General features: G+C 50.7%; 1 protein-coding gene and 1 pseudogene across 1 annotated transcript; both read right to left on the bottom strand.

The window, feature by feature from the left end:
* Positions 1-685: 685 nt before the first annotated feature.
* Positions 686-34,596, bottom strand: SAMM50 (SAMM50 sorting and assembly machinery component). The gene is made up of 15 exons (XM_058308910.2): positions 34,434-34,596; positions 29,497-29,607; positions 28,281-28,382; positions 25,566-25,653; positions 23,991-24,097; positions 23,384-23,514; positions 23,062-23,149; positions 19,935-20,063; positions 19,245-19,316; positions 18,503-18,589; positions 13,262-13,332; positions 10,417-10,484; positions 7,588-7,734; positions 6,539-6,680; positions 686-895 (listed from the first exon to the last, which is right to left on the bottom strand). Exons 1-15 carry the CDS (start codon positions 34,452-34,454, stop codon positions 850-852), a joined length of 1,410 nt encoding a protein of 469 aa, XP_058164893.1. The 5' UTR covers positions 34,455-34,596; the 3' UTR covers positions 686-849.
* Positions 34,597-38,137: 3,541 nt separating this feature from the next.
* Positions 38,138-52,810, bottom strand: LOC101445469 (1-acylglycerol-3-phosphate O-acyltransferase PNPLA3-like; annotated as a pseudogene).
* Positions 52,811-60,948: the final 8,138 nt, after the last annotated feature.

Raw genomic sequence — 60,948 nt, 5'->3', positions numbered from 1 at the left:
AGGTAGAGGAATCAGAGCCAGAGAGCGTCCAAGACGCTGTGCTGCTGGCTTTAGATGGCAGAAGGGGCCATGGGCCGAGCAGTGTGGGCGGCCTCCGGGGGCTGAGAAGGCCAGGCTGGTTCTCCTGGTGCTCAGGAAGGAAGGCAGCCCTGCCCGCAAGCGGATGTCAGCCTGGTGGGATCCGTTTGGGTTTCTAACCTCTGGGCTGTAAGATGATGAATCTGTGCTGTCTGAAGCCACTAGTTTAGTGGTGACTGTCAGAGCAGCCGTGGGCAACGAGCACACTGGCCTCAGCACTGCTGCCGCTCCACAGGGAGCACGCTTGCCGCTTTGCTGCAGCGTCCCCAGTGCCTCACAGGGGGACCTTTTCTTCCATGCTGCTCGCACATGTTTAGACGACTCCAAGCAGTGAGGGCCCCCTCCAGCCAGGGGCCAGGTCTCGTCTGGACACTGCCTAGGCCACCAGGGGCCCCAGGCCCTGCCTTAACACTTCTGGGACGTGGGGAACTGGGCCAAGACACAGAGTCTGGGATGAAAAGGACTGTGGCGCCTGCCTGTGTGGACCGTCCGGGAGGGTGCACGTGAAAGGACAGGGGTGACATGAACTGCCTCAGGCCCCTGGACGTGGTCCCCAGGGGAGGCCTTTGTGGGGTGCATTGTTGGTGAAAGAAATAGCCCCAAAGCATTTGTAGTTATCTTTAAAATTTATTGGCATGGTTTCCGTAAGGACTGTGGTTAAAGAATCTCAAATGCATTTATTCTGAGACAAAGCAAGTGATCCTGAGTGACTCACTGCTGCCCGTATCCCCGCGCTTCTCCTAGAAGGAGCTGGAGGTTGCTCAGCTTGCACTACAGGAACCTGATTCCAGCGCCAAACTGGACACCATCGCAGATCCTAAAATAAAAAATAAAAAATAAAAAGGTGAGAATTCAAACATGGTGGTCTGCTCTGCTCCCATTTTCAAACTTCTTCAAACAGGCGTCTCAGAAGCAAGGCCCGGACAGCTGCCGCCGCCAGAACCTTCCACCTTTGGGCTCCCCCACGGGGAGGGCGGGCAGCAGTCCCAGCCCGGCGCTCCTCCCCTCGGCCTGCCTGGTGGCCTCAAGCTCGGCCAGCCACCGCAGCCGCTCTGCTTTGCAGGTTTAACCATCAGCCTTTAGAGAATGGGAAGAGGGAAAGAAACAGAAACAAATCCCCCTTTTTTGCTCCTCCTCACTTCCTTTGGCGCCCCCGATCCTGACTCTCACCCTGATCCAAGTAGCAAGAGAAAAGAAGGGATCTTGGAAAAAAACATTTACAAACGATAAACCCCTTTTTAAAAAAAGAAAGAAAAACCCCCTCTGCTGTTTCCAAGGGGACCTAGCAAGGAGAAGACTGCGAGGCACATCCTGCTGCAGAGGAGAGAGGTTGAGCAGGCTGCAAGCACGGGCAGGGGCTGCGGAAAGGGTCTCAGGCTGAGCTAGCACCCAGGGAGGGGGACGGAGCAGAAAGGATGCACGGCCTGGAGGTCTCGGGGGCTTCCGGTGGATACCTGCTCCTGACCCAGGAAGGGAAGGAGGGCAAGGGGTCCCAGGGAGGCAGCACCACGACGAGCAGTACTCCGCAGGTATGCGTCCCGCATGCTGGTGACTGCCGACGGGCCTGAGCCCTTCTCGGACGGGCAAAGAGGCCAAGAGCCCGGGAGTCTGCTCCCCCCACGGCAGAGCCGTGGCACAGCAGGAAGCTGGGCCCAGCCTCAGAAGCCCCCACCAGGGGCTGCGCCGGCCTCCAGAGGGCACAGCGGGGGCCACACCCTGGCCATACCTCCACATAAGAAGTGCTGAGCCAGGCCCAGGCATCTGTATATTCGGCATCTTCAAAGCGACTCTGAGACAGTCAGGGATGAGGCACGGCCTGCAGCAGGGCGGGGTGGAACCCCACTTCCGGCCTCGGGGGCTGTCTACCCAGGGGCCAGGACAGTGGGGCGCCAATGCCCCGGGGGAATGGCAAAAGGTGAGCGACCTTGTGGACAGCCCTTCTGCAGGTCATGGGCAATTCCAAGAGGAGAGACAGGGCATCGAGGGAGGCCTGCTCAGCCGATGGCCTGTTTCTCTTCCGTAATGCACTTGCCCTCACCCAGCTCGAGGACTTATAGCATATGAAAACCGGGATAGCAGCCTTTGTCTGCGTGCCTCTGAGCGCTGGAAGAAAATGCCCGATCGACCAAGAGGAGCCGGCGAGAGAACTTCAGCGCCTCTGGCCGGGCGGGGCATCGCCCTCCACCACACCGACAGTAGGCCTCGCATCCTGTGGAGCCGCAGGCCTCGTCAAACCCTGGCTGCGTCTGCAATGCGGCGCGAGGCCGTTTTCCTCCTTGGCGCTGACAGGCTCATCCGGGCGGTCTCTGCCACAGGCACTATCTGCGGAAGCGCCTGAGGAGGAGCCCCAGGGTGAAAACTAAGTCAAGTCCTCGGCTTGCACAGTCCAGAAAACATGCAACCGTTCCAATATAGGCTCCTTTACACAACTGGAAACAGACTCACAACGTCACAGGCACAGGTTTGTCATCAGAAAGTACATAAGCATGCCACAGGCCAAAGCAGCCACCAAATATTCAGAGCAGTGTCAAGAAGTCCCACGAGGCCGTGCGCAGGCGCCTTGCGTAGCTTCAGCACAGCGCCTCCGCGCCTCGCCGTCTCAGGATCTACTCTCGTAGGGAGGCTCTGCCCCTCCTTCCCACCGCCCGTCTCAGCCCAGGTACCCAGGCTGCGCGCACGCCGGGCCCTCCCCGTCCCCGGGCGCGCGCCGCCTGCCTCTCCCCCAGCAACCCCAGCGCTGCCCCATGGGTCTCAACCAAGGTCCAGCGGATGGACGCCCCCTCCTCCGCCCGCGTGCTCAGGCGCGGTCTCCTCGTGGGCGCGGCTCTCGCTCTTTCAGTCAATACCAGGAGCTGTTGCCGCCACTGGGGCTACACCTGAGCACGCAGACGAGGCTCTGAACTCAGAGACCTTGTCGTGTTCAAGAGGGGAAAAGGCCACCGAGCCGGAAGTCGGGGAGGGACAGGCAAGGGCCTCACAATTCAGGCGCCCACAGTGCCCCCTGCCCGCCCCACTCCTGCTCCTGTCCCCACTCGCACCTCCCTGATGCCCAGGGGCCCTGCACAGGCCCACACCCCACTCCACTGCCCATCCAGCCTGTGGTTCTTCAAGAAGGTTCCAATCAGGTCTCCTCAAGGAGGCCCAGCTCAACACCCGCCTCCAACTGAACCGACCCACCCCCGTGTCCTCCTCTGCCCACCGTGAGCTGCTCTCCACACGAGCCCACCCTGCCTGTTATGACGTCTCCAGAGCCACGCTCGCCGGTGAGGAATGAAACGGCAGAATGCTGTTTAGATCTGTGACGTGGGCCCTGACATCAGGGCCAGCATCAAGTTCAGATCCATTTCTGTTTCTAAAGGTCTGAAACCCTGGCTACAGAGTGGCCGCGCTGACCACGGAGGCAAAGCCCAGGGACGGCCAGAGGCAGGCAACGCCCCTGCCCTAGCTGCCTGCCTGAGAGGGTTCCATTTTGGCAGCATCACTCAAACTTCACAAAATGCCAGGTCTGACAATAAAGCCTCCAACAAAGTCACGCGCTGAGGGAAGCGGCCGCTGCCCTTAAAGGACTGGAGTGAGGACGCTGACCCACCCGGACGCCCCATGGTACACACTTGCCGCCACCATGATGGCAGAACGGAGCCGTGCACGCCTGGGGACAGGGAGCCCTGAGGCGCTGGTCTCCAAATGCCAGGTGCACAGCAGGTTTTCTCCTTCCAGAGGAAACCACATTTTGAAATTAATCTCCAAAACATATCTGTCAAATTTAGGCTGAAGTGAGAGGCAAAGCTTAAAGGTGAACGTGCCCATTTTCTACAGAAATTATTTGAGAAAGGGCAAATTGAGCAGGGCTCCTAGAGGCAGCGTTACTGACTTCTTGGGACACAGTGACATCCAGTGGCCTTGCAAAGTGCTGCAACGGCAGTGACAACGGCGGGGCCCGGGAGGCCACCGAGATGGCGTGGCTGGACATTCACCATGCGGGACAGAGCCGGAGCCAGGGGGCGACTGGGTGGGGGCCAGCCAGGCCCCACTCGAAGGCCACTGGCGCCTCCAAGCTCTCAGGGACGGTCTTGAAGGGACAGACAATAAAGCGAGGGCTACAAGCCCACAGCACTTCCAGTCTTCTTTGGTAGAGACCGTACTTGTAATGTATGTACTTGTATAATTTGTTCCAGCGTTAAACAAACGCATGCACGCCCACCGGTGAGAGTGGAAGCAGCCTGGTCTCTGAAACAGGAAGCTAACGGAGAATTAAAGTTTGAACAAAACGCTCTCCCCCAGAGACAGGCAAGGAAGAGGCAGGATTTTCTCTCCAGTTAATTCTCCCGTGCGGGGTGGACGGCAGCAACGCACCAGCACCACGCAGCGTCTGCTCGCCTTCTGGTGCAGGAGATAAAGGACAGGCTGGGGCTCGGCCAGGCCCGGGTCTACGTCCTGCTGTGCCGAGTGGCCGTCACGTGTCAGGGCGACGGCGCAGGCTGCTGAGCCTCGCTTGCCTCATCTGTCCAGAGCGAGACCACCCTCAGGGCTGCCGGGGACGAGCAAGCCAAGGGCTCTGCTTAGAGGTGAACTATCTCCTTCCCTCTCCAAACAGTGAGGACGGCTCCCAGAAGGGGAGGGGCGGCGCGTGGCCACGCAGGGCCTGCCTCCCCAGCTGGTCCACGGAGTAGCGTCAGCCTGCCCGGGGAGCCGGGCCCGCCCCCTACAGAAGGAATCAGACCTGCCTTAACAAGACCCCAGGCGAGGTAGACACGCGACAGCTTGAGCAGCTCCAGCTTAAGACGGCCTCGTCACGTGCAGTAATTCTGACGCGGCCAGGGTGTTGGGGCAGGCTTGTCACCTGCGCCTCTGGGGCTGCCTGCAAGAATTCAAATCCGCGCCAGGCTTTTAAGCCAGGGAGGCCGAGTTTCCATCTGTGGTGGGAATAAAAGCTTTCTAGAAAGCAGCTGGAGGAACTCTCTGGCAAAACCCACCTCATTAACTGAAGACTGTAAAGGTTTGTGGAATCTTTACTTAGAAGTCACGTAAGGCACAAACTGTGTTATTCCATCAACTTGAAGGCGCCCATTTCCCCACATTTTACTCTGAAGACAGGAGGCATCAGCCCCTCTCTGGCAAGCGCCCTACACTGTCAGCAGGGTGCAGCCATGCAGTGACGATGCGTGGGGCGAGGAGAAGGGGTTCCTAAAGGAACTGGCACTGCTGCTGGCTGCCAGTGTAGAGCTGGCCGTGGAGGAGGCTGCATAATGTGACGGAGCAGAATCCACCAAGAGAACCGACACATGCAGCCCACAGTGAGCAAAGCTGCCAATGGTCACTGGCCACTGCACCTTCCGCCCTCTGGATCTGACGCTGTGGCCCAGAGTGGCCACGCTGGGCTCCAGAGCACACAGGCACTGTCGGCCTGCTGGCGGGATCAAGCCCCTTCCGGCTCTGGCTTGGTAGGGAACATGGCACGGGCGGGGTGAGGTCATGGTGTGGGAAAGGCACGAACATCCTTGAGCGCCATGGACACCTACAGCCCCTATTACCCCAACAAGAGCAGGTGCCGAGCCGGCCTTCCTGGGAGAGCATGGGCGATAGCAGAGCCCCAACAGAAGTGACAAGCAGGGGGTTCAAATGACGCAGGACTGCAGGGAACGCTGTGCACCATCACCTCTTAGGTTGAAGGAGACAGACTTAGTGGGAGTAAAAGCGGTACAGTGCTTCCTTACGCTGGGACAAACCACAGAGTCACATGGAAACCAAGGCCCTGACTCCGCACCATTTGGTGGCAACTGAAACACTGGCAGAAAAGCAAAGACAAATACATACAGCCTGGGGTACTGAATGCATAAGCAGGGAAATAACAAGACGATATAAACACTACATGACAACTTCTGATTTTTAGAAATTCACACAACACAAGAAATACAACTGATTTCTCTAACTGTAAATGGCCTTATACCATGTTCATCCACATAATATTTTTCAAATCTTTTCTTAATAAAATGATGAGCAGAGAAAGGCTAGGCTCACGCTGGCTGCAGGGGAACACAGGCCTAGCTGCTGAGAGAAGGCTCTTGAGCACGAGTCGTCTGTGGCTGGAAGGGGAGATTCACCCGCCCCAACCTCTGAGTCGCTGGCCTGCAAGTAACCCCTGGAAACAGCGCTTTCATTTTCAGCAGGCAGGACCTGTATGTCTTGTAATTCCTCTAGCCAGTCCTTTGAAGAAGCTCCCACTACAGTAAGCACAGAAAGCTGAGGCAGAAGATGGAAACACATGGCATTTTTTCTTCCAAACTGGATGGAGAAAAACTCAAGGGAGGAAAATGCATATTCATTCATTATTTTACGCTATTCAATTTCTCCTAAAACTGTGACCTTTAAAGGTCACTGGTGAAACGATTAACCATGTCCAGATCAGATAAAGTCCCCAGAAAGTGTGTCGTCGCTGTGGAAGGTAACTCGTGGCACCTACCTGTCGCCCCTCTGGACGCCCATGGGGATGCAGTAGTTAAGCTCCAAGCGAGCGATGTTGCCGAGCCTGAGCACAACCCCGGCGCCGTAAGACCAGCGGATGCACTCGGCCAGCTTGCGGATGTGGGCTCTGGGGCCCTCCCCTGAGAGAGAGAAGAGGGTGTGTGACCGAAAGTGCGGGGCCCCCATGCCTTCAAAACTGTCCTCAGACGAGCCCTGGCTCTTCCCGTGTCTGCCCTTCGGTCGTTCCTGAAGTCAGGCCCAGACGTGCAGGGAGCACGTCTGAAGTGAGAGGAGGACCAAAACCCAGAGGGGGTTTGGGACCACCCTCCCTGGCTGGCCTGGGACAAGCTGAGCTCTCTCCCTTCTTTGGGCTCCGCACGTCCTGTTCCCTGGGTCTAGAATGGCTCCTGCATTCGCTCACCACCGCGGAAACCCACCCCAGGCCTCCGCTCAAGGCCGCACGCTTTCCAGGCATCTCTTCGCATCCCAGTCGCAGACGTCTGCTGTGAGGCACCTGACAGTTATGAGCCTCCTCAGGACGTGGGCTCCTTGAGAAAGGGACCGAATCATACTCAGCTCTGTAGCCATGACTGGTGCAGAGTAAATGTTCAAGAAACTTATTTGTCTTTGCAGCTTTAGATGACTATTTGTCAGCATGCTTCATACACTCAATCAACAACTTTGTTACAGGCACTACACAAGGTGCATTCTTTTTTTTAAAGTAAGGCACAGTCCCGAAATTGAAAGACTATGTAGGGAGCAGATGTGGCTCAAGTAGTTGAGCGCCTGCTTCCCACATGGGAGGTCCTGGGTTCAGTTCCCAGTGCCTCTTAAAAACAAAAATGAATGAAAAACTAACTCGGGAGCCAATGTGGCTCAGTGGTTGAGTGCTGTCTTCCCACGCATGAGGCCCTGGGTTCACTCCCTGCCCAGCTCGCCAAAAGACTATATAATCTAAAAGCAGACAGACATCTATTTATGTACTTTGCTTTATAAACTTAAAGTAAGCTGTGCTGTAATGATTTCTCTTAATAGTTCAAGTTTTACCATAGTTGAGGTTGCAGAGATTTCCTGCGTTGAGAAAAAAGTGTGTTCTGAAAAGTTCTCCAAAGCCGCCCTGGCCTGGCCGGAAGGGTAATGGGGTATACAGGTGTAGACCGCCAGCCCAATAGGCTTCTCCACCCAGGTAGTCTCCTAGTGAAGGAAAGGCGCAGAACAAAACAAGGTCCAAGGAATTTAGAATCACATGAACTTTCCACAATCTCTATGAGCAAGACTTATTTCACAGATAACTCGAAGCCAACCCCGAGCTTTGAACAGCTGCCCTCCCAACACACGGTTTTTCTTTTCCTCTTGGTTTGTTTTATAATTTGTTGTAACTGGAAAAAATGCCAGTGTTATTTAGAAAAAATGTAATTAGTAATTAGTCATCTCCATAAAATGTTTGGAATAAGAGTGACTCTCAGGACTGTTACCCACAACTGCAGATTATCAGATCACTTCTACCCAGCAAATGAAATGCAGTAGTTTGCAAAAATGTCAAGACCACAATGTAGAAAGACAAAATGCAGAAAATGCGTTTGCCTTTTCTGGAAATGGCTGAACACGCCGTTAATCAAAAGGCACGGAGCGTTCCACCCAAGCCACCCAACGGCGTGTGTGCTCAGGTGTTTGCAGACAAGAGGTGGGTTTTTAAAGGTTCATGTCCATTTGGAAGTTTTGTTTGGACAAAGGTTACTTGTGCCAAAATTCAGGGCTATCCAATGAGAATACAAACTTGCATTATTTCTAAAAATGCTCTTTCTTCTCCATTCCATTTTAACTTTAAGTAGCCATAACATTAAGGGACAAATGAAATGAAACAGAACAAAGAAGGCCGAAATGTTTATACTTTGTGGCAAAATATTATTTATAAAGGGTCTTAGTCCAAGACAAAGAAAAAATATTGCTGTCTCCAGGATTTAACCTTAGGGAAAGAACTGTGTACTCATTTATGGACTTCAGCATCTCCTTAATCCTTTTCAATACTGAAGTTCTAGAGAAAACAAAGAATGGACAAATAATAGGCGGGCAACTTTGTTTCCTACGGCTGATTAATAACCTAGAGCTCCCTAACTCAATGACCTATTCCTCTTCTCTGGCCACACTGGTTTCTAATTTCTTGATAGTGGACATTTACCTATGATGAGCATCCTTGTACTCAAACCTATTTTTAAGCCTGCACTGAAATATAATATACATATAGAAATAAGTACACACACCCTAAATGTAGAGCTCAACGACTTTTCAGGCCTGAACACACCCACGGGGCAAGCACTGAACAAGCACCCAGATGGAGAGTTGGAAGCGGCCCGGCACCCCAAAGGCCCCGCTCTGCCATCTGATCACCACGCACCGTTCACACCCACTGTCCTGCAGCTTACAGCGTGGGCTAGTTGAGCCTGTTTCTGAACTTTATACAAATGGAAGCTTCCTCTGCGCCTGGCTCTTTGGGACACAACACGCTTTTGGGGCTCATCCACGCTGTCCCGCAGCCAGCAGCTGCCATGGTTTGTCCTCCCTGCTGATACGATTCCACAGAGGGAAGAGGTCACTATCATTTGTCCATTCCAGTGTGGCTGGGCATCTGAGTAGCTTCTAGTTTGGGGCTGTGGTGAACAGTCCCAGCACAGCGACTCTGTATAGCATCTCTGGATTTTCCTTTGGACAGACTCCTAGAATGGCATTCATGGGTTAAGTCTCTTGGCGTATATTTCAAATTACCTTCCCAAAGTTATGGCAATTTACTTCCTCCTTAAAGAAGCTCATTAATCGCTTGATAGGTAATAAAGGGACTATCGTTGTGTATTAATTTTTCATGAAAGTATAAGGTTCCCAAACTTTCAAACACTCACCATATTGCATTTGCTTATAATAAAAAAGGACAAAATTATAAAAAACTATGTTACTTTTCTAAAAAATATGAAACTCTAATAAAGTACTCTAAAAACCAGAGGAAAGGAATACACTATGTATAAAAAATTTAGGCACACGGCAGCTGTTATTTATAATGATATAAAACGGAATCACTAAACATGGTAAAAAAAGCAAGTTAAAAAATTAGGGTAGTATACTTTATAATGGAATAATATTGCATCCATTTAAAAAGTCTTTGAAGTTTTTAGCAACATGTGGCAATACGTCTAAGTAATGGCAAGTGTTGGTTGGAGAGGGTTCCAGAAAAGAAGAATTCTCACATATGGAGGAGTATAATTGAAATCACTTTTCTAGAAAACAGCACAAAGCCTTAAAAACCTTGAACATCCTTTATGTAGCATTTCCATATCTAGGACTTTAAAACAGGTAAGGATAAATTGTTAGAAGGATATTCTGATACACTGTTTGAAAATTGTGGTGAAAAAAAAAAAACTGTAAATATCCTAAGGTTGTGATATTGTTAACACAAAAAAAGCTATGTATCAGTAAGATGAAATGATAAAATATTTATTCCCACAAAAATATTTTTAATATACCGTTAAAAAAGGGGTAAATAGGTTAAAAAATAATATCTAAACAATACAAAATATGAAGCCATGCATATTAAAAGCCTGAGGAATATACAACAAAACACTCTCACATGCCATCTCTGGGTGGTGGGATTATGGGTCATTTTCATGTATTTTTTGCTCAGACATATTTTCTGAGTTCTCTACAATTCATTTAACAAAGATCTATTCTACACCTATTGTATGGCAGATGCTATGTTAGGTGCCAATTCCACAGTGATGAAATATGAACATCTGTTACTACTGCGACAGAAACAAGTAAGTATATGTTTTCAAAACTTTGATGTGTCCATGATTTTAGACCTGGCAATATCACAGGAAAACAACAGACCTTCACTTTGTGGTCCAATACTATGCATGCTGAAACCACGAACACTTGTCGGTCCACCAAGGTAAAACCTAAAACAGAATTTTCAACATCAGAGGAAAGCCATTAGGTGAAAAACTAGATAAAAACTTGAGAGTATAGAAAGTACACAAGTCAGAGTCTTATTTGGTGCTGGACTGTCTCTCTCTCTCTATATATATATATTTTAGGAGGTACCAGGCAGTGAACCCTGGACCTTCTACATGTGAAGCAGGTGCTCAAACACTGAGCTACACATGCTGGCATTAATATCATTTTAACATGGCAAAACATTTAAGAAAGATTAGAAAGCACACAATTAAAATGAATTTCATAAAGATCTAAATTTAAAGAGATGCTTCTAACTTTGGGGAGGCAGGTGAGATACAAAGCACAGATAAAGACCCTTTTCATAAGGGCCTCTTAAGCCCTCACATGGAATATTAAATTAATTAAAAGAAGGATATGAATCGTATAACAGTTTAATCCCAGTAGTATAAAAAGGGGGAAAGAGTACTGGAAGTCATAGATCAAAACAGAATTGTTACTGTTCCTTAACACACTGGATTGGCATACTCCTATCAACCATATCTGAGTAAAATGAAAAGCATCAATTAAAACTTAATTACTTAGAAATCCCATCCATTTCCTATAAAATTGAGCAGCTCACTGGAACCCAATTTTCAACAGTGAATTACTAAATAGCGAGTTAAAAAATGATAAGAGAAGCTGTGTATAACCTTTCCAGCATGGCTGCCAAGAAGCACCAATGCATCGATGCCCTCAGAGAACCTTGGTGACTTACTTACGACCCCACATTTTACTGCTGAGAGCATTAGCTGTTTCTGAAATAGCACAAAGGGACCAGGGCACAATTTTTCTGATTTTCCTGCCAGATATAAACATCTTTATGAATTTTTTCATTTGTACTTGACTTTATTTTTATTTTTAAACATTTGTTTTTTTCCCCTCCGCCCCCCTTTGTCTGCTCTCTGTGTCCACTGGCTGTGTGTTCTTCTAGGTCTGCTTGTATTCTCATTAGGTGGCTCTGGGAACTCATTCTGGACCTTCTGGAGTGGGAGAGAGGTGACCACTCTCCTGCGCCACTTCAGCTCCCTGTTTTGCTACATCTCTTATTGTCTCTCCTGTGTCTAGTTGTGTCATCTTGCTATGCCAGCTCTCCACGTCAGCTGGCACTCCTGCACAGGGAGGCACTCCCTGTGCAGGAGGGTACTCCCATGCAAGGTGGCACTCCCGCATGGGCCGGCACTCTGCGTGGACCAGCTTGCCTTCACTAGGAGGTCCTGGGCATCGAATACTGGACCTCCTATATGGTAAATGGGAACCCAACTCCTTGAGCCACATCTGTTTCCCTGTACTTGACTTTAAAAGTGTACAAATGTTTTTTTTTTTTAAATCGGTGATTTCTAAAGTAAAGGTGTTCTGATACCCCTATGAACATTAACTGCAGAAAACACCCAGCTCTTTTTACAGTTATAAATCACAAATTCTTTTGAAAAAACCTGAAATAACCCAGGAATTCCATAATGTAAAAAGGGAAGCGCCCCCACCTGTCTGCCCAGCACATCCCAGCCCCCAGAGCTGACTGCTGCCAGTGGTCACTGCACCACACCTGCAAACACATCCCCACTCGCACACCGGGAAGTTAAGCCCTACCAGAGAGGGATCGACTACAAATAGGATATGCAAACGTTTACCTAATGGGCATCTATCTTGTTCTAATAACGACATGGTCTACTTAAGGATGGTTGCTGTTTCTCCAAGGCAATTTAAAAAGGTTTGCTATTATCAACCATGTTATCCTGGGCATCTCTGTATGTTATTTTTTGCACACATAAAACTTATTTCTGTAAATCAGATTCACAGAGGTGAACTGTTAGGTCCCAGGGTTTACAAATTTTAAATTTGTATACTTCCAAACTGCCATCCAAAAAGGCTGAGCCCATTTAAGCTAAAACAACATTTTAACTAATGCAAGGTTTAAGAAAAACTATCTTGCCCTTGAGGATAATATTTCAAAGCAGTAAGCACAAAATCATCTCCTGCTGGTAAGGGTTTAATGATATAAGTTTTCTAAAAAGTACAGACCAGCAATATTCATCACAAGCCTTAAAAATGTTTATATTCTTTAAGAGGGTAATTCCAGATTTAACAATCTCTTCTCCAAAAAAATGAACAGCAAATTATTTACAGAGTTTTTCTTCAAAGTGTTATTTAAAGAAACCACAAAATTAAAAATAACTAAAATATCTAAAAATAGGAGGTAGGCTAAAAAGTCATGGTACATGCAAACAGTGAAATATTATCTGCCACTGAAATGCTGCTTAAGAAAACTTGCTCATGACTAGGCGAATGGTTACCCTGTAATTTCTTAAGCAGCAGAGAAGGCACAAAACTGTATGCAAAATACAGCATATCAATAAATTAATACACACACCCCCTACAAAAAGCAGACCTAAAAGGAAATAGTTGCAAATGTTAACTCTGTTCATCACTGAGTAGAATTGAGTCTTTTTCATTTCTTTAAACTTTTTCTATGCTGGTATTTCTGCAATGAGTGCGAACTGCATTATTTTATAGTAAAAAAGAACAATATAAGTTAAAAAAATATAATAAAATTTAGCCAAAAACATCAAGTTCGAGGTATCCTGGGTATCTTGAGGTTTATTTAAAAGTAAAAACTAAAGTAAAATTTAAAGTATTGTTCCCCTAAATCGTTAAAGTTCTCAACACTATCTTTCAAATATCAACTAAAAAGATCTAAATGAAAACCATTTGCAAAGTGAACCATTCACCTATCGACACTTACCTGTCTGCGATGCTTGAGGGTTTATCACCAATGGGTACCAACATCCCACCCCAGAGAGATGCTGAAATGACCTACGGAAATATGAGCAACAGCGTTTCTTTCACCCTGAACGACACTTTCAGATATTAAATACATGCCCAGTCCCCTTCCAGCCCATCCCGAGTTCTGCTGGGGAGCAAGGGTTACAGAGGACCTCCTGCCTTGTGCAGCAGGAGAATTACAGCTCAAACTGTTCTGTGGGCTCTTCTGAAACATGCGACACCCAAACAGAAAGCGAGCCCCCCTGCAGGGCCTGGCTTCCAGTCTGCCGCAGGGCACAAGCCGAGGCTGAGGGAGGAGGGCTACTGACCAGGACAAGCACACAGCACTTCTGGGCGGGAGAAGGCGTAGGTGACCACACCACGACGATGAAGTCCAAGCTCAGGGACAGAACACCTCACCAGGCCAAGGTGCAGTGGTCTCCTCTCAGGGCAGGCCCTTCCTGCCCCTGGGCCCCACTCACAAGCCCCCCACCAGGCCTGAGTCCACAGGGGAGGCTCAATGGCCACCCGCAGCCCATGCTGTCTTCACTGCAGCCTGCCCAACATTTCCTGAGCATGCCCCTGGGCCTTCGCTGATCTGGCTTCCTACCAGGGACATCTATATGACAATGCCCTACATCCTTCAAAGCTTCTCAGACACCTCTTGGCTATGAAGTTCCAGTAAGAAGCATTACAGGTGAAAAATGGAATACTGGGCAGAGAAGACCAAATCAAAAAACTCTCCTGATAAATTCAACCAGTTATGAAAACAACTCTTCAGAGTCTGCCACTGCTAGATGCTACAGAATAAAGTGAAGGGCCAGAGCTCAGGGGGCTTTGGATTTAATTCCCCTCACCAGTTTCAAAACAGCTCTGGGCAGGAGCCAAGGTGGACAGATGGAGCAGGCTCACGCGGGCCCTGGCTCTGACAGCCACCCGGGCCCACGGGGCTCACGTGCTTGCGCCAGGGTGGCCCTACAGGCCTGGGTGCCCCCTCGGCAGGGAGGCCAAAACCAGAACCGCCGAGCCCCTTTCCCCACCCCACATGCCTCTCCCAGTTAGCCCGGTGCCCGCAGGCCCACAAGGAGCCCGAGCCTCCCAGCCATCCCCGCCTACCACCCCGTCTCTCCAAGGCCCTCCTCCAGCAGTTGACTCCTAGTTTCTCAAGGCCACCAGGACCCACCTACCTACCCCGTCCTCCTGGCCCCCTCCCTCGTTCTTGCCCTCCCTACCCAACTGAAATCCCCTTCCGGTCATTAAAACTCACCAACTAGTCTTCACCTCAACTCAGGTTCTCTCACCTGGCCAACAAGGCTGGTCAACTCGACCTCTTCATTCCCCCCAGCTCATACCTGCAGGGCTCAGGTGGTGGGAGAGACATAGCATGGTGGCGGGAGGGGACTCCCTGGAAATCTGTGACCGTACTCCAAGAGGCTTCTGGAACTGCCTGGCAAACCCGACTCCATGCCCATCGCCACTCTCCATGGCGGGGGCTTCACAGCTGTCCTTGCTCCTCGAATCACCACTTCCTCTGCACCTCCCTCTCAGCTGAAGACCCTGCTTTCTACCTCATCAAGAGGAGAGCAGCAGGCGAGGAGACCCTCCATGAGCTTCCACCTTATCCCACCAGCTCCCTCCACATGCAGGTCCCGGGCCTTCGCCTGCCACGGCTGGGAAGCTCCCTGCTGCCCCAGCCAAGCCCTCCTGTCCAATTCCAGATGGCGCTCCTGCGACAGCACCCCTCCCTCGGTCAGCCCTTTCCTATCAGTCACGAACATGCTGGAACAGTGCTCAATCCTAAAGAAAAAGCCAAACGAAACCACTATCAATGCCAGAGCCCCTCCCCCACCACTTCCCTGCCCCTCAGAGGAGCCATTTTATCATTTCTGTCCTCAATCCTTTCCTCTCATTGTATTATTATTATTTTTTTTTGTTTGTAATAGCTTTAGATTTACAGAAAAGTTGCAAAGATGATACAGAGAGCTCTCCATGACACAGCATCTTACACCACCTGGGACAGCTGTCAAAACCTAGACACCAACAGTAGGACATTATTATTAACCCGCGCTTTGCTTCCTTCGGCTTTCACCACTTTCCCAGAAATGTTCTTTTTCTGCCCCAGGAGCCAACCCAGGATCCCACATGGCATTTGGTCATTTTCTTTTGAACTTCCTCTGTGACCTTTCTGTTTCTTCGAAGCTCTTTCCATCCAGCTCACCGGTGACCACAGCGGGGAAATCCAAAGGTCAGCTCTTGAGCCGGAGCAACTTACCACTTTTCACAGGTGCCTCACCCCTCCTGTGGAAACCTTTCGCTTGCTGGCTCTCCTCCGCTCAGCTCTCCCGACCTGACTGGTGGCTCCTTCTCAGCTCCCTCTGCTATTTTCGTGCACCTTCCCAACACCGAGAGCTCAGCCCTTGGGTGGTTTCTCTTCTATTCATGCCCGGGAGATCCTGTCTGCCTTGCACATGAAGTGCCATCTTTATGCTGAAGGCCCCTTTTGTACCTCCAGCCTGAACCTTCCCCTCCACTCTGGACTTGTGTGTTTGGCGCTGAAGGAAGCTGCAAAGGCAGCAAGTCCAGATCGAGCACTTCATTTCCCTGCTCTCAAACTCACACCTGCTCCTCCCTCAGAGGCCCCAATCTTCGTAAAGGGAAAGCCTGTTTTCTAGGTGCTTAGGTTCCACAATCTGGAACCACACTTGACCTCCTCTCTCAAGCCACAGCTGACACCCTACGCCAAGAGCACTCACCCCCACCACGAGCCTGCAGCACCTCTCTTGCTGACGTTTCTAATCAGCTCCTAGCTGGCCTCCTGCTTCAGCCTTGCCCCAAAACCTCCTCTCCACAAAGAGGTAGAGAGATCTCTTAAAACATGTGTCATGTCACGTCAACGTTGCTCCTCTGCTCAGCTGGCTCCAACAGCCCCCAACTCCTTCCGAGCAGAAACTAGAGTCCTCAGCGTGCTCTGTGGGGCCCTCCCATCCAGCCCCGCCGCTGCCCTCCACACTTGCTCTCCTCCACCTCCTCCTGCCCAAGGCCCTGTGTACCATGCCCTCCCCAGAGAGCCCACCGCTTGCTCCTCCACTTTGTCAGGGAAGTGCCCAGATGTCTATCTGAGGCCCCCTCCCCGACTATAAAACAGCATCCATCTCTGAGTCACTTTCTGTCCCTTTACTATGCTTTATTTTTCTTCCTAACACTTATCACCACCCACTAAGTTACATATTAATGTATTTACTTATAGGTCTCTCTTCACCAGAATTTAATTTCCTAGAGAGCAGGAATTCTGTTTTATTCAACGACATACTTTTGGTGGCTGGATAGTGCTTGGCAGCCAGTGTATATCTGTTGGATGGATGAATGATGATGTGAGGGTGAACGATGGACAGAAGGACAAATGAACAGAGGGATGATGGATGGGAGGATGGACAGAGGATGATGCTGGTTGGGAGGAGAATGGACGATGGATGTGAAGAGGAGGACGGAAGGATGATGCTGGATGGAAGGATGGAGAATGGATGGATGGAGGCACTGATGAGCGCCATCTCAGAGACAAGCCCAGGAGCTGCAGGCAAGTGGAGGAGCTCCGCGCTTGGCCTGAGGAGTTAGAAAAGGCTCACAGGAGACATGCCTGTGCTGAAGCCTTCAATGCAGGAAGCAGGTCAAGTGAATAGTTGGGAAAATGAGGACAGAGTATGTGCAAATGCCTGGAACTAAGAGAGCCCAGTCTTTTGGGGAAGCCAACAGAACTTGGCAGAACTGAAGCAGAGAGAGAAAGGCACCGCCATGCAAGATGAAAGGGTCGCGGGTGCCATGCCAAAGCACAAGGACTATTTAAGCAAGGAAAGGATATGGAAGATTAGTGTTTCAGAAAGATCATTGTGTCTGCAAAGTGGAGAAGAAGGAAGGGGAAGGAGTGGAGAGGAGAGTGGGAGAGGGAGAGGAGGAGCAAGGACTAATCAGAAAGTGACTTCAAAGCCATTGGTGGGAGAGCAGCAGGAGGCTGGGCACCACTGAGGGGTGGAAGAGCCAGGACCTGCTGCTTGGCTGACTTGGACAGTAGGGACTCAGAAGGTCAGAAAGAAGTTCATGGGCAGCTGGCAGAAGGCTGTACAAATCAATGAAATCAGGAACCCAGGTGGAAGATGTGGACTTAGGGAGGAAAGATAATTAGTTCCGTTTTAGACCCGTTGAAATGGAGGGACCTGTGACGCGTGAAGGTGAGACATCCAGGAGCACAGGGGCCTGGTACCCAGAAGAGAGAGCAGTGCTGCAGGGAGCCAGCTGCAAGGGGCCCAAGGGGAGGCCACACACACGAAGCAGAAGAATGGCAAGTCATGGCAGGCCCTGAAGAGAAACTGGTAGAAGTGAGAAGCGGCAGAAGGATGGATGCTGGGGAGGTGGAGGACGGCCGGGACGGCCGAGGAAGCACCGCTGTCCAGAGCTGTGGGGAAGGCGCAGGAAAGAGACCACAGGAGTCACGGGGTTGAGCCAAGAGGCCCAGCGTTCCACAGCGGTAGGCAAAAGGCAAGAACCAGATTCAAAACACTACAAATCAAGGACTGAGTGGGAGGAGCAGTAAATTGTTTTCAAATAAAGTAGATGAATGTAAGACTTGGTTAAAATGACGTTTCTCACCCTCGAGTTTTAAGGCAGATGAAGACGCTGGCAACAACGGCAGGGTACAGTGCTGCCTACAATCGCCCCATGCACCGGAGACAAGAAAGACGCCGGGCCGCACCCCGCCCGAGCTCCACGTACTAGGTCAGAATCCTGTCTCACACTCCTCACTTCCTGAGTGAATCAAGAGAAACTAAACCAAATTGGATTGATGGTTAAAAAACAAAAAAAGGAGAAAAAGAAATTCCTGGAAGCACCCAGAACCCTCCAGGCCCAGCAAAGTAAGGCGAGGACTCGGACTTTCCATGGAAGTGACATTACCATGACAGGAGACAGGAAAGTGGCCTGAGGGCTGAGGACTACGAGGAGGTGCTCTCTGATAGCCCTGTGTGAAGCCTGACAGAGCTGGTTTAAGAAAAGAATTACCATCACTCTTTCGAGTCTGGCTAAACTGACAAGGGCAAGGACTCCAGCTCAAAGGGTCACACTCCGGGCTCCAGCCCGACTGCTCTCGATACTCAGGGACTTGGCTTTTCTACTAAGATTCCAAAAACGAGGGACAAAAATGCAGGCAACTCCAATTTAGTAAGATACTCACTGAATCCAACATGAGCTGTTTATTCAACTGAAGCTCAAAATCTTCCTTTATGAAACTCACATCTCCTCCCGTGTAGCCTGCCAGCTCCTGTGGGAAGAAAGTCCTCAGGTCAAACAGAGCCAAGAGACTCATCACCGGCGTCGCCAAACAATGTGGCTGCAATTACTACTTAAATGCGTCATTTTGTATTTTTCAGAAGGCAACAGACCATTTTTGTCTCCTGGAAGCTGCATCCTAACTGCTGAAGGCAGGAACAGGGGAAGGACAAAGAGATACAGAATCATCGATGCTGAGTACCTGCAGAGCACGTTACTCTTTGCTGTGAGAGAAAAACCCTGGCAACATGAGCATCTCAGTAGAGTTCACGGTGGGGAGGGACGGTATGGCCTAATCACTTTGAAAAAAAAAATAGTGCTCTTCCCAGGGTATCCAAGGAGACAGTGCAATGCTCTTCCTCACCTGTGAAGGAACCACCCCCACTCTGATGGCAGAGGGCCGAGCTGCAGGGAGCAGGGAGCAGGGAGCAGGGAGCAGGCCCAGGGCCAGGCACCTGCCAGTGGCGGCCGCTCCTCCTGAAAACAGCTCTAGCAGGTCTGCACCAACCAAAGGAAAAAGCTCACTACTACAGACGCGAACGCCTGCGGCTCCTATCCCCCCGAGTCCTCCACGCCTGCAGAAACCACTCACGGTCAAAGGCTCAGCCACCCCTCCCCAGCAAAGAGTAAAGGTGACTGAACACTACCTGGTTAATTTTCAGCAAAGCACCTCGCCTTGGTAAAATGGAAGAATTCCGAGAATCGATGACCATGGCATGCTGAAAGAAATTCATATTTGGTGTATTTTAATTTCAGTCATTTCTCTAAATAACAGCTAACACTTACAGTATATGCGACATGGTTCTGGGCACTTAAGAGAGCAAGTAATTTAATCTTAAGAACTCCATGACAAAGCTGGCGTTATTCTCCCTAGTTTACGTCAGCATTTCAACTGAATCAACAGTTTGTGTAGTCAGGTTGGGGACAGCGCCCCTGTCACAGGTTCATTCTTTCAAGGAGCTCGACACCTTGACTTAAATCTCCTCAGCCAACTTGCTCATTCTTTGTTTTTAGTAGGTACTAGGGATCAAACCCAGGACCTTGTACACAGGAAGCAGGTGCTCAGCCACTGAGCGCCATCTGCTCCCCAATGAGAGGCGTTTATCTGTTTTTGTTTTTAGGAACTATCAGGGATCAAACCTGGGACCTGATACATGGGAAACAGGCGCTCAACCACATGAGCTACATCTGCTCTCCTCTAATCATTTCTGAAAGCTTTTTATTCCATGGTCAGCACTTACATGCACCTTTCCCCATTCCCACAGATGTTATTTAGGAAAGATAAGAGGGAGCGCGAACACCGAGGCCCAGCAGCTGCTGTGTCCATCTCTCCTTACCGAGAGAGAAGATTTAAGGGAATGTCCACTTTCTTTCCGAACAGCAAAAGACGCGGTCCTCGCCAGGCAGCCCAGCTCTCGCCACACACCTTCCCACTTGACAGCGTGGCTGGTCCTCCACACGGGGAACTAGGCACAGGGAGGACAGGGGCTGCTTTTAACACCTCTCCGGTCCGTGTACGCTCTGGGAAGCTGTCCCAAATAATTTTTTGGAGTGAAACATCATTAAGTAATTAACTAATTAAAGACCCATATTAATTTTTTAAAAAGGGAAAGAGGGAGGAAGGAAGGGATGAAAGAGATGGAGAGAGGAAGGCGACTCACGTCAAGGGAAGCACTGCACCAGGGGAACAGGCTGTGGCTGTTTGAGGGGACGGGCACCCTCTGAGAGCTGCAGGCACCTGGCAAGCAGCAGGTGCCTGAGGTGACACCCAAGATGACTTGACACACACTGCACCTGGCACCCCCAGCCCTGTTCTGAAGCCAGGCCCAGTGGCCCCAATGGCCCACGTCAGTCCCGAGAGAGGTGGCAGGAGGACCGGTGACATGAGGCAGAGCATCCTCCCCGCAGAGACCAGAGCTGGTGGGCTCTGCGGCCCGGAAGAGGGGCAGGGCTCTGCTTTCTCCGGGAAGCCCCTCGGCCTGTCACCGATCCCCATCCTGGAAGAACGCCTACTTTCCCTCCCAACAGTAGACAGTGACATCTGGCAGCTTCAGGAAGCCTGAAGGCAACAGAGTTCTTACAAGAAGCCAGGCTGCCTCCCTCCCAGACTGAGCGTGACGCTGTACATTCCTTGTAGCCCCCAGGCCTGCAAGTGAGCCTAGAGCCACTGCGGGTGGGGCACTGCCACGAGCCAGAGCACCCCACCAGCTTCAGGGAAGGGAGCGGAGCCAGGGGCAGCCACCTTGACCAAGTTATTGCTGGAGCACCAAGGGCCCCAGGCCGGGTGCTGCGGAGCCAGGGGCGGCTCAGGCTGCAAGCCTGGCTCACCTGCTACTTCCGGCACTCAGGGCCACCTGACATTCTGCGACCTTTCTGACGGCCTGCGGAGGGGTGGGGTTGACTTAAACCACTTCTTCATTCCTTCTGAGGAAGCTTTTAACCAGAAAAACACTTATCCAGAAAAGAAAGAGCTTATGTCTCTGGATTCCCTCTCAGGACTAGGCAGGGACCAGGGGCAGCAATCTCATGTCATGTTGATTCTCTTGTCACCAAACCCCCGCCCCCTCCAAAGCCCACCTCGCCAGGGACCCTCTTCTCAGCTTCCTCCTCTCCAAGCTCGCCTCCCTTGGCTCCCACCAGCCTTTGGAGCGCTCCTCCTTCCACCCGGCCCCGAACTCCTCCCACCGGGAACCTCCATGCCCATGTCCCCTAGGCTAGACAATGCCTGCATGTCCCCCCTCCCCCCCTGCACTTCCTCTTCCCTAGCACAGCACTGGCACGGAAGTAGGGGCCAAGGATGGCCCTAATGGACGACTACCTAAATGGTTTTACCAGAGCAGCTGCTAGCAAACCTGAGGTCTCTGTCACTTACTTATTTCCCCATCACCCATGTGTTCAGCCAGTCACCCAATCCACCATCTGTTAGTGAGGCCCAGCTCTGTAGGCAGCGGGGATACAAAACCAACTACAAGCAGGTCCTTGCCTCCAGGAGTTCAGGCTGGGGGAGAAACACCTCTCCCAGCTTCTAGAGCTGCAGCCGCATGTCCTCCCCTCCACACGTCCTCTCCCTGTTGTTTTCACCTCTGCGACTCTGGGTGGATAAACAAAGTGTTTCTACTCTCCCAGAATTTCTGCTCTTTTAAAAAGGTCTCAAGAAAAGGGAAAAAGGAGGGGCACAGGGGAGAAGGATGGGCAAGCTCGCCCAGGAGCCTAACCCTGCCGGCCTCATGGCTGGTGACCCCCAAGTGACGGGGGAGCAGGGGCTGAGAGCAGTGCTCCCCTTCTGTTTCCCTCCCACACCAGAGCAGCAAAGTGCCTGGGGGCTGCTCACCTGCAGACAGGGGAGGGCTGTCCCTTGGAGAAAAAAGCACCCAAGGGCCAGTGCTCAGAGTCCTCAGGTCTATGTCCTGAACCTGGCGTCCAGCCCGGTCTACTGCCCCTCAGGCAAGTCAGGCTGCTCGGCCTCCCCCAACCTGGGCTGCAAGGTCAGCAGCAGCAGGGGCCAACAGGGGCTGTGTGCCCGCCAGGGGCCTGCCGCAGCCAGCTCACGCCTTTCTCTGAAGAACTGACTTGGAGAAGCTGCCCAAAGGCACAGAGCGTTAGCAGCACAGCGGGGGCCAGGCACAGGTAGCTGGCTTGGGTGGCTCTGCTTCACCAGAGCTGAGGTCCTCAGACTTTTAAGACACAGAAGAACCCCTGGGAAGAGCTCACCACAAGGCTCCCGGTCCCCATTCCCAGAGATCCCCGTCAGCGCCCAAGCTGCGGCCTGTGAACCTGCCCTTCTACTAAGCTGCCCGGTGCTGCAGCTGCTGGTCTCACCCTACACCCGGAGCCCTCCTCCACGGCTGTGTCTCAAGGCCTTGGGGAGCCCTCTGACGGCATCCTGTCTCAAGGTCTTTCCTCATGAACCAAAGCCAAGAACAGGAGGGGAGGAGTAAGGGGAAGTAGAAAGGAAGGGAAGTAAAGAACAGGGTTTATCGATAAACCTAAAAACAGTCACATGCTACCAATTCCATCTGCAGCATTTAATCACCTCTTTCCATAAGTCAACTTAAGCGGGACCAGTCAGTGGAATCACTTAGCGCTCTGAAGTGACTGTGCTGGCCGTACGAAACCCGGGACCTTAACGCACAGGAGGAAGGACAAACAGATGGAGCAAACACAGGAAGTCAGGAGCAGGCTAGAGGCGGCCGCTGTGCACACCAGCTCCTCTCTGGCTCTCTGGCAGCCTGTTGCCCATGGGGCCCACAGTCTCCTAGCGGGGAAGTGCCCGGCAGGAGGCAGCTGGACGGCAGGCAAAGGGCAGAGGTGGCGCCAGCAACACTGCCCGCCACTCCAAGCTCAGGCCACTGAAAGTGTGTGTCCTCCCTGCCTAGCCTCCCTTTGGAGCTGTCTGGGAATCAATTAAAAAGGCACTTTCTTTTTGCCCGACTCCAAAGAGAGAAAGACTGAAATGCTACTTACACTGTACTCAGCTGATACTCCTCTGTCTGTCTCCCGAAGTGAGCTCCAGGGGAACTGTCCAGTAACTTTATACAAGTTTACAGAGAAACTAGGAGACAATGGGACAGAGCTTTAAAAGCAGGAATAGTGATTATAACTTGCAAACATTTACATCAACAGAGTTAAAACACCCTCTGGGCTTCATCTTCATGAGGAAATATTTAGCACGTTGTAACACGGTAGAAGTGGCAGCTGATTCTGCATAGTTTCTTTTCACAAACAAGCCATCTACTTTAACTTTTAAACCAGGCCACTGTATTCAATGATCTGTTTGGCTTCCTACTTTCTTTCGAAGTTTCCAGGTTGTGGTTTGAAGAAGGACAAGCCATACGAAGTTTCTTTTGTTCCATAGGAAAACTGAAAAGTCACCTTTTCTGCACGTCCTAGAAGGTTAGGGAGTTTGAGGCCAAGTACCTAAGAGGAAAAGAAAAACAGTAATGGTCTAAATGAAAAAATCAGAAGGAGTAACTTTTGATAAAGACTATGCTAGCGAAGGCATTCTCATAAACAGAAAGAAAACGCAGCTGCAGCCCTGGCCTTTCATTTGCAATTGCATGCGCTGCATACAAACCTAAGGCAAAGGGCAGGCTCATCTTACTGACTATGGAGATCAGAGTGGAAATGAGTTCTCCAGATCTGGAGTTTAGGGGAAGCTGAACAAGAGACTATGAATACGAATATTCCCCAAATCATTCCTAAGTCACTAATATTGTTATCACACCATCCAAAACATATCATTAATTCTAGAGAGAGCAAAGAGAAACCAAAAATAACAACAGGTCATCTCACAAATCAAGAAAGAGAGAATCCTCAGCTTTTATAGTGCAGGCACACTTTAAAAACTCTTAATTCAAAGGCCCAACATCAAGAAGGAAAAGTCTACACCTTACCATACTGCCTTCATTGTTCCCAACCATGGTGTTGTAACTGCCTGTTAATCTCCTTAATTCAGTTACTTCAAATGTAACATCCAAGCCATTTGGAAGTGCATCATCCCCTAAATAAAGGGAAAATATTAAACGATAAGACAACTAGAATAGGCCATTTTCTTTTAGGTATCATTGCTAAAAGAGACAAAAAGAAATCCAAAGGTTCACTTTTAATTTACAACCGCCTTTGGAAAATATACCAATTTATTTTAAAGTTGAAGGACATGTCCACACAAAACACCCCTCTACATCAAACAAAACAAAACGAAACAAAAAATATTTGACTTTCTGTAATAGAATATATACAATATCAGATTTTGCTACAAGTACCTAACTATAAGTTCAAGCCAACATTATCTGTTAAAGGACTTTGTTCTCCTACTAGGAAGAATCCCAGGGAAGATAAAGTGGTAAGGCAACATGGGAAAACCATCTCCCAACTGTGACAGAGAGCAAGAGACCTCTCTCTTGCCTAAGCTACTATGAATTTGAGTCCCTCTTAGTCACAGCTGAACTTATATTCCAAATAATAGAATTCTAGGTCACATAGCATCTTACGTTTTGCGATCATTTCCATATATTGCAGTGTTTACATCTTCTCAAAATTACCCACTCCACAATCCTGAAGCGTTGACTTGCTCACTGATTCATTCCAAATATTTATTGTTTTCAACAGATAACTGAATTCAGATTAAAGTCCCGACTCCTCCTCCATGACCAACAGTAGATCCGTCTCCCACTTATTTCTCTCTCACCCCTTATCACCAAATCTGCACTGGGCTCTCCAAATGCTATGGTCCACCCAACAACCTCTGCTCTCTCTGGCCACTGGGCCTGTCACATGCCACCCATCTCCCTAGACATGCTTCAACCCTCCTCCCCAACTAACTCTTCTTTTAGGTCTCAGCTAATGTATCACCCCTTCCAGGAAGCCATCTCTGAAACCCCTCACCCCACCCTACTAGGCACCCTTTGCATATACATCAACTAGTGATATAATCACTTAGTTCTCTGTGCCCCAACCCTGCGCCATTTGACTTGAAGCTCCTTAAACATGAGACTTGGCCTTGTTTTCTACTGTAACCCTCGTACTCAGCACAGGGCCTGACTCATAGCTGGTATTCATTAATAAAAGAATACATGTTGACCAAGTTGAAAGATTGCCCAATGTCACACAGCAAACAAGACGATGAGCAAAAACTAAAACTGCAATGCAATTCCTAGTGCTGTCTGCTTACTGCTGAACACACTCAGCCTGAACACACACGGAGCCTGAAAGACAGACGCTGGGCTGGGACAAGCACGGTGAAGCCAGGCTACCTCCTTTGGGATTGGGAAGATAATAGCTGCAAAGTTCACCATTCCTCCCTCCTTCTAAAGTAAAACTCCACTTACTTCCTTGAGTCTGCTAAGCCAAGATTTCTGTTTGATAAGCCTCCAGGCTCTCTCTGTATCTTGCCACACACATAGCTTCTCTGTGATACTGGATGATGGCTAGAAAGGGAAATCATGGAGCAGCTACACCACAATACCTACCTTGGCATGTATCAATCAAAACATCCACTTGTCTAAAAATTCCTAGACGAAGCAATTTTTCACGGGCTTCATGAGATTTCCGCATTACCTATAAAAGGGGAGAAAATAGAGAACATGTTCTCTTAAGGTAAAGTGGGCAAGTTTGTTATATATATATATGCATACACATACATATAAAATATATATGTAACCATAAATTTTTTAAGAAAAGGGGGAAAAAAACAAGCCAAATTAAAAAAGCTATGTGCATAAACTAAAATACATACACACATAGCCTAGTATTGTTTTCTGGAAGGGATCAAAAGTGAGTGGTCATATGTAGTGACAAGGTTTTTTTAAATTTTGTGCCTTATTGTGTTGTTTGACTTTTCTAACAATATATACACGTGCTGCTTTCTTCTTCTCTTTAATGCCGACAATCCATTATAAAGCCAGCAGGCCATTCTGATATGGGGAGTCCTTTCCTGCTGGAGGGAAAAGGATAAGCAAAGGGGTGAGGCAAGAAGGGGCCTCAGAAGGTACCCAGGTGAACGAGAGCTACTGGAGAACTCCCAGCTGGGAGACTGATCAGCTTTCTGCAGGCAAGAGTACAGAACATGCAGATCTTTGCTTAAGAGGGAATAAAACTAAAGACAACCCTAAACAGAGACAAAACCAAAAGGAGATAGAGCAACAGACCCAGGAGACATGACAGAGACCGATCAAGCTCTGGTGTCGGGGGCACAGACGTCGGAGACACAGGATAGACAGACACCAGCAGACAAAGCCACTAGTTAGATTCAGCTTGCAAGGGAGGATGGGGGAGGCCGTGGACACTTTCCACTCTGGGCTTAGCACCAGACAAAAGAGGTCGGTGCCATGAGAGAAGCAAGGGACAGAGATGGAATGGCAGGCAGGAGTGGGGGTAGAGAGAGGCCATGAGCCCAGAATTTAGCCACAAAGAACTGGAGATGTTACTGTAATTCCATGAGGGCGTGTTTAGCAGGCAGTCGCATATTCAGAGCAAATGCCCAACAGAGGAGCTGCAAGAAATGGAAGTTGGGGAGTCCTCAACACAAAGGCTGGAGCTGAAACCAGGTATAATGTTGAGGTCATGAATGTATGAGCAGATTGAGACTGAGCCTCATACAAAGTCCATGCTTATGCATGGTCTCAGGGAAAGAAGTGACGGTGGAGCCTGAAATGAATGTGCTCAGAGGTGGGAAGCAACCCAGGGGAGAGGGCTTTCACAGAAACAGAGGGGAGGGAAACGTCAAGAATGAGGGAGTATGTAAGCACAATCAAAAGACGAATAACAAAGCAGGAAAAAACAGACTGGACCTAAGCGACAAAGCAATCACTTCTTTAATATGCAAGGAGTTTGTATGAGTTAACAGAAGCCTAAAAACCTAACGGAAAATTAAGAAAAACAGGTAACTCATAAGAGGAATATGAATGGCCAGTAAACATGAAAACAGAAAGGTCAATCTCATGCATAATTAAATAAATGCAAATTAAAATGAGATAGTACTTTCCCCCAACAGGTTGGCAAGAATTTTAAAAGTTTGATAACTCCCAATGCTGGAAAACAGCCTCTCTGCTATACTGCTTGCAGGAGTGTAAAGAAGTGGGATCATTTGGAAGGCAATATGACAGTGTCTGTTAAAATGATTACCCTTGACCTAGCAGTCCCACTTCCAGGAATTTATCCTACAGACATACGTTCATATATACACAAAGATATACAAAGATGTTTATTGCAGCACTGCTCGTTAAACAATTCATTTAAATGTCTAACAGGAGGCAACTGTTTACAATAAATGCAAGTCCATTCAGTGAGCTACCATGCAGCCATCAGCAGGTGGAGATAAATGAAAATGAAAGATGCAGAACAAAGGTGGAGACTGAGATTATTTTTAAATGATGTACATGTTTATACATGTGTACAAAATAGCGGAAGGATGCATAAGAAACTGTCAGCCCTGGTTTACCTCTGGAGGGTGGGACTGAGGGGTGGGCCAGGAGGGAATCATATACATTTCATCTCAGCCCCCCCATACCCACCTGGCTTATTATACTTTTTTTTTTTAACTGCACTTATATATTAATCTTAAAAAAAAAAAACACACTCATTTTTTTTTTAATGGGGATTGTCTGCAAGGTCAAGTACAAGAACTTAAAGGAGCCAGCTGGAGCTGGCCACAAGGAAGTTGTCGAAACCTGTGCCCAGGCCTGTTCAATATGGGTCCCGGGGCTGAAGGACAGAAGAAACTCACAAAGGAGAGCAGAGAGAGATGGTGGCAATCCAGCAAAGAGACTGGTGGAAAATGGAGCAGGGGCCCCCAAGAACCAGGAGACAGGCCAGGGAGGCTCTGGAGGGGAGACCGTGTGCAGAGTGCTGGGCACGGTGCTGGGTAAGGGGCTGCACTTGAGCTGTCAGTGGCCAGCGTGGAGCCAGGGACAGTTCTGAAGAACAAAGGGTGGGGCTGGCCTTGGAAAAGAGGACAGACATTCCTCCTCCGAGAAAGCGAGGAGGAAAGGGTGAGGTAAACACGTGTCTCTGTGAGGCATGTGGGGATCTGGGAGCGATGGACTGGGGGGGCCAAGGTCACTGTGAGAAAGAAGGCAAGGCCGTCAGCAGAGGCTGGCGCGGGGGCTCAGAGGTCTAAGGACAGAGGAAGTCCATAGGCTCTTTGGAGGGAATGGAAAAGAATGTCAAGTAGAGATAGTACTTACATCAATAAGGTTTTTAGCCTTAAAAACATCTCCGATTTCACACATGATAGTATCATCTTTAGTCCTCCCAAGTCCATCAAAATGAACATGCTGAACAACCACCTAAATGTGACAAGGGACACTGATTATTAAATGTGACACAGGGTGGGAGATGAGGTAGCAAGGCTACATAAAAACACCTGAAATTAATTTCATTTATATTTTCAAGTTTAATGACCCACACTTATTTCTAAATGCTCTTCTATATATTTTTCACACCTTTTCAAAAAACTGGCCTCGTGGACTACCCTCTGTTAGGCCCATACTTCCTGCAAAGGAAATCAACAAGGTTTCCCCAGCCGGCTGAGGAAGGAACCTCCAGCCCTAAGCCCTGAGAATGACCTGGGGACCAGTCCTGCCCGACTGCAGCTCCCACTTAGTCCCTGCATGCACCTTGCCCAGTAAGGTCCAGGGTTCACCAGAGGATGAATGTTTATTCACAGAGACTCTCACTGCTCCATCTCCTCACCGGAGGGTCAACTCTTCAAGAGTAGAAACTGTTTCTCACATACCATTGTTTTCATAAAAGCCACTCCACATGGAGTAAATGCTCAATAAGCGTTCACTTAATCCGTCTGTTCAATAAAAATGTGCTGAGCCAGCTGTTGCTCTATACACTGATAAAATGGCAATGAACAAAATATAAAAACTCCTGTCCCAAAGGAGAACTGAGTGATGTATGTGGTGAAGTAGATGGTAATAGATAGCACAGGGAAAAATAAAGCAAGGATGGAGGTTAGGGAGTACTAAGGGAATTTATGATTTAGAAATTACAGGTGATCAGAGATGGCTCCATTGAATGAAAGAATTGCTGAAAATGTGCTTACATTTCTTCAGGTATATTTTAATTTCAAAGAAAACACAGTTTTGGAAAAAGTCGGGGAGCAGAAGTATAAACTTCCGCATAATTTAAGCTTGTCCTCAAAACTTGGCGTTTGTTTCCCTAGTAACATAAATACAAAAATTTGTATAAATAATCACATAAATAATCACTAAGGAAATACTATTTCTCTAAAACCATAAATAATTTTCTAAAAGTCACCAGTCTTTCTAAAATGTAGTTATAAACTCTTCTTTGATAAAAACAAACAGGTTAATTCCTTTATATGTCCCTAGTGGTTTACTGAAGTGAAAGTTTCTATAACAACTCTACCAGGCCCTTTGACAGACCACTCACATCTTTATTTTCAAGAATTTCCTGTTTAGCTTCAGGTTCAACTTCAACAAATTCAGCTTCCTCTCCTAACGCCCCAAAATCAGGTCCACCTACTGGCAGAGGCTCCAAACTCTGAAAGGGAAAGAAAAAACCACAGACAAATTAACATGTGATATATAAAAACCAACATCTTTCAGTTTTGCTTCTAAGGGGTGCTCCAGAAAATCTAGTACAGTGGTTCCTTCTGGTGAGTGGAAGCAGGGGTACTGGATGGGGAGCAGTCAGTACAAGGGCGTATGTCAGCTACTGTTAATGTGTTAAGTTCGTGCATTGGTGGAAAACTTAGCACTTATTATATTAATAAATAACCAGATATAAAATCGAGGGTCATGGCTAACCTAAGATGGTTTACCTAGGAGCCATTTAAAGGGGAAAAAATCATTATAATATAAGATACGTCTTATTTTGGGTACTTTAAAGAAAGAAAAAAATTTCCTTTCCTGTTGTTATAGAATGTACCTAATTTTTAGACTTGAAATTGGATACATTCAAGGATAGTCACATTGATAAATTACTAAAAAAACATTTTGTTCTGGACCCTGATAGATTTCTATTCCAGTTCATAAGGTTTCATTCATACTTAAAAGGAAGCATACGGCTCCTAAAATGGGCTAGCAATCAGTCACATTCTTTAACATGAGTGGACATTATCTTGAAAGCTATTATTAAAGCATCTTCTTCTAAACATGGATTCCATAGGCGGTGTATGGTATATTATTGTCAGGGGAACATAGTAATACAATAACATGCATAAAATATATATCTCTATATATAATATATGTAACACTGTAATATTCACACACTCCTTGTTTGTTCTTATAGTGGTTTGATTGGAAGTCACTGGGATGCTTGCTTACACAGGGATTCCCAGGCACCCCTTGGAAACAGATCCAGAAGGTCTAGTGTAGTGCCAGATGATTGTTATAAAACAGTCAAGTTTGGGGAAAAGTATGCTAACCAGTATCTGGCTCTTTCCTTGATCCACTAATTCCCTGCCATCCGGCACTTTCAAAGAGCACTGAGGTATTTGACATCTGCACCACGTGGAGCCATGGAGATCCGGGGGCCACCATCACCTTTCGGGAATACTCTACAGCCTCCTTTCACTACATCTTCCCATTGCCACTGGTTCTTTGGAAAGGCAACTCTGATCTGACAGTCTCAAGTCCCCCTTTCCCATTCCTGCCCTAAAAGACTCCAGTGGCCCTCAAAAGTGTCTCCAGGGAGAGAATGCAACTGGATTCCTCACACACAAGGAACTCTACCATTAGGCTACTCCACTTTCGATCTCCACTGCTCCTCCTATTTCACATTCCTACTTTTGCACATCTTGTTCCCTCTGCCTTTCCCCTGCACAGGTTAAAGATCCACCTTAAATGCCATCCCCTCTGTGGGCCACTCCTGGCTTCTTCAGGAATAATCAGTCCCTCCTTCACACATCGTGATCCTAAACTTTTGTGTCCTTTTCATATACGTTTCCTTTTTCTTATTTTGATCTGCCTTGGCACATTTAGAAGTACTCAAATTATTTACAGAATGGGTGATTGAATGAAATTTTTGCCCTTTCTTTGTCCATTTGACAAATATTTACTGAGTAAATATTTAGGCAAAGCACTCGGCTAAGAACCAGGGATATAGCAGTGAACAAGACCAAGTCCTTGCCCTTAACAGTGGTTGGAGTTGAATGTTAATATTTACATTATGTAAAGAAGGAAGATAATGCTGGACAAAGAATACATAATTTCATACCATCCTTTCATTTTGTTGAGCACTATTTTTAAAAAATGGAATTGTTACTATATTACTTAAAAGTATGAACAAACTAAAATAGTAACATTTTACCTGCTCCATTCCATGAACGTTTTCTGAATTTAAGTGTACAACGAACAAAAAAGTGTATTAAAGTTGTGCAAATTGTGTATGCAGAATATGGATATGATTAAGACTGTGCCTGGCAAAAATACAATAAAGCAAACTATGGACAGTAGTGTATAGTAACACGTTAATAATTTTCCATTAAGGGTTGGGGGAAAAAAGGAAATATACTAAGTGAAAGAAACTAAATAAAAGGTACTGCATATTGGTTGACTCCATCTATACAAAATATTAAATACAAATAAAATAGAGATATAGAAACAAAATAGAAGCACTGCAGGGCAGGGGAAGGATAGGGAGATTGAGAAGGGATTATAAGGGGTAGGGTTTTCTTTTGTCTGGTTTTTATTACTATTATTAAAGTAACGAAAATGCTTTAATATTGATCAAAGTGAAGAATGTATAACTGTGATTACACCAAATACCATTGATTGTGGTTCATCAAAGACCTGACAACACATTTGCATCTGTTTCCTTTAATCTGAAATTTTTTTAAAAGATTTATTATTATTTTTTATCCCCCCCCAACAGTTGTCTGCTCTCTGTGCCCATTCACTGTGTGTTCTTCTGTGACCACTTCTATCCTTATCAGTGGCACCAGGAATCTGTGTTTCTTTTTGTTGCGTCATCTTGTTGTGTCAGCGCTCCATGTGTGTGGTGCCATTCTTGGGCAGGATGCACTTTTCTTTTGCGCTGGGCGGCTCTCCTTACGGGGCGCACTCCTTGTGCGTGGGGCTCCCCTACGTGGGGACATCCTTGTGCCTGGCAGGGCACTCCTTGCGCACATCAGCACTGGGCATGGGCCAGCTCCACATGGGTCAAGGAGGCAAGGGGTTTGAACCCTGGACCTCCCACATGGTAGGCGGACACCCTATCCATTGTGCCAAGTCCACTTCCCTCTTTAATCTGAAATTGAGACCCTAAATCCAAGAGATGGTCTTTGCAGTTTCATAGATATATACAAACCTGTTTGTCCTAAATTAACTGTTTTATCAAAGCAGATTCAGTCATTCACCAACATTATTAAGAACCTACTATGATCTTCACCTTTACACAGAATATATATTCCAGCACCTGGAAGAGCAGGCATAGGATAAGCATTTGGTGGAACGAATTAAAATAAATTTTCAATTCCAACCTCTAATAAGCAGGTAACTCTACCAGTCAAGTTTTGTTAAGTACCACAGGCCAGGCACTCTGCAGGACATGAACTCAATTGAACAAGTTTATGATCCAGCATTCCCCGTCCCCCATGGCTCCCTTGTCCCCCAGAAGCTCCTTGATTCTGCTAGTTGTCTGCTCATTGACTGTTTCTTCTTTTGAAGGCACTGCGAAACCAAACCTGGGACCTCCCATGTGAGGAGTTGGTGCTCAACTGCCTGAGCCACATCTGCTCCCTCCAGCATTTTTAAAGTAACGTAGACTAGGACCAAATGAAAAATAGAAGAATACATAACAGAAACTAATGGCAAATACCATTTCACAAAACCTTGTGGTTTCACATATGCATAAGAGGTCTAGATGGCAAATGTAAAATGCTTTCTTACTGTGAGTACTAGTCAAAAAAGTTTGAAAAACATTGGTTAGTGGGATGTAAAGGTCAAATCAAAAAGTTGAAAACATTTTTTGTCAACACATTAATTAAAGGAGCACAATTTTAGAGGCAAAGGAACTCCATAGAAAGAGGGACTCCCCCCATCCCGAATCCCAAGCACAACGGTGTCAAGCACATAGTAGGTCATCAGTAAATAAAAGGTGAATAAATGAATGAATGCTTACTTTTTTTTTCCACGATGCTACAAGCTAAATAAGATGCAGTTCCTACTGTAATATCTAGAATCTTAAGCATCTAATACCATAAGGCAAAAATGCAAACAGATCTAAAGACAGAAATGGCACCAGAGGAAAAATTTCAAGAAAGCTGACAGTACATCCAAATGAGGGGGAAAAAAGGAGGCTTATGTAGGAAGTGACATGAACTCAATCCTAAAAGATAGGAATATTTTGCTAGCTAAAGACGTACGTGGGGGGCAGATGATGGAGGAAGGATCTGTTTGTGTCACAGCTTCACAGCACAATCCAGAGGGCATGTCAAAGAGCAACGGGTGTTGATGGAAAGATACATGAAGTGGAGATAAGTCCAATTCCTGATGCCAGTCTGAGAAATCTGTACTAAATTCTTTTAGAGTAATGGAAAACTAATTACAACTTCCAAATGGGGGCAAATGAAACAATCCATGTTATAGTAGAAAAGCAGGGAATGGGCGATCTCATGAGGGCTGGGAATCAGGAGATCTGAGTTTTAGAACATTTTGAGACGCTAACAGTGTAACTTGAGGCAAATAAAATTAAATCTCTTGCCCTTAGTTAAGATTAGGAAAGGAGAGCAGTATGACAAGCAGTCAGTACGTAAAACACCAAAATAAGCACTTTACAAGCATTATGGTTTTTCATTCTCACAGTAGCCTTGTGAGGTGGGTATGACTGCTCCCTCCACTTTAGAAAAATAAGCATAGAGAAGGTCTATCTTTGCCCGGGAAACAGGAGAAAGGCGCACGCGTCTGACTCTTGCAAGAGTCGCAACTAAAAGATCTCGAAGGACTCCACCAGCGGCTGAGGGGGACCAAACGGAGACACCCAAAACCCACTGAAGGAAAGGATGCTGAAGGGTGCAGAAGTCACGCACAGAGAAAGAACTTACTACTCTCTGCTCCAGGTCATCATGGAAAGCTCACTAGACTTTTCCGGGCCACTAAGTGGCTGACTGACCTTGGGCAAGTCACATCCCCCCTCCGAGCATCGCTGGCCCGAGGCGCCGCCTCGTTCGCGCGGAACGCGGTGGCCTGGCGCGGGGCGCACCTCGTGGAGAGCCTGTCCCGGTCCCGAGAGGGCCTCAGAGCCCCGCCGCCCTCGCCGCCCCTTCACCAGGGAACCCCGGGCGCAGCCATGAGTGTCTCCCCGCGGCGCACGCCCGTCTGGCTTGCCCAAAGGTCACGAAGCCCGCCGGGCGCTGCGCCTCTTACCCGGGCGTGCACCGTCCCCATGGTTTCCCTTCTCGCCGCCGCCCCGCACAGAAGCCCGGCCGGGACCAAAGCCCGGCTGGCGAACTAAGAGGGCCGGTCCGCGGTGGCGGGACAGGCGGTGAGCGCACTTCCCACAAGCCCCTGGAAGCGGCGCACTGAGTGCGGCCACGGCGCCACGCCTCCGCCCCGCCCCCTGGCCAAGGGCGCTTACGCTCATTGGGCCCTATGAGCCTGTGACCCGGATGTTCACGTGGACGCCGGGAAGTCAGGCGGTCTAGAGAGGGCGCAAGCGCAGAGTGCCCAATGACGCGCGTGGTGCTACTGGCACGAGGAGGGCGAGCTCTGGAGGTCGCGGCGGGGAGCGATCAGGCGACTGACGGGTGTTCTAGGCCTTCCCACGGGTCTTGGGTCTCACCCTGGACTCTCGTGATGGGTTCTGTGTTTACCCCACGCTCCGGGGAGCCACCGGCGCTCAGCCGGGGGACGCCAAGACTCGCCACGCCGGGCCGGGAGCGGGTCTGACCTCTGGAGCTGTCCAAATGCGGACCGGTGTCCTGGCTCCTCTCCCCCGGACCGCATGGACCGTCTCAAGTCATTGAAAGCCCCAGGCTTCAGTGTCCTTGTGGGTGAAAAGTCGGTGTGGTCATACCACTTTATAGGGGTGGATTAAAAGGGCTAGTGTACGAGAGGCTGAATATAACAGCGCCTGGACGAGTAAGTGGCGGGGAATAAACGACCATCGTTCATTGAACTTCAGTCAGCAAATATTAGCGAGCACCGTCTAGGTGTTTGGATGGGGGCCAGTCACATAGGTGAATCAGACCCAAGGGACTTAATTTTGGTCGGGGTAACGGCCTCCATTCCCCTAAAACACGTAATTAATATGAGTCTATCATTGCCATAAATGCAATGAAAGAATCGAACAGAGAATGAGAAAAGGGGAATATTCAGTGTCATGTCGAGTTATTTACAACCTCTTGATAACAAAGCATCGTTATTTCACTTTTCACCTACCTCCTCTTCTTCTCCACTCCCCGCTCCCCCCCAGATCCTGACACCCTTCTCCATTTAAATAAATAGCACTACCCTAAGCCCTTAGCTTCCCTGGGATAAGCATACAAAGTCCACCTTCCCTTTCTCGGCTGGAAAGATGTAGAACCCAGCCTGCCAGCCCCTGTCCTTCCCTCCCGATGCACCCCTTGCACGTAAACTCTTCACCTATCTTCCCACCTAGTCTGTCAACCCCGTGAAGGCAGGGACCAAATCAGTCTGGCTCACAGCTGAGCACAGTGCCCAGCACAGCGGAGAAATTCCTCCCTGCCAAAGTAAATAGCAACTTGTCAAATGATGCCTACCAGAGTCACCGCTTCTTGGCTTGGGCTCCCCCAGATCCTCTGGCCTGGATTCCTGGCCGCTGCCACCTGTCGCCCCAGTGTCTGGGTCTGAGGAGCATTTGGCAAGGCAGAGGGAGCATCCCACAGGCCCAGGGGACTGGAGCAAGAGGCTGAGAAGCACCAGGGGACTGGAAGGAGGGATGTGGTGAGGATGCGACCTGAGCAGGCTAGGTGGGAGGGAGGTTGCAGCTGCTGCAGCAAGGTGGGCTCGGGGTGCTGGGAGATTGGAATGAGGGGGCTGGGTCAGGCTATGGGATGTGCCCCAAACAACTTGGCTATGGGAAACTATAGCAATGGGCCAGGTAGAGGGAGCAGGTTCTGGGCCACTGCAAGGACTGGAGCAAGAGGCCAATTCTAGGTAAGTGGAGATGGACCCAGCAGGATTGGGGGCCCCCTGGAAGTGGGAACAAGGGGAGACTCGAGGAGTCCTTGTTCCTGGCTGGTTGACTCAGTAGTCGACAGAGGGCCCAGAGCAGAATTGCAGAACTGAGAAGCTTGCCCTGGAGGGTTTCATTTTGAGGACCTGCCAAGGGATATCCTGGTGGTCATGACCAGTGGGTAGGTGAGAACAAGAGGGCATCCCCTCTGAGAGTGCTGGCTACAGCCTCAGGTGGGAATGAGGTCTCCCCAAGGGCGGTGAGTGCAGTTAGCAGAGCCTTGGGGTGCAGCCTTGGTACCCAGGAAGGAACAGCAGTGTGAGAGTCAGGGACTCAGAGGAAGAAGAGAGATTCCTTGAGGGTCAGGCCCAATGTCCAGCCCAGGCTATCCCATGTGGCAAGAGGACCTTGGAGGCTGAGGATGACCTGGGGGTGGGGTGTATCTCAGTAGCTCCCAAGCCTGGCTTCTGTGGGGTTGGCAGACAGTGGAAGTGAGTCGGGAACCCACTGAGGGAAATGCTGTTGAAGGAGCTGGGCTGTGACGAAGGAAAGCAGCACGGGGTGCCTTCGTGGGAAGGTTTTAGGTGTCAGCTGGGCTGTCCTCTGTGTCCACTTTCTGGAGGTGGATTAGCCTCTACAATGGGTCGACTTTCAGTAAAGTGGGTGGGCCTCAGCCAAGCAGGTGAAGGCTTCAAGAGCAGAGAACTGAGGTTTCCCAGTGGAGAAGAAATCCTGCCTCAGCTCTTCAGGACCAAGGCCTGCCTGCCTTGCAGCCAGCTGGTGGCCTACAACTTCACCATCGCGTAAGTCAATTTCCCAAAATAATGCTCTTAATAAACAAACATGTATATCCTATTGGTTCTGTTTCCCTGAAGAGCCCTGCCTGGCATGTGGAAAGGCTACAGGGACAAGGGAAGGCCTTTTAAAAATACATTTATTGTGAGTTATAGCCTGATTACAAAAGTTATACACATTCACCATAGAAATTTAGGAAATACAGATAAGCATAGTGAGTAAAGTGTAATTGCAAATAATTGTAAACTGATAAGCTTTATAAATATTTTGGAATATATCCTTTGTCTTTTTCTGGATTTATACCCATAGACATGTAGAAAGCCACACATTTTTTTAAACACAAATGAGCCCAAAATCTGCTCCAAGTTTTGCAATCAGTTTGTTTATCACAGACTGTTGATCTCTGCCATCAAATATGCTACACATGATTATTCTTGATGGAGGAAGATCCCAAAGCACCCTCGAAGCATACATTAGAAGGAGGGATGTACCTGGAGGTGGAGGAGCATAAGGATGTTGGCATCTGCTGCTGGGAGACGCCCTTAGTCCAGGAGAGGGGGAGGCGGCAGGGGGGAGAGCCTTGTGGGTGCAGCTGGTAAGGCTGGCGGGTAGCATTTAAGGGGCAGGTGGAGGGGGAGCACTTGGCCTTTTCTAAGAGTAAGCACTTCATTTCTTAGTACACATTTTATAAAAATCATAAATCATATGCTCACTGTAAGAGCATCTTTAAAAGCAGACAGAAAATGAGTCCCATGCAGTCCTATCAGTCATTTAATATATTTCTTTCCTGTTAACCTCACAAAGCCAGTGCCTTAGGATGGCTGAGCACCTGAGCCAACTGGCTAGACACTTAGGTACTCGGTTTCCTGAGGAGTCAGACTTCCACTTTAGACTGAAGTATCTTCCTAACCATTCCTAGAAACAACTCCGTGTGTCTCCAATAAACTGTCAGTTGAGTGCAGAGGCCACAGTTGGGTACGTCTGAAGCGTAAGGACTTTGGAAGGTGGAGGAGAGGGGACCCCACAATGGTTGATAAGGCTTAGCAGCCTTGAAGGCATGTCCTCAGAGTATCTCCCGAAATGACGCAGAAACCCTCGTCCTGCTCCTTCCCTGCAGCCTCTTTGCTGTTTGAGAAGGTCAGGCCAGATTGAGAAAGGATCTCTGGGCCACCTCAGCTTCAGGCCTTTCTGGCCTGTCCCCAGAGCAGGCATCCAGGCGGCGTGGGGCATGGGGCAGCTGGCAGCCTCGCTCATGTTCTGGGCCATGCAGGACAGCCTGGTGGCCGGGCGCTGGAGCTGGGGACCTGGAGCACAGGGAGAACGCCAGCTTAGCCGCTGTTCCTGCAGCACGGACCTCCTTGGCTCAGAGTGGCCACCGCGCTGGGCACCGAGAGCCCTGCTGTGCACACTCCAGGCCCTGCAGGGGGGCCCAGCCCCTGCACTGAAGGCGTTCAGAGCTGCTTCCTGCAGGCTAAGCACAGGCTGCGTGATCCTCCCCGATGTCCTCCTGCTCCCGTGGCCTGAGATCCCCTTCTCTGCTTTGTCATCCAGCTCTGCCCTCGTCTGCCATCAGGCTGGGCTCAAAGGGACTCCTCCTACAGGAAGGCTTCCCACTCTTCTCTGCGGGGCTCCTGGGCACCCTGTGCTGCCCTGATGACCATTTTTAGCACCAAGAGCTCTGACTTCCTCAGCTGCCAGCCCAGACAGAGGCTCCTTCCACTAGAGGACAAGCTCCTTGCTGCCAGTCAGGTGCAAAAGGCTTTGGAGGGGAGCAGGTGTAGCTCAATGCTTTAGCACCTGCTTCCCATGTACGAGGTACTGGGCTCAAATTCCAGTCCCTCCTAAAAAGAAAAAAAAGGTTCTGGAATGTCCTGGTGACCTGATCAGAAGAACGGCCTGTCTGTGTGGCCCCCACACTCAAACGCAGGTGATTTACCTGGACGTAGTGAGCAGAGATGCCATCAGTTGAGAATAAATCTTGGACATTGCCCACCACAGCCACTGGATGGCATTGGGAATATACAGGAAACACATCACCAGCCTGCGGGAATAAAACCCAAAGCATCACAAGTACACTTGTGTGCAAATGAGCACATGCACATATGAACAAAGAACCACATCACAAGCCAGTGGGAATAAAACCAGAACCAGCAGAGTGCTCACATGTGCACACACATACTCACACTCATGCGTGAGCATTCACCATATGGGCATGAGGACAGCCAGTAAACAAAAGGAACAAAGCAACAACCCAAATCAAATGCAGGCATCTTAACAGTATCTTCCCCAGGTCAGTTTCTAGATTCACCTCCAACCCCATCTGAGGAGTGCCCAGAAGGTGAATGTCCAATTTCATGCCAAAGATAAACTCATCAATTTACTAAGCAAAGTTAAGCCCTTTGGTACAGAGAAGCTCAAGACTTTTACATGGAAATGAAAAGGCCTGGGCTTCCCCGGGTTCTTCCCGTCTGGAAGAGAAGTGTGGCAAGAGAGCAGCTGATGGAAAGAATCTTGGGGTCAAGATACCACCACCTTCTTCAGATCCTGGTGGGTCTTGAGTGAGCCCAGGAAGACCTGAGTCCCCCTCCAGAGACTTCCACCCTCCAGACACAAAAAGGCACCATGTGGCAGAGCCAATAAATGCTAGACTTCCCCACAACACACCCCCACCCCCTGGGAGATATTGGGGCAGAGGCAGCTGACTGTGGGGGAGGGGAAGGATTGGGAGGTTCCCCAAGGGGAGGAAAACTGAGTAGGATATTGAGGTGGGGATTGGACTCCTTAAAAGATGGACTGAAAGACAGGCCAGGGTAAGTGGCTTTTTATAAAGAAACACAATGTAAAATCTGAAGAAAGCTCAAGCAAAACAAATGCCCAGGATTCAAAAGTGCACACATGTGTTTGCCTTCTGTCCACACCACCAGCCGGCATATCATGAATTATATCATGAAATAAAAATGCAGACCCAAAGGAATGGATAAATCTGCCACAACAACAAGAAAAGGGGTGCATTGGGCGGGGGCATCAACAAGCAAGAAAGCCCACTAGCTTCCTGGAACTCGGCCAGGTGACACACCAGTGCTGCTCACACTGAGCTCCCTGGCTGGGAAGAGACCTGCCTGGAAAATGGGCTGACACTCATCACAGCACAGGAAGTGCAGCCCCACAGTCCTCGTGTCTGTGTGTGAGCTGTGTGAACCAAGGATCACCAAGCACACGTGGACAACAGGAAGCGTGAAAGAGAAGGATGGAGAGAAGCAAAACAGTGAATCCAAGAAGAAAAAGAGAAGGGATATCAGCGAACAGTAGAGGGGCTGCAGGAGAAGGTTATATCCATAAAAGAAGAACAGAATGCTGAGAAAAAAGAACAAGCAGAGCCCAAGAGAAGGGGCTCTTAGAAACTAAATTATGTTTGCTGAAATTAAAAATTATCTCAAAGATAAAATTTCAGAAAATCTCCCAGAACAAAGAAGAGGACAAAAGAAGTGAAAAATATAGAAAACAGAGTCAAACAGAGAGATGGGTATCGAAGAGAGGAAGTCAAACATCTCAGTCAGAAGAGCCCAAAAAGTGAAAAGAAAGACAATGAAGAGAGGGCTTAACAGAACAACAGAAGGTAATTTACCAACGTCTAAGGAAAGGCAGAAGGCTTTAAATTGAGTCCCCAGGGATTCCACCACTGAATGATGGGGAAAAAAGACCCACACACAAAGTTCTGTCTCATGAAATTTCAGATTGTAAAAGATGAAAATTACTAAAATCAGTCTCCGCATTCACAATTCTGGGAGGACCAATGTCTCAATATTTTGAGGGGGTTTACTTATCAGCCTAAAATTTGGTACCCAGGCAGATTCTCAGCCAAATGTGGTGACAAATAAATGCATTTCCCGCCAAACACAGTATCAAAATGCTTATTACTTGCTTGTAAATGTACCCCTGCAGAAGAACGGGCTAATCCAAGGACAAGGAGCCGGTGGGTCCAACCCAGGAGAGGGCAGGAGGGGCTGTGCTGGCCCAGGGCTCCCCACCCAGATGGGACCCGGGAGTCGAGGGGACTGGGGGTGAGGCCCAGGACAACGGGAGGAGCAGACCTTCCGGTGGTCCTCACGTCCTGCTCTGGGCCGGCTCCCCCCGCAGGAGCATTTTCTGGAGCTGAGCCCCGCTCCTGAGGAGCACTGAGCCTGGGGACGGAGCCGACGCCGTAGTTGTCTACAGGGCAGGGCCACGCGTGGCACGAAGGTCCAGCGGGCTCTGCCAGCAGCAGGTCAGCACCGGCCCCGCCTCAAACCTTTAGGTTCTTTGGCTCCTCCTTTCCCGGACCCTCACAGAGTCTCACCACTGCCCCCCAATTCCTGCTCTTCCAAGCTGAGTTTGTGTTTCATCAGTCAGGGCAAATTTTTAAAAATCTAGTTATAAGCAACCCATGTAGGGTTCCTTATGCTGGCACAGGTGAGACCTGCCGCTTCAGAGGTAGATGGACGTGCTGAGGTCACACCGCCTGGACCAAGCACCCTGGTCGCCTGTTTTGAAGCCCACGCTCTTCTGTCTCTTGCCTACTTCCTGCTGTCATGACTGTTACCTGAAAGTCAAAATCAGCGGCACCAGCACGGATGTCACACCTCCAGCCCCGTTGATTTTCCTGACCGCCCCTTATCACCCCTGTTTTCTAGAGGGAGAAACTGCAGCACAGCGAGGTACATTCAGCTCTCCCGGGTCACACAGCACTGGCCAGTGGAGGAGCCAGGTTCTGAGCCTGGGCAGTTTGACCCCTGAGCACCCTGCTCCCCTCTTCCTGAGGGAGCCCAATCATGGAGTTCTGGGAACATCCCACTTCACTCGCCGTGTCTTCCTTACTGACTGTGAACCACATAAACACTGCATGGCGAGAACGGAAGAACTAATTAGGTACGTTCTCCTCCATTAATGTGTTCAATATTCTGGTCAGCTGTGACCCCGAGCTGTGACTGCCCCCTCTCTGGACCTCGGTTTCCCCAGGGGACAATGAGGGCTGGAGCAGATGCTGCATGCGGCCACGTCCGGGTCCGGGAGGCGGCAGGTGTGGTTCTGAGGACACTGTTGCTGGGTTACAGGGTGCGCGTGGCTGCCAGGAGGACAGGTGGGCCTCCTTCCGGGGCCTTCCATGGAGACTGCGTGCTCCCGTCTGCAGGGACTCTGTCTGTCCTGCTGTACCAGGAGCCAGGCCTGGGCTCAGGGCCTTCCTGTGTTTTCTCACTTGACCTGCGTCCACCCTGAGGAAGACACAGACTCCTGCGCTGCTCACCTGTGGACAAGAGCCACCGCACACTCCAAGGGGAGCAGCACGAGGGACAGGACTCTCAGCGGGAAGAGGCTGCGCAGCTCGCTCCTGAAGGCGCCCCCGTCTCTCAGTGCTTCTCTCAGCGCTACAACAGAAAATGGGGGCACTGCCCATCAGGGGTGCGTCCCTCCATGTGAAAGCAAACCCCTCTACCTGTTGCTGCTTGAACTTGCTGTGAATAGTCCCGCAGCTGTGGGGAGTGAGTCGTGTCCCCCAGAGACGCCACGTTCAAGTCCTGCCCTGGGGCTGTGGGCATGAGGAAGCCATACCAGCCACGGTGGCCCACGGTGGACGAGGGTGGACGGTGCCCAGTAGGGCCAAGTCCTCATGAGCAGCGATTTGGACACAGAAGAAGCCAGAAGGCAGCGGGAGCAAGGAGGAGACCCAGGGGCGGAGAGTCCCAGAGCCAGAGGCTGTGCAGGCTGCGGGGAGAAAGCCAGCTCTGTCAGCACCCGGGGGTGGACTTCTAGCCTCCCCACCTTGGGGTGCTGAAGTCCTGTTGATGAGGCCACCGGTCTGCGGTGTCTGTCACGGCAGCCCTGGAAAGCTACGTCAGAGCCAGTGTGTGAGAGGCTCTCCCCAGGGAGAAACGGGCTGGGGTTCTCACAGCCGGGGCTTGTCATGATCAGACAGGGACGGAGCCCACAGCAGCCCCGACATGGGCTGCAGGTTCCAGTGGACCTCTTTGCCACTCCAGGTATCAGGGCAGGAGTGCAGGAGTGTCCCCCTCAGATACCACCTGCTCTAAGAGCTGCTGCTCGCTCCTCGCTCCTGGACGGATCTCCTTCCCAGGGCCCCAGCCGTTTCTTTCTAAGGATCACCTCCTGAAGCCTCACATCACGTCCCCTGGGCAGATGCTGCCTCTCACCTGTTAAGGCGTTAGTGCCCCCGGGCAGGGGTTGTGCCTGATGTGTCCCTTTCTCCAGCTGCCTGACATGGAAGCTGGTTTGTGCATCCATCTACGTGTCCATCCAATATTTGGTGGCATAAAATATACCACCATTCCATGGAGATTCAAAATTGTGGGTCTGGGGGATTAGGAAAGCCATCTCGAGGAAGGTGGCTTTGGGGTGGGTCAGCGGGCAGAGTGTGGTGACTGCGGCGGGCCTCTGAAGGACGAGGCAGGTCTCCTGAGAAGGCCCCTGGGTGCAGAGCAGAGAGAGCTCAGGAGCCATCAGGAGGGGCGGCCAGAGAGGTGGGCAGAGGGCCTGAGGAGTGAGGGTTTATGGGGAGACTTGAAGGTGGGCTCAGCCAGAGGCTGTTTCCCTTCCAGTGACCATGGGAAGGGCAACTCAGCCAGGCTCCTGGGCAAGTGGGAGCCTGTACCTGTGGAGGTTACGGTGACCTGGGATGTGGGTTGTGCCTGGTGGGTGGTGGTGGTCTGAGCCTGGCCTGAGTGTGGTTGTCCCATCCCATCTCTTCCCAACTCTGCAGAGTCACTTTTCTCCCCAGCATGCAGGAAGGAACACTTTTTCCTCCAAACATCCACAGAAAACAACATCCCTTTTCTGTTTCCGCCCCCTGAACAACTGGTACCTGCACTGAGCTGGGGGGAGAGGGTCTCCAGCAGCTCAGCCCCCTCAGGCCTCGTCTCCCCAGCAGCTCTCTCCCGGGGGGGCTCCAGGCCCCTGCTCTCCCAGCAGGGCACCATGACCTCCGACGCGCTCTCTTCCGAGGATGAATTCAGGCTGGGCCCTGGCCTGGCACAGATGCCTGCGAAGGGCATGGGCAAGCTCCCATCAGGGCAATCTGGGAAACAGACTGTGACTTAGCACCCACTTGCCCACCCACACAATCAGAGGGGAGGCAGCAAACACAGGGGATGCTACAGGCCTGCATTAGCCAAAGACCAGGGAGGGCCGGCTTTGGAATAGAGAAGGAAGCATGGCCTTTGAAGCCAGAGAGAGGTGAGATAAGCTCCTGGCTCATTCACTCACCAGCTGTGTGGGCTCCATGTCCACATCTGGACTCATGCAGTTGAAAGATAAGGGTTGTCATTAGTTGCTAATAAATAACCCAATCTTAAGCCGTTTCAGGCCCTGGGCTAAGAACATCATAGTCAGGCTTGAAATCGCCATTCGAAGCCAGGACGTCACCCTCGAGTCTCCCCTGGCCGGCCACAAGGCCTGTTGCTCAGCCCCTTTGCCCCTTTCTCCCTCACTGCACCTGCTGCTGACCTGTCCCAGCCTCCAGCCTCCCCTGCCCTCCTGGGTGCCCATCTCGCCCTCTCTGCGCTGCAGCCAGTGGGGCCTCCCAAGCTCTCATCTGTCCCTACTCCCTCCTGCTTCAGCCACCCTCATTGGCTCCCCATTGCTCTGGGAAGCCAAGGCTTCTCCATGCCCACAGGCCCTGGTCCCCTCTGTGTCCTCCTCCCTGCATGGCCCCGCCCCCTCTATGGTGCCCACAACAGGCCACTCCCTGTTGCCTGCAGGCCTGTCCTGTATGTCCCCTGTGCCTGGGACGCTCCTGTTCACACGCAGGGTCTCAACTTGGCCTTAAAATCCTCCTGAAAGCCTGCGTCTCCCCAAGACTCAAGCTCCAGAAGGGCAGGGCACGGCAGCCAGCTCACGGTGGAGCCTGCCACGTAGCCTGTTGCCCGGCGTCCAGCAGGGACAGGATGAGTATCTTCTGAGTAGACAAATGCCTGTCAGTCGGTCCTCGTCCCTCACAGGAGTGAAGGTCTGTAAGTTCCGCCAAAGCCGAAGTAGCGACCCTGGGCGTTGCTCCTGGGGCAGAGCAGGCTCAGGTGCTGCAGCCTCTGCCACAACGTTCCCATCAACCCGCCATCCATGCCTCGTTTCACGTGCGTTTCTGTTTACAGACACCACATTCAATAGACGCTCTGGATTTGCTAACACTGCGCTCACAGCCAACAGCACCAGACCTCACGCCTGAACGAAGTATTTTCTTGTAAGACCCACGACAGCCTCCATGCTCAGCGCCCCAGACAGCACTTTGGCACTATCATTTTAAATTGTGAAATCTCCAAAATAAGCACAAAAATGAGAAAGACCTGGCACTACATTGACTCTGAAAAGGACACTTGCTTTTAAAATGAGCTGTGGAGGGAAGGCTGAGCCCCACCTTGCTTGATCTCCATGGGAATGTGCGCATTGGCCACACAAGTCCTTCACTTCTCTGGTGTGTCTGTGCGTGACAGCAGATGTGCCATGAGTCCCAGTTTTGGGGTTACTGGCTCATGTTAGCGAGTAGGTGAATACAGACTCCGTGAATGAGGATGGCCCTCCGTCCTCTGGTCACACTTACCTTGGCCAAAAACTAATCCAGAAGACCCTGCCTCAACCTATAATCAGCCAACTTTTAGCGGTCAAGAGAAGGCGCTCATCTTATGTGTGCCTCTGCCGTGAGGCTTCTAGAGCCTGGAGGAGCTGGGATGACTCGTAGGTGCCTCCTGCCCAGGGGGGAGGACTAGTTTAGCAGGAGGGACCCACACCAGCCTGGAGGCAACTCTTCTGATTGCATAAATTGGGGTGACAGTCCAGGGACCCTGTGCAACTTCATCCCCTGCTAAAGGAAGTGAAGGTTCACTGTGGTTCAAGCCAGAGGAAAACCAGCCTAACTGCCTGCAGCGCAGGTGACCCTGTGGGAGGAGGAGGAGCCCTGGGGTCCTGAGTTCCTGGGGTCGAGTCCCAGCCCTGCCCCATAGGGCCACGTGGTCCTTGCTCACCTCTCCAGGCTTTCATGTCCTCATCTATAAAGCGGCACAAGGATTTCCTATCTCATAGCAGGAATACTTGGATGAGCAAGGCTTGCATGAAAGGCTGAGGCCCAAGTAATGTACCTGAGGTTCAGTCTTGGTTGTTGTAGACTCCTGAAAAGAAGCCTGCTCAAATCACTCACTTCATCTCCCACCCCATATATACCCTGCTCTTCCAAGAACCTGAGGGCGTCCAAATATCCTTGGAGGCACATCTCTCCAAGTTCCTGGGAGCAAATCAAATAAGGTAACTGCAGAAAGGAATCCGTAAGTGCCATTTAGTTAACATCACCTGAGGACGGCAGAGATGCAGGGAAGGACCTTCAGGCCTGGAGCCCCTCCCTGTTCCCAGCAGGGCCACAGCCAAGCCCAACAAAGGGCTTTGTGCTCCTGGCAGGCAGTGTACCCCCCATCTCAGGCTCAGGTGTCACCTCCGTGAACCTTTGGTGAAGCCCAGGCAGGACTTTCTTGGCTCCCTTTGAGTGAGGGCAGCGTGGGCAGCCTCCCACCTGACAGGTGTCAGAGCCTTTCCTAGTTCCCTCTGCTCCAAGAGGAGCTGCCTTTCTGCCCACCTGGCTGTGACTCTGTGCCCACTGCCTGCGGGCAAGGACAGCAGCTGTGGGGTGGGGTCGCAGGGGTGAGTGACATCTGTAAACTGCACATGAAGCCCCGTTCTGTGGGAGGCTTCCCTCTCCTCATAGCTCAGCTGTGGCTGCACCTTGTACTGCTCAGCCCTCTTTCTCCCCGGGAGCACCCACTGTCAAGTGTCAGGGAAAGCAGTTTACAGATTGTCCTACTGCGTCCGGGTGGAAGGCACTCTAAAACAGAGATGATTAGAAAGAAGGTTAAAGCACCACAAGCTGCAGTTCTTGACCACGGTCACAAACAGTAATCCTGTGATTAACTTTATAAAGATTCTAATGCCCAGGCTTCACTCCTGGCAAATTAAATCATAATCTCTAAATATGGGATCTAAGCTTCAGGTGTTTGAAATGTTCACAAGTGATTCAAATGGGCAGTCGGATTGAGAATCACTGCACGTCTGGGACAGGTTACTTTTTTCACGTCACCTTTTCTTTGACAGTTTCTGTATATTTCTATGTAGAACAACCTGTATTTCCTGGCAAACAGCTGAGCCTAAGAACTGCACACACACACTCGCACAGGTACCCCTCACTTTGAGATCTGGGGGGAAGAGCGCTCTGACTAGAAGGTAGGCATTTTCTGTGCAGAGATGTAGACTGAGCTTGTTGATGGTCACATGAGGAAGGTTTGTAGACTTGACCTTGGGGCAGATGTCATGCTCCCCATAGAATGGGGAAATGGTGATGGTTGAGTTGGCATCGATGAAGGGTACATTGTCACTTCCACCTCATCCATGTATCGCTTATAAGGGAGGAAAGTAGGACACACATTGTCAGAAGCTCTGGGCCACTGTGTCATGGGCTTTTCAGGCTGGGTGGAGGCTTTTTGGCTGCAAGCTGACGTGCAGGGAGTCCAGGGGCTTTGGCAGCACCTAGGCAATCTCCAGCAAATCCTCACTGAGCTCTCCTGTGCCAGCCACCCTAGGTGGGAGTGTGCTGGTGTGCAGTTTGTGCAGTGCCCAGAGGTGCTTGGGCAAGACGTAGGTGGAGGCCCGAGGCCAGGCCTGATCTGCTGGCCAATCCTGTGCCCAGTGGGCATCCACTCAAGTGCCTTTTGTCTGTGCATTAAGGGAGCATGAAATGAGGGGCCCCGTGGGCACTGGGGATCCAGTAAATGGATTAAACTTGCTTACATTTAAGTCAGAGGCTTTAGTTAAATGTTCCTCTAAAATGTCCTAAAGGCAATGATACTGTTTCTAGACAGGGTTCAAGTCTCTAAAAGACAGTGAAACAAAGAACTCTCTAGAGGATCACTGTATGCAGATGAGGAAACCAAAGATACAAGGCGTCCTTAAACAGAAACACACAGAGGTTAAGGTGGGGCCGCTTGACCCGCTCCTCCCTCCAGGGGCGCTGCGGCGGCCAGTTCAGGGTTCAGGTGCGTCCCAGAACCTCACGCCTGTGCATAATGGGAAATCCAGTGTACTTGGCCCTTACTTGGTGGCTCAGAAACGTGAGTTTTCTCTGCAGCTTGGTTCTGTTTACAATTCTAGCAGGATTTTATGAAATATTCAGGTACTATTATCATAAGTTCAGAAACATCCCCAAATCCTATTATGTCAGAGCCAAAAGTTTGTTTTGCACTACAAAGTGAAACAAAATGAGTCAAAACCTGTGTGAGGACCGACTTAGAGACTTTTGGGTTTGGAAAACCTACTACTGCTATAGTTCCCCTAAGAACCAAGCCCCCCCCCTTACACGTGTAGCACACGGGTAAGTGTCTTAGACTTTACTAGGCCACAGGGAACCTATCTTTGTTTGCGTTGGTGGAGGTGAAGTCAACCAGTCGGCCTACCTGGCAGGTAGCCAGGTAATGAATTCTACACGATACGGTTTTGCTGCCCAGGTGGACTGGAAGTGGACCAGCTCTGGCCCCCCTCCAAGCAGCCAAAGGCACAAGGCTCAGGTTTGGGGGCTGGAGGTGGCTGCCCTGAGCCTGGCGCCTGGCAGGGAGGGGCTGTGCACATGCATTTTGAAGGAAAGCCCCAGGGAACTGGGATTCACAGGCACAACCACCAAAAGGCAGACTTACCACACCTCTGAAGGAAGGAGGGATTAAGCCAGAGTAGAAGGGGATGACGGTGGAACAAACCAAGGCCTGTGAAGAGAAAAGGGCATGTACCAAGCATTCGGAACAGGCTGGGCCTGCCCCTTATGCTCCTGGCCTCACAAAGGCCTTCCCCAAACAAGCAGGCAACAAAGCTGAAAATCCTCTTGCTCAGAGGAGGTGCTTTGATCAGTGGGTTGAGTGAGGGATGAGCCAGTAGGCCCTGCAGTTCAGGTGTAGGGGCTTTCCTAGTGTTGGCACCTTCACGACAGCTTCTGCATGGACTCACACTTCCAGCCCCTGTTCCCACAAGGGAGCCGGGCCGGGCCCCTGCAGACACCACCGAGACTTACAGCTCATTGACAGACTGGGACGGGGCTGTCTAGGTGCTTCTCAAGCCCTGATATCCACCAGAGCCATCTGCAGAGCTTGTCAACACACAGAATCTGATCTGGCGTGTCTGGGCCAGGTGACTGAGAGCCTGCATTTCTAACAAGCCCCCAGGGGAGGCCGATGCAGCCAGGCCAAGGACCACACGTTGGGTAGTGCTGTGCTAGTGAGAATTAAGCAGGACGGGGCGCTGGTTCATGGAGAGCTAGCCATGTGGGAACGGACAGGCGCTGGCTGCCTAGGAACACAAGACAGGGTGAAACGGGCTGCTGAGCTGCTGGGCTGCTGTTCAGGGGTGGAGGCTGCTGTCTTGTACAGCCCTGTGGTAAGCAGCAGCCAAATCAAAAGATACTTCGACTCTGCAGGTGACCTTCCCTGGACTAGACCCTGGAACAGACACGTACAAGATTTGCTCTGAGCCTTGTGGGCCTCAGTCTAGAAGACACCGTCATGATGGAGCACGTTAGAACATGTCGGGGACAGGGACAAGCTGGTAAGTTTCCCAAGGGAGAGGTCACGAGCCAAGTCTTGAAGGATGGCTAGGGGTTACTTGAAACTGAACCTGTCCTGGATTATTCGGGGTTTACAGAGGCGCCGGCCAGACCACCCGAAGCCACAGCGTTTGCGCTGCCCTGGGACGCGCAGCAAACCAGCATCACAGGCAGGCAGTTCCTTTGCATCTAAGCCGACGGGGCAGGGGGCCAGGACATCCCTCCATGTGATGTTTCCCAAACCAAGCTTAGACACCCATGAATTAAGCTGCTTACGTCCACGACTTCATCTTTGGACTGAAAATCAGACACCAGCACGTTTTTCCAGTCAGATACTCTGGTGAGTGAGATGCCCATTTTGTCAGAGACGAGCTGGTGGACGTTGGCTGGGAGGCATTTGTGGAGTTCCTCTCGAATACACTTGCTCAAGTTTACGGACGGGTGGAGGACACCAAGGCTCCGTTTCCTGACAGTCCAGAGGACACGACTGAACATCTGTATTGTCTGGTCTGTTGGTGGGAGACAAACATACAGAAGAATGTTCCACGCTGGAGACACTGAATACTTTAAGGCAGGGCCGGACGAAACCAGACAGCAAGGAAGCTGCCAGCCTTTCTCTGCCTGCGTGTGGCTACTGAGCCCTCGGATGGGGCTAGTCCAGCTGAGATGTGTAAAACGAGCACCCGATTTTAAAGGCTTAGTGCAGAAAATAAGAATGAGATATAGGTCATCAGTCACATTTTATATGGATTACATATGAAAATGATATTTTGGATATATTGGGTTAAACAAAAAATACTATAATTAATTCCACATGTCTTTTACGTTTTGCAGTGTGGCCACTGGAAAACGTATAATATATACGCTTACATTCTTCTTTCTGTTGGACAGCCCTACTCTAGCTCTGGCCACAGGAACGAGCCCCCACTCCCAGGGGCCTGGTAAGCTGATCCCATCCCCACTCCCCACAAAGCCAGAGCCAGGAACTCAGGCTTGGAGCTGTGTGAATCCCGTGTCCACCAACTCACTAGCCCAGTGGCCTGAGCAGGCGACTTCACCATCTTCCTAAGTCTCAGGCGGCCTCTTTAAGGTGGGACAATCTTTATCTACCTTTTGGAGTCAGAAAGGGTGGGATAAGACACGGGCTATAAAATGCTTGACCAGAGGAGGCCCTACATCACTAACTGGTCCCACCAGCCTGTCGAGGGGCCCGGGGCCCGTGCAGGCTCCCTCTGACCCCTCGCTGACCCAGCCCCTTCTGTCCTGGCCTGCAGGGCCACCCTGTGAGCCTGAGATGTGGCCAGCCATAAATCCTGGACTGCAGGACATACCTTGCCTCCTGCCTGTCCTGCCTCAAGTCCCTCCTCCGCTCACAGCTCTCCCTCTGTGCGTGGCCCTGCTGAGCCCAGCAGAGGGGACGCAACTGCCCACAGCTCAGGTGGGCTCTAGGTCCCAGCCACTGGGGAAGTGTCCTCAGCAGTGCAGAGCAGCCACAGGGGCACGGCTCTCTGAACAGGGGGTGGTGACCAGAAACCTGGGGCTCCCAGGACATGGGGAGCTGCCCCTACTGCAACCTCCAGAGCCACTTTCCAGGGATGTGGTGGTCCTGAGCCACCCCCTCCGCCCTTCCAGGTACGACCCCAGCCCACACCTGTCTCCTGTAGGAGCCCCTACACTGGAGGGGCCGTGGGCTTGGCGTCCTCTCTGTCCCCAGTGTCAGCCAGCGCATTCCAGCGTGTCCTAATTAATCCCTGGTCTGTGCAGGTGCCTGGGTCCCCCTGGGATACAAGGTGGCTGTTAGGGCCACTGAGCCCAGGACCTGCAGAGTGGCCTAGTGGCCCGCTCGTCCTCCCCAGCGGCCACCCTTCCTGCCCTTTGCCCCTCTTCCCTTGGCTTTGGAGGTCAAAGAGCCAGGGCGGCCTCTTTCCTAATCGCCACCTCCAGGTTAGCCCAGAGTCAGCTCAGTGCCTAGCCCAGTGACAAGACCACACATCCCAAGGGCTTCCTGGGAACAACGTGCTCCCTGCTGGCTGTGCACTCCACCAACACCGCAGCCACCGGGCAGAGCAGGGAGTACATTGTTAAGGAGGCCAGCTAAAGGGGGGCTGATAAGGGGACCTTCAGGTGCCAACAGCTCCACCCTGCCACTGGCCACAGGCACTGGTCCCTGGGGCCAGCTGGAGGCCTAGGGCGTGTCGCCCACATTTGCCAGGGTGGATTTCCCTCTCTAGAGGTGAAGGGCAGCTGAGCACAAAGCTGTGCCCTGGCTGGTGATTAGGGAATGGGGGGGGTCCAGGGAGGGGCCCCTCATTCTGCAGAAGGACAGTGAGGAGACAACTTTCTCTCCCACTGCCCTGCCTGGCCCACCAGACCACAACTCCCCAGTGGTCAGGACCCCCAGTGGGACGGGCTGCCCTGGAAGGCCCCAAGGGCTGTCCACTCCCAGCAGTGTCTGGGCCCGGGAGGGCTTGGGTCGCCGCGATCCGCGCAGGGCAAGCGTGACCCCTGGTCTGCCAGTTCCCGCAGTGCAAAAGGCACCCCCCTGGGCCCAGGCCCATACTCCCCTCCCACTCGCAGCCGCGTCAAAAGGGCCTTCAGCAGCTCAGCTGCCCAGCGCTGCCAGCGCGATGCGTCGCCACGGCGACCGCGGGGCCCAGCCCCTTCCACCGTTCCCGGGCTCACTCCCTCCACCCTATCGCTCCTGGACAACCCGGGTTCTGTTTCTGGGCCAGGGCCGGAGTGGACGGGAAAACCGGAGCGTGTCCGACACCCGAAGGCCGAGCTCGGGGCGCCACAGCCCCGGTTCCCGGTCCTGGAAGAACCCCCTCCCTAGCGCCCCCTTTCTGCCTGCGACAGAGCGCCCAGAGCCGGTCGAGTGCACGCCGCGGAGAAGGCGTCTGCGCGGTGGGGCGGTCCGGGGAAGCACCCCTCAGAGCCCCCCGCCCACCCCGGGCCCACGGGGCGCCCCAGCCCGCCAGCGCCCCCTCCCCGGGAGCCCCCGCGGCGCCCAGGCGCACCCAGCGGGACCCCGGCGAGGAGGGCGGCGCAGTGCAGCGCCCCGGAGGAGGCGCCGAATAACATGCGGGCGTCGCGGAGCAGGTGCGGGGCGCGCTCGCGCAGGCAGCGGGTCACCCCGACGTGGTAGAAGTTCAAGAAGCCGAAGCCGACGAAGGACAGGCTCCAGCCGCGCTCGGGCTCGTCCATGGCGGCGGGAGGTAGCGGCCCAGGGCCCGGGGTCAGGGTCGGGGTTGGGGTCGGGGTCAGGGTCGCTGCTGCTCCACCCGTTCCCCGCGCGCTCTGAGCGCAGCGTCCGCGCGGCGTCCCCAGTATCCCAGGCTGACGCCTGCCCACTCCGTTCGCGCCCCTGCCCCCTCATCTCATGCAAATGAGCCCGGGCCACGCCCCCATGCAAATGACCCTGCCCCTCCCCCGTGCAAATGAGTCCAGGCCAAGCCCCCAAGTCGAGGGTGCGTTTCCCTAACTCCAAAGGGTGGGAGAAGCCTGGGGAGAAAAGTTTCCCCGTCACCCCTAAGGCAGGGGGTCAGTCTCGGTTGGCGCCAGGGCCCTCAGCCACCCGTTGACACTTCGTGGTCTCCCTCAAGCAGGCACCGGCCTCCTAACAGAATTCAAGCTCTTGTTCTGCTTCCTGGTGGTTTTTGTGGGATCCTCTGGGATTCCTGCCAGCGGGAAGGCTTTTCCTCTGCTAGGCACGGGGCTTCCTTTGAGTCTCCCTTGGGAGCCAGCACTGTGAAGAGCTCGTCGTGATGGGTGCGTGCAGGCAGGCGGGGCTGGGCAGGCTCAGGCGAGCTGAGTGGGTGCCCTAGCAGGGCCTCCCCGCCGCTGGCCCTCTTGTCCACACTGCGTGCTGTGGCCTGCACAGCCCCCACGCGGAGAGGCTAGTCTGCCCAGAGCCTCTGAGCAGCGGGTGGAGGACTGGACCCCAGCACCGGGCCTGGGCTCCCGCGCCCCGCCCTCTCTCTTGCTCCTCTCTGAGGGTTTCTCTCTCACACCCTGGTGCACCTGCTGTGCCATTTTGTGAAGAATCACCCGGGCACTCCTGGCGGGGGCTGTAATTCTCGGCTCCATTACAGCGAATCCTAAACATCCCCTCTTCCACCTCAGCCACACACGGAAATGCTTCTCCACAGCTCAGGAAATTTTTCCTCAAAAGAAAGTGTGAGAGGTGATGTCAGCAACCTGGCAATGTGAGGCATCCCCCCGAAAAGCCTCTCCGAATCAATAAATTAAAGGACAGACCCCACTGGATTCGAATTTGGAGGATGGTAGCAATGGAGCAGGAGTCTACAAACACTGTCTTGAAGGAAAAGAAAAGAACCCTCTCCATGATCAGGTAGGAAACGTTCCTGCCGGCCTTGCCAGTTTGGATCCTTCTCTCTGAAGACTGACAGTCACAGAGAGGCAGCCCGGCCGGGTCCCTCCTACCTTGGGAGCCGACCATGGAGCCACTCACAGCGGTGAGTTGGAACCGTACCCAGGGCAACACAAGGTGCTGAGAGGGTTGCACACAAAAGGGACCACAAAGGCGGGGTGGGGGTTGAGGGAGAGAGCCACAGAACTCTTGGCAAGAGGGGCACCCACTTAATCCACGTAAATACAGAACAGACCTTTTGAGTTTGACCCACCTTTCTGGGTTGAACCCATCTGGGTCCCCAGGATGGGATACACTAATGGGGAAAAAAACAGGGACAAAAAGCCTCACAAAAAGGGTGTGTGTGTGTGTGTGTGTGTGTGTGTGTGTGTGTGTGTGAATTGAGCTGCTTTAAGACAGAACTGAAAAGTGTCTGGAAAAGGGGGCACTGAGGAAGAGAGAGAGACTTTAAACCATTCTTAGGACCTAAGAAGAAAATCTGCACATGAACAGACAGAAGAGCTCAAGATCTCTAGAGAGGGAACTGGAGAAAGGAAGCTTTGTCCTGGCAGTGAGGAGTGTGATCTTAAAAATCACTCTGCTTATCCAGGGCAAGAAGTTAAATATGGGCTACTCGAAAGTTCCCAATTAAACTGGGCCAAGTGCCAAAGAAGAGCCCTAATGCAAGGCCAGTCAACAGTAAAACTCTAGACGAGAGGAAGAAACTGACCTTCAGAGTTAACACATCAAAATATTCAGATGCCCAGATGTCTGCCAAAAATTATAAGCCATACTAAAAAAGAGGAATATATGGCTCAGTCCAGGGAACAAATGAGATTAAAAATTTAATTCGGAGATTAAAAATAAGGCTTAACTTCTGGGAAGATGAAGGATTGATGCATCCGATGTAGTCGTAATTACTTTTGCACCTAATCAGGGTGCCCTAAAACACATGAGACAAATTCTGGCAAAACTGAAGGGAGAAATAGACATCTCTACAATAACAGTTGGAGATAGCAGCACACCACTCACATCATTAGATAGAACAACTCAATAGAAGGAAACAGAAATTGAACAATATGATAAACATTGTTCTGTATATATAACAGACATATATAGAACATTACATCCCAAATCAGCATACATTCTTCTCAAGTGCTCATAGATCTCTCTCCAGGATAGACCACGTGTTGGATCACAAAGCAGGTCTCAATAAATATGAAAAGATTGAAATTATACATCACCTTCTCAGATCATAACTGAAAGAAGATGGAAATCAATAATCAAAAGGAAACAGGGAGAGAGGCGGGGCAAGATGGCATCTGAGTGAGTGCACCTTATAATCTCTCCTGCAAAGAAGCGGTTGAGTAGTATTGGAGTCCTGATGGACCAGGCTGTTTTGGGTGTTTGCAGGGCAGGAGGTGTCTGGATGTTGATTTAGTGGGATGGTGACAGAGGAGATTCTTTTTTTTTTTTATAAAACTTTTTTTATTTTTATTTTTTATTTTTTATTTTTTATTGACTTTGTAATAATATTACATTAAAAATATATATGTGAGGTCCCATTCAACCCCATCCCCCCACCCCCCCCTCTCCCCCCCCAACAACACTCGTTCCCATCATCATGACACATCCATTGGATTTGGTAAGTACATCTTTGGGCACCTCTGCACCTCATATACATTGGTTCACATCATAGCCCATACTCTCCTCCATTCCATCCAGTGGGCCCTGTGAGGATTTACAATGTCCGGTGATTGCCTCTGAAGTACCATCCAGGGCAGCTCCATGTCCCAAAGACGCCTCCACCTCTCATCTCTTCCTGTCTTTCCCCATACCCTTCGTCCACTATGTCCACTTTTCCCATTCCAATGCCACCTCTTCTATGTGGACATTAGATTGGTTGTGTCCATTGCACCTCTATGTCAAGAGGAGGGTCAGATTCCACCTGGATGCTGGATGCAATCCTCCCATTTTCAGTTGTAATCACTCTAGGCTCCATGGTGTGGTGGTTGTCCTTCTTCAACTCCATCTTAGCTGAGTGTGGTAAGTCCAATAAATCAGATTGTAGGTGCTGGAGTCTGTTGAGGCTCAGGATCTGGCTATCACATTGTCAGTCCAGAGATTCAAATCCCCTAAATATATCTTAAACCCCAACATTAACTGCACCTCCAGAACATTGGCATGAAAGTCTTATGGAGGGAGATCCCATCTGAGTCCAGATTCATCACACATAAACACCATTTCCAAAGAGGGGCCATCTGCCCTGGTAGTTAACCCCATCGGCCATGACCATAACTCCCATGGGTCTCTTTAGCCCTCAAAGGAACCAATATCTGGGGGTTGTATCTGCTTTATCTGTCTCTCTGACTCTGCTCAGTTGTGCATGAGGGCAAACCTTCTGCCAGCCTCCAGACTCTTTTTTAGAAACTCGTAGCCATATAAACTCATTTCTCCTTTCCATTTCCCCCTTACTTTAGGTCAAACAGCATTTTAAAGTCATGGTATTTTATGTAGACATGGATATTCTGCTGATCCGCATTGAACCTTCCGTATAAGGTCATTTTCCAGTTGCATCATCAGTTGGTAGTTGATAGTGGTCCCTCGTTGCCAGGGAGGCTCATCCCCGGGTGTCATGTCCCACGCTGGGGGGAAGGCATTGCATTTACATGCTGAGTTTGGCTTCGAGACTGGCCACATTTGAGTAACATGAAGGCTGACAGGAGGAAATTCCCAGGCACAAAGTTGCTCTAGGCCTTGTTCTTATTTTGGGTTTATCAGCTCACAAGCATAGTCATTAGCATCAGGGGCTCACTGTTGAACCCTTACTCCCTCCCGGTCCCCGCCACTGTACCTGGGAGACTGTCGCTGCTCCCCTAGGGACCACGACAGAGCACCACTGGCCAGGAACCCAGTACCCCCCCTACTGTGGTTTTTAATTGTTGCCACTATGAGTATATCCAAACATTACCATGCACCCTGGACATATGTTCTGTACAGCTCCCTGTCAGCCATATATCACCTGTCATTGGTACCCATACCAGTATCCCTCCATTGCCATTGTTGAAACACTCTGTGATCCAGAACTCCCCGAAATTTGAAGCCCAATATAATTTCATGGTCCCTTACTAGGGAATGGCATATAGCGATGAGTTTAAAGGATAGATAAAGAACTTGGATAAAGTTAGATAAAGAACTTAGATAAAGAATGTTGACTTGAAAAAATTCCACATCCTATCTTTTTCTTTCCCCCCCCCCCCCTAATTATTCAGCTTTTCTTCACAGGAGTCCTAGACCACAGCAATGTATATATATAATATACAGCACTCCCACACATCCACCAGAAAACCTTTTCCCTTCCACAGTGATACTCTTACGCCCTATTCATATCATATTTACTTAAAGTGATGTACAGAGTCTGAGACATTAGCTTTCTAACAAGGTGACATCTGTGCTTACATTGTGGTGCATACTTTAGGATACACAGTTCTTTACATTTTTAGTTATCCTATGTTTTACATTATGGTTTACATTATTAGTCTGTCATCTCCTATATGTTATAGTGTAATATTACATGTTTTATATCCATCCTTGTGTACTCTCAAGAAACTCCTCTCTTACCCCCCATTTACTTTGGTTCCACACATTTAACGTCCATTTTCCCTTCCACCTTGGTGCCCTCAGTGGTAGCCAACCTCCGTTTCCTGAGGAGCCACTTCCAGAGATAGATGGAATAGTGTTCAGGTCCTAACTTACTCAACTGCCCCAATGCCCTGGGAGCCACCCTTTCTCTCGAGGGATACAGTTCCCTCTATTTGATGGCATTAGTCCTCCCCAGGATGTGGGTCCACCCCCACTCTCACTACTTGGGTTTCTACCCCATGGTGTCACCCACTCTGGCAGAATGAGCATTTAGACATTCCCCAGGAGCCCGTCCTGCATCAGACCCTCCCCTCCGAGCATTCTAAACAGGTAACCCTCTTTATTATATTTTGATATGATTTTGTTGGCATTTTACTCTCCACCAACACCTGACCCTTTCCTGGTTCGTATGCTACCTCTCCCTCCCCCCACTTTTGGGCAACGTTACCCATCCGTCCCTCCCCAGCCACCCTCAAACCCGCAAAGCCCCAAGCAAAGGCAACCCCTTGCCCCCCTTTTATCTCTTCTTTGTGTTCATACTTACCACCATCTCTGGAGATTCTTGTAAGAGGTAGAATTTCAGATCTCTTTCATGGAGGTTGGGGTTGCACGTGGGATGCTTCCCCCTGGGGCTGGTGGCCCAGCGGTGGTGATTCCTTGAGGCTTTGCTGCGCTGGGGAGTTCCCAAGCCCTGAGTGGGCTGCTTCAGGGGCTTGCAGGGCAGGAGGTGTCTGGAAGTCGATTTGGTGAGACAGTGACAGAGGAGATTCTTGCAAGAGGTGGAATTTTGGGTTTCTGACACGGAGGTCAGAGCTTCTGGCTAGAGCCCCTCCCCCTAGGGCTGGCAGTCCACCTACGGCAGTCCCTGAACTATTTGTAGTGCAGCGGCGCCCCCAGCAGGCCATTTTGGGGTCTTGCAGGATGGGAGGTGTCTGGAAGTCGATTTGGTGAGATAGTGACAGAAGAGATTCTTGTGAAAAGTGGAATTTTGGGTTTCTGACATGGAGGTCAGAGTTTGCGGGTGTGAGCCCTCCCCTTAGGGCTGGTGCCCAGCTGCAGGGATCCCTGAAGGCTGTGTTGCACTGTGGTGCTCCCAGGCTCCCTGTTAACCAGATGCGTGCTTCCCAGGTCTGTGTCCCCTAAACCCTGGTGGCCCACACTCCAGAGACTCACACCTCTTGAGTCTGCAATATCACAAACTTCCCATTCTTGAATCTACCATGCCCTGAGGTCCATCTGAGGTCCTTGATTATCCTAGCCCTCGGCGTTTGTGTTTTTTTTTTTTTCTCTTTTTTCTTTTTTTTATTGTCTTGGTTGCTAATATTGCATTATCTCCTGAGCTTTTCTCCCATTTTATCCCACAGGGTCCTTTTTCATTTATTTAGGTTTTTTTCTTCTTTTCTTTTTCTTGCTTGTCTCCCTCCCTTTTCTTTGCCCACTCCCTTTTTTCTTCTCTCTTTTTTCTTTTTTCTCTTTTTCTTCTTATTTTATTTTATTTTATTTTATTTTATTTTATTTTATTTTATTTATATAATAGGTGCTGCAGGGAGCACTTCACATTTGCTGTTTCCTCATGCTCCATTTCCTTGTTTCTGTGTGAACTGATATTGGCCACCTACACTGAGGGCAAGCATGCAAAAGTTTGGCTCTCAGAACTGGCTGCCTCTGAGGTCTGAGACACGAAATACGCCTCCCTTGGTTGGCCCCTCGGGACGAGGTATGCATCTACGCCTCCCCGCAGGGGAAACTCACGCAAGCCCCCTCACACCACCTCCATCTGGGCCAATTTCAGGGCCTCCTACCTCGTAAAGACACGCCTGCTCTCTTCCACCTATCAGCGAGCTATCCAGCTCAGCCCTCTCAAATTCAAGCTCTCCCTAGTAACTACTGACCAGCCTAGTAGACGAGTTCTGCTTCTATGCCCTTATAAGGTAACAACAGCTAATCTAGCCTATCAGAACCCAATCACCTTCCACCAATCCCCTCTCTTCGTACTCTATAAAACTGCTTGTACTTCCTCAATAAAGTAGACCTGCGCCATCCGCCTCGTCTCCGCAGTTGTCCTTCGAGTCACTGTGCATCCTCTCACACCTGCGCCTCCCCACCCCGAGCCCCCTGTCTAGAGAAGCGGGGGCTCCTCACCTCATTTGGCGCCCAACGTGGGGCTCCCCGTGGGGCCTGGCTTCAACCGCTCGCCGTCGTCCAGGAGCAGGTAAGGACCCCTCCGGGTGCACCTCCCCTAGCTAGCATGGGGAGCTCACTCTCCTGGCAGCAAAGCCCGCAGGTTCGGGCCCTTGCCGCCCTCTTAGACTGCCACAGATGTAAAGTCTCAGCCCGTCAGCTTCAGACCTTCTGGGACCTTCTTCTTCCCTTTAACCCCTGGCTTACCACCGCCAACCTCTGGGACCCAGACACTTATCGTGTGCTCATAGATTGGGTCACCTCTGCCATGGAGCATGAAAATAAGCATTTCCCTCCTGGCCTCATTCCTACCCTCATCACCATTCACTCCTGCCTCCAAGGAGCCGCTCCTCCCGCCGTGGCTTACAGCTGCGAGGAGGCCAACCCCACTGACGACAGGGACGACGACTCCGTCTCCTTCGTGTCCCAGCTTAACAATCTCTTAGAGTCCGCGCAGCCGCAGGCGCTCTCTCCTAAGGTGCAAAATCTTGAGCCATCGGCACCTCCGCTTAAGCATCAAGATGGCGCATTTTCGCCTTCTTCCCCGTCCGAGCCCAAACATGGCGCACTTCCGCTTTCTTCCCCGCTCGCTGCGCCCAAGGACCCAAGCGGCCACCCCCCATCTCCTCTCCTGGGGAAGGCGCCACCTCCCTCCGCAGCGGCTACGTCACTCTACCCTGAACTTCCTGCTGCTGCAGCACAGGAAGTCCCCAACTTCCCCCACCCTCCCTGTCCGCAGGGCGGGGCCGCCGCAACCACCCCATTCGCCCAGGCGGCTAGCACCTGCCTAGGACTAACCAACCCATACCCGCACGCCGGCTCCTCCATGTCTGCCCCTTGGCCGTTCCCCACTAGTCTCGAGTCGCAGCCAAATAATAATTCCCCATCATTTCCCGCTGCGCACTTCCAAATGATGTGTCAGGAGCCTTCACCTCTGCCCACCCCAAGCGGCTCTGCTCAGCCTTCAGCCAGCTTCCCCCAGCTCTTCCCCCTCAACATCCAACAGACTCCACAGCGCCCCCTCCCTTGGTACCCCCACGAACGCGCAGAGGTCAAACGCCTCAGGGAGGCAGTGAAAGAGGACGGTCTCGGCAGCCCATATGCCAGACAGCTCCTCGATGACATCTCTCTTCACTTAAATCTCCCTTAC

Source organism: Dasypus novemcinctus, chromosome 12 (genome assembly GCF_030445035.2).
Source record: "Dasypus novemcinctus isolate mDasNov1 chromosome 12, mDasNov1.1.hap2, whole genome shotgun sequence".
Classification (NCBI taxonomy): domain Eukaryota; kingdom Metazoa; phylum Chordata; class Mammalia; order Cingulata; family Dasypodidae; genus Dasypus; species Dasypus novemcinctus.
Note: the sequence above shows the minus strand (reverse complement) of the source record. Positions and strands in the feature narration are given on the sequence as shown.

Coding starts and splice junctions, on each gene's coding strand:
- SAMM50 (XM_058308910.2), bottom strand. CDS start 34,454: ATGGGGACGGTGCACGCCCGG. Junction 28,383..29,496: donor AAATTCTTGAAAATAAAGAT/GTGAGTGGTCTG, acceptor TGTCACATTTAG/GTGGTTGTTCAGCATGTTCA. Junction 10,485..13,261: donor CCCTCAAGCATCGCAGACAG/GTAAGTGTCGAT, acceptor ATTCTGTTTTAG/GTTTTACCTTGGTGGACCGA.